The 72,089-nt window shown below is 42.2% G+C and overlaps 1 protein-coding gene across 5 annotated transcripts; it reads right to left on the bottom strand.

The window, feature by feature from the left end:
* Positions 1 to 33,082: 33,082 nt before the first annotated feature.
* RHOBTB3 (Rho related BTB domain containing 3) lies at positions 33,083 to 56,194 on the bottom strand. Of its 5 annotated transcripts, none has more exons than XM_040091297.2 (12): positions 55,767 to 56,194; positions 55,382 to 55,598; positions 49,520 to 49,712; positions 47,551 to 47,702; positions 46,612 to 46,723; positions 45,455 to 45,823; positions 43,862 to 43,974; positions 42,245 to 42,356; positions 39,515 to 39,688; positions 38,210 to 38,376; positions 36,932 to 37,028; positions 33,083 to 33,770 (listed from the first exon to the last, which is right to left on the bottom strand). In XM_040091297.2, coding segments are annotated over exons 1-12 (1,824 nt in total). In that variant the 5' UTR covers positions 55,769 to 56,194; the 3' UTR covers positions 33,083 to 33,654. The 5 variants fall into 5 exon arrangements, 4 of the variants coding, with proteins under 4 accessions (XP_039947231.1, XP_039947230.1, XP_039947232.1 ...); XM_040091296.2 differs by having other exon boundaries at positions 33,089 to 33,770; positions 55,694 to 56,168; XR_005704539.1 differs by having other exon boundaries at positions 33,634 to 33,770; positions 34,090 to 37,028; positions 55,694 to 56,168.
* Between the last annotated feature and the right edge of the window lie 15,895 nt (positions 56,195 to 72,089).

Here is a 72,089-nt window from a genome sequence, read left to right as displayed (position 1 = left end):
ACTGGCTCTTTTCTGCTGTATTAAGTTCCAACAGATGTCTGGTAGGTTAGAGTGCATGGGGGACAACTTTTTTTGGAGCTGGTGAGTGAACCCACCAGGGGACAGACTATGTTGTACCTGTTTCATATAGAGATGGGCTGGTAGGAGATGTAGTGGCTGGAAACCGCTTGGGGCACAGTGATCATGAAATCTGAAGTTCTCAAAATCTGGTGAAATCAGGAGGAACACCAGTAAGACTCATACATTGGATTTCTGGAGGGCAGACTCTGGCCTGTCACAGCAGAGCTGGTCTGTAGCTGGACAGACAAATCTGGCCATAACAAAAATTCCTATTCAGCTGAGCTTATATTGTTCTAGAAAAGAAGTCAAGTCCCTGGGACTTGATGATAGGATGGATTTGAAGCAATGATAGGATGGATTTGAACTCAAACATGGAACAGCAGCCAATCCCATTCAATCCTGAGTGCAGACTTATCACTGGCCAGGGAGCTGGGTGGTGCTGAGACCCCAACCAATCGGTTGTCCAAGCCTGGGAATTTTGAACCCCCTATAAAAGGAGGTGGCCATAATAAAAATTTTCTGTTTGTCTCATGATCATTGGTGAGTCCAGTCAACAAGGTGTCTCCAGCCTACCAGAGTAACATAATACAGCCTATTTAGGAGATTTATTCAGAGAGTTCCTTGGGAAGCAGCCCTTAAAAAAAAAAAAAAAGGAGTCTAGGAAAGGTGGGCATGTTTGAAAACAGAGATCTTGAGAGCACAGGAACAGAAGACAGCAAGCATGGAGTGCAAGTTTGCTGCCGCAGTGAAATTACTTACAAGTATACTCTCTAAGAGAGGAGAGACAGTAGCAAATAAGGCGCTGCAGAAGCTAGTTAACTGAGCATGGGGAAATGGACATTTAACAACTCGACCAGCGCTGTTCCGGGTGGATGCTTGGTGAGCATTGGGAGACCTCATGTGGGAATTAACTATTACTAATAAGGATAAGGTTATAAAGGATTTTCATTCCACATGGCGTATCGTAACTAACACTCTGAGAGACGTGAAAGCAGAGGCAAAAATCTCTGCGGCCGCTGTCCAGGCTCTTGCCCCGGAAAATGGAGCACCACTGCCATCACCCACATCAACCTGAACAAGCCTGTTTGGAGCTTTTCTCAGAAGCATGGCACCCGCTCCGATCAAACGCTTGATGGCAACCCAGTGTAGTACGGTAGCCAAAATGCTTCAAAAGGCCTCTGGAGCTGCCCCCACAACACATGCCTCTAGTGCCCCCCCTTTACCGGCTGTGCCCGAAGAGGTACTGGTCAACCAGGAGATGGGAACGGGTGACCCTGCTGTCGACCACCTTCCCCAGTTCCGCTGCCAGATGAATTAGAGGAGGGCCTCAAGGATGGAACAGTGCCTCCTGCGGCAGAACCCACGACTGGGTTAAAATAACTGACTGAGCAAATTCAGGCAGTGATGCAACGCCTGGAAGAATGAGCACATGCAGCAGCTGAGCTGCTGCTGGAAAGAGCTCCGTAACTATCCACGACAGCTGTTAGTAGTCAAGATGAGCCAACGTTGTCTGGCTCCCAGTTAACTTCAATGCAACGATTGTTAGAACAAACTGCAGAGGGCAGTCCCCAAGGCAACGCCTTTGGCCGCTACACCTGTGACTCGATGGTCTGGAATTATACGTGATGCTATACTAGAAGGAGAGTGGGAACCCGTAGGACATACGGCATGTCCTGTAGCGTGTCCTGTTGTATTCAGAGATGGCAATCCTGTGTATGAGCAGCATGAATGGAAAATTTTGCAACAGGCGAAAAATACAGTAAAGGAGCACAGCTTGAAATTTGAAACTGCTCGAGCAGTGTTAAATTGGATTCATACTGCAGATATCAATTCTCTGCTGGATTGCGCCAATATTGCCCGACTGCTGTTATCTCCATCACAATACCTGGTTTGGCAGCGGGAATGGGTGCAACTGGCTCAGGTGGAAGCAAATCTTCCTAGAGCACAAAATGATATTCTATTTGGAATGACAGCGGACATGGTTACTGGAGATGGGAGATTTGCCAATGTAAATATGCAATTACAATACCCTTTGCCGCTATTTCAACTTGTGGCATCAAATATTTGGCAGGCATATTATGCAGTACCAGATTCGTCACCGTTGCCATCGTTCATGGCTATACAACAGGGCCTAATTGAGAATTTTACACACTTTACAGATCAACTATCGCAGGCACTTACCAATCACCCCGGGATGGATGAAGCCTCTAAACAAGGAATGTTTAAAATGTTGGCCTTTGAAAATGCCAGTCCCAAGACTAAAGCCATATTGGCCATGCTTCCCCAAGGAGCTGAAGTAGCCAACATAGTCGAGTTGTCACTGCGAGCCGAGCAGGGTCAACAAGGATGGGCCATCGCCAGGATGGTAGCTGCTCTAATAAAACCTACAACGAATATTATCGCTGCTGCACTACAAAAGTTAGGAAAACAACAATCTCCCCTGAGGAAAAAAAAAAAAAAGGAAATGGCACTCCTGTGGTTTGTTTTAGGTGTGAGGCTCAAAGACACTTCCAGAGAGCCTGCACTACCACTGTGTGGTGTGACAATTGCCAACCGGACAGCCATGCCACAAATGTGTGCCGAAAGACAAGAACCGGCCAGAACAGCATGATGGGTCCCCTTGCTGTGACACAAATGGCTGGCCCAACACTATCAAGCAACTCCCACCACCAGCCACAAGAGGAAGCCTAGGGATTGATTTGGCAGCTGCAGTAGATGTAACTTGGCTTGATTCTCGAGTGCAGTGCATTCCCGCTGGAGTTACTGGTCCAATATATGACAAGAGCAGTGCACTAGGAGCATTGCTACTTGGCAGATCCTCTGCTGGCTTGGCCAGACTGGTTGTTCTGCCTGAAGTAAGTGATGCTGATTACACAGGAGAAATTCAAGTGGTAGCCTATTGTTGAGGGTTAAGTTTCCTGTAGAGTTTTTTTCCCCCCCAAGTTGCTAGGAGACTAAATGCTGAGTGCTTAACCTGGACAAAAAGAAGCTGATCGCTTAGTTTGGGGGAGGGAGAAAGCTCATGGAGAGAGCTGGGGGTGGTGGTCTCACGGCTCTCAGTCTTCCGGGGAGCACAGATCGTGTGCCTGCTAGCTGCCTGGAGTCCACGGTTAACGGGGGAGTCTGGCCCTGGGAATTCTACCATCTGTTGGAGCACCCAGGAATTCGGAGTTTTCTTCACTGTCCTGCTGGATTTTGGGTCAGCCCGGGTCCAGCCGCTGTGGTTTCTCCGGCACTGTCAACTCTGCCTGCCAGGACGCCCCCACCTTGCCTGCCGAGGACAATCCACCGCGCCCAGCTTCCAGCCATCAGTGCCGCAGCTTCCACCGTTTGCCCTCGGGGTTCTTGGTTCTGTTTTGCTATTATTATAATTGCTGTTGGTTTTTTGTCTGTCCTGTTATATTTACTAGTAAAGGACTGTTATTCCTTTTCCCCACAGCTCTGACTGAAAAGTTTTTTTTAATCTTCCAAATTATAATAACACGGAGGGAAGAATTTGAATTCCTCATTTCCTAGAGAGGCCTGCCACTCCTTAGCAGACACCTGTCTTTTCAAACCAAGACACCTATGCTTTACATCTCCCAATGACTATTAAAAAAGGCACACACATTGCTCAGTTGGTGTTGTACGCAAAGGAGCCTGTAGAATCAGATGTTTTTCAATCTGCCTCCCAAAAGGGGGTCTCAAGGATTTCGGTCCACTGGCGAGGCCTTAGTCAGTCTGGTCCAGCAAATGAAGAATCGTCCACTGATTACTTTAAAGTTAGCTTGGGGCACCTGGGAACATACCTTGAGTAAAGTTATGACTGATACTGGGGCCGATGTCACCATTTTGGATAAAAAGGCCTGGCCCTCATCCTGGCCCCTTGTACAATCCATCAATGAGGTTCAAGGGGTAGGGGGGGCCAACAGCCATTGCAAAGCCAACATCCCGTTACCCTTCAACTGCCTGAGGGGCAGAGAGTAACACTGCAGCCATACGTAAAGGCTCTTCCAGGGGACCTCGGAGGACTGTTAGGGCTGGATGCCCTGAGGCAGTTAGGAGCTACACTAGTCATTCCAGGACTGGATTTTCAGTAGCGGCCATTGCCCAGCAGCCTCCCCTGCAATCTGCTGGAAAATGGATGACCCTGTTTGGGTGGAGCAATGGCCACTCACCCAGGAGAGGCTCTGCATTGCACATGAATTGGTACAAGAACAACTTCGAGCTGGACACATTAAGCTGTCCATCAGTCCGTGAAATACTCCTATTTTTGTTATCCCAAAAAAGTCTGGAAAATGGCGATGGCTGCATGACCTACGAAAGGTGAATGATCAAATGTGGGGTATGGGAGCACCGCAACCTGGTATGCCACTTGCCACCATGCTCCCAGATGGATGGCATCTTGCCATCATCCATCTGAAAGACTGTTTTTTCATGATTCCATTACAACCTCAAGACACTGTACGATTTGCATTTACTTTGCCGTCTATCAATAAGGCCGAGCCTGCCCAATGGTTTGAGTGGGTGGTCCTACCTCAGGGAATGAAGAACAGTCCAACTATGTGTCAGCTTTATGTTGCCTGGGCTTTGCAGCCAATACGAAAGCAGTTTCCTGAGATGATCATTTATCATTATATGGATGACATCTTATTTTGTCAGGCTTCACCGATTGCAGACAACATGTTGTCTGACATCACAGCTAAGTTGTCTACAAAAGGCTTGGGTTTTGCCCCAGAAAAGGTTCAGCGCACAGCTCCTTGGAAATATTTAGGGGTGGATGATAACTACAGCCACGGTCCTACCTCAAAAAGCAACTGTTAAAACCACAATTCAAACACTATCAGATATCCCACAGCTGACAGGAGAGCTACAATGATTGCGTCCGATTGTTGGATTGACAAATGGTAGCACCATTTACCACCCTCTTGAGGGGTACCAATCCAGCCCTTCCCGTGCATTGGACTCCGGCTCTTACTAGTCACTTACAGACTGTGCTACACAAAGTTGCTAATGCGGCCGCTGATCCTGCATTTCCTGATATCCCAGTGTCCCTGTACATTGGTAATCTTATGAAGGCCCCATTTGCACTCCTGCTCCAAGTGCTGACACGGCAAGAAGAAAAAGGGGAAAACTGGGGCATGAACGGGGACAGGAATTGATGCAGAAATCGAAACCTGAAAAAACGGCCTGCAAAATTTTGGAATGGCTCTTTCCACCTCAATCTGCTCCTTGGAGTGTCTGGCAAAGAATGGAGGTTGTGGTTAAGTTACTCCAAAAGGGCAGGCAGTGATGTAAGGAGGTTGCTGGGAAGGAACCAGCAGCAATTGCAATGCCATTGAGAACAGATGCACTAGAGTGGTTACTGGCCAACTCAACGGAATTGCAGCTTACACTAATAGACTTTCCTGGTCAAATTCGAGCTGAAAAGCTCAGCCATCCAGCTTTGTGCTTCTTGGACCAACAGGAATGGCAACCATGGCCAAATGTGCAGTCCCGACCATTACCAGAAGCGCAGACAGTGCTTATGGATGCCGGCTGGAAAGCACGGCTAGCTGTCTGTGTATGGCAGAAAGACTCTAGCTGGCACCATTATAAGATACAGGGAACCGCAGAAGATTCATTGCAAATGTTAGAACTATGGGCAGTAATATGGGCTCTAGAGCAGTGGAGAGATGTGGACTTAAAAGTTGTCTCTGATTCACTATAGGTAGCAGGAGTGGTACAACGCATTGAAGAAGCATTACTGTGTATGCTCCAACGGACCATAAAGATTCAAACAGCATCGTGTAGCATTATGCATATCAGAAGCCATCAAACTACATTAGGACTAGGGGAAGGCAATGACAGGGCAGACCGAATGGTCACACTGAGCTCTACTGCTCCTGTGGACTCGGTTGAAATGGCTCGGCAGAGTCACAGCATGTTTCACCAGTCCGCAAAGATGTTGAAGAGAGAGTTTCAATTAGGTTGGGCAGATGCCCAGGGCATTGTAAAATCATGTGATCAATGTAGGTAGTTTGGGACTAGGAGTAAATCCGCGAGGCCTAATTGGCTGTGAGCTATAGCAAATGGACGTTACACATGTACTGGAATTTGGTCATCAAAAATGTGTTCACGTTACTGTAGACACCTGTTCTCACATGATATGGGCAACAGCACAGTCATGGGAGCGAGTGATACATGTGATTCGGCATTTGTTAGTATGTTTTGCCATTTTAGGGGTTCCCCAGTGTAATGGTTTTAATTTAATAAAACTGGGCATAAACACCAATTAATGTAGGGGTTTTAGTGTTAATGTTTTTGTGGGAGGGAGAGATTAGGAGAAAAACAAACAAAGCAGGCTTAAGCTTAGAAATGAACAAAAATAGTTTTATTAACATATATTAAAAGACTGAGAAAAGAAAAAAAAAGTTGAGAAACAAGAAAAACTTAAACAGAATGATACCTTAAAACACGCTTCTTCCCTCTTACAAACTATTAACTTTCTTACTGAACAACATAGAAAGACACAACTTAGGATTTTCAGTCAGTTTCACCACTTAGACATAACCACTTATTACTCTAGGAGAAGAGTCCTTCTAAGATCTTTTTATGAAGACATTTGCTACAAGACAAAATAGTCCAGTGCTCTCAGTGTTACACATCTGCCGCCGCCTGGAGTTATCGCAGACTGTGACATTCTATCAGCAGAGCTTCTCAGTGTACCTGGGGTACTATTTACGAATACTTCTTCTAATCTAAAATTATCTTTGTCTCAAAGGTCGAGACCTCCTTTTGACCAGGAGTGGGGGTTTCAAAGTTCCCAAATAAATCTCTATTACTTCAGTCCTTAATTTTGATTAGAATAGCATTCTACCCAAATAATGCTAAGATGCTGCAAAGAACAGTTCATTTCTTCATAATTTACCTTAGAAAAGTCTGGTTAAAAATGTCCATTTCTTCAATCCTATTCCAATATTATTAGTTCTTTCATTTCTTATCTAACTGACTTCATGCAGTGTCTGTTCCATGTACCCTCTGTTTTTTTTTCTTTCTTCTTTCTCTCAAGGAAGAATTGTGCTGTAAAAGTTCAGTGTTGCTAAGAAAGGGTTAAATCCGCCCGGGCTTGCAAAGGCCACGTGCACGTGTCGGGCTGCAGGGCTGAAGAAAAAAATGCAAGGCCGTGCTGATAAAGGAAGCTGGTAAAGGTCCTTTTTTCCACACCTCTGTCTCATCTAAGGCCGTCCAGCTTAGAGTTGTTATGGAGCTGCCGGCTTGCTTTCTCTGCTGCCAGCGGTAATTAAGCTGGGCCATGGCTTTGCCCTTTTCTGCTGTGGTCTGAGCACATGGTCCCACACTGGTGAGCTGCAGCTGCCCCTCTCCTCTGCCAGCAAGCAAGGGAAAGAGGCTCAGCCGGCTCAGGCTCTCTCTGTGTGGGCAGCAGCCCTCAGACACCTGGCCCGGCTCAGCCGCCCAAAAGGGCAGCAAGGCCCAACCCGAGGCCGCCCGCCATCCCTGATGTTACCTCATTGCTGATTCTAAAGCGAGAGCGCGAGGTGGTCCCAGCAGATTAGTTTTAAATGTTCCTTCCAAAGTCGCATTGACAGTTCTCTTTGGTCGACTTAGCGGCCAATATCCCAGCCTGCTTTTTGATAGGTCCCCTCCCCCCCCAATCCACGCTACAGTCAGGGCAGGGAAAAGCATTTTACATTTCTCTGTATCTAGAAAACAAAATTGTGCTAACCCATGATACCCAGACTATAAAAACAGACAGTGGGCCAGCATATATAGGCCAGCGTGTGAATAGATTTTTACAACACTGGGGTGTCAAACATGTGACTGGGATCCCGCATAGCTCCACAGGTCAGGCTATAGTGGAACAAGCTAATCGAACCCTAAAGGAACTGTTAGACAAACAGAAAGATACAGATGACAGGGATCCGCACAATGGGTTGTGCAAAGCACTGTTTACTTTGAACTTTTTGAGCTTAGCTGGAAATGCTAAATTACCTCCTGCTATGCTGCATTATAGTAAACATGATAAGCTGCAACAATCAGATACTTGTTAAGTATAAGGATCCAAAACCTGGTCAATGGGAGGGTCCTAGTCCACTCCTGTTTACTAAACAGGGATATTCTTGTGTCTCCACAGCATGTGGACCACAATGGATACCAAGTAAATGGACTCGGCCGGCAGGGAAGGAGAATAACGAAGAAGAGCATGGACTGTCAAATCCTTGCTGAGACACCTGGTGGCTGAGACCACTGGCAAACAACGCCCTCCTGACCCAGACTGGGTTGTAGCATGAATTTTTGATAGCCAAGGCCCCTTGGGATCGTTGGAACTTCCCCAGGACTTGCATAAGTGGCAAGAAAAAGAGTGTCCTTGATGTCAGGGAGTAAAACTTGTAGAAGTAAGCTGTGGAGTTTGTGGTGCATAATTTGAGAGAGAGACACTAAAGCTTTGGCGCAAGGGTGGTTTGTGTGACCATTGTTATAGTGGTACCCTTGGTACCTTTTATCAAGCAGCACAGGTAGTGTTGGGAATACCTAACCCTGTTCCTGATGATTTTGGTGGAGTAGCGGATTGGGGATTTGCGCAGATAGTGTAGGCCATTAAGAGAGGGATATGGCAGGTCCGCATGGTAAAATGTTCTTGCGTGTTGCATGCCTTTTGCTCATGGTGTCAACAAGTGTTGCAGGATCTTCTCAACTAGCTTATCAGTTTTCTAAGAGAACTAATGTATGGGTGACATTTGCCAATATGACTGGACAGGATTTTATTTGCCTTAGCCTGGCCAGTCCCCAAGACCCATTCAGAACTTGTTTAATAGGAACACCCCTTTGGAGCCCTCACAAATTTAAAGGTTATGTGAAAAATGAGACATTGATGAATTTTACTGTGGCAAACATTACAGTGTGAACATCAGGTTTCACAGCCGCCCAGGCTGATGGAGGCTGGCAGTGTAAAATTATAGAGCAACTTAGTGATACGCTTACTTCACCACCTGAAGAATTAGACCTCCTTGGATGTATGAATGCCAGCTCTATGAATAGAAGGGAGGGAGGTTGGCTGTCCTTTGAGCCCCCCACAGAGCCAAGTCTAAACATACATAGCCAGAAATGGGCTACAGTAAATTCAGCTTGGCTGTCTAGTGGCAGTGTACACCAACAACTTTATTCCAAATGTAATTTGACTGGCAAACCAGCACGATGCCTTCCACCAGGAATATTTTTAATATGTGGGGGCCCATGCTATTTAGGGAAGATTAGCCTGTTTCACCCTAACATAACAGCATTGATGACTTTGGCAAATGTCACTTGGAGAAAACGTGCCATACATGAGCTGGACTGTACGGACGTGGGAGATCCTAAATTCTGGTCCCAGGCTAGGACAGTGTTAACATCCATGTTTACACCAGGAGCAACAGCCGCTAGAGCAATGACCACATTGAAGCAGATGGCATGCTGGACCAAATCAGAATTGAATTTGACTATCCAAATTTTAGATGAGCTATCAGCAGATGTTATCAGTGTTAATCATGCTGCTTTGCAAAACTGTGCTGCGATTGATTTTTTGCTTTTGGTGCATAACCATGACTGTGAAGAGTTTGAAGGAATGTGTTGCATGAACCTGTCTGATCATTCTGAATCAATTCAGAAAAAATTGTAATTAATGAAGGACAAATTACATGATCTAAAAGAAAGTGATTATGTGTTTGAAGACTGGTTAAGTAGCCTTGGGATTACAGGATGGGAATTGTGTTGTTAAACAAGTGTTTGTTATATTATTACTTGTATTAGTAGAATTGTTAGTACTAAGTTGTGTAATGTCTTGTGTTAAGAATATGTTGCATAAGACAATATCTAATGCTTGGCTTGTGCAAAAAAAAAAAAGGGGGAATTGTAGAAGAATTTCTGGAAGAAAATGCACATAAAGAGGCCTTGCAGTGCTGGGAAAATTCTGTGTATCTTAGCACTGTCAAGGACAAAGAGTCTGTGAAGGAGCAGTAAACCCTCGGTAGTAAGCAGGTAACCGCAAAGGAATGCTTATGCAGATAACACTAGCCAATAGTATAGCCGCCTGGGACGCGTGAACACTAGGAGTTAACCAACAGCAAGTAGTAAAATGCCACGTGAACAGCTTATGCACAAGAATGATATGCATAAAAGGTACACACCTTTAATAAATGAGCATTCACCATTACTTCTGTGAAGAGCGTGTTTGTCTCCGGCTGCTCCCCACAATTTCGATTTCATGAGCCCATAAGAAATTCTCTATGGAAGACCTTACCAAGATATAACCATTTCAGGAGAAAGTCATGTGATAGAAAATTATAATTGAAGTCCATGTGTATCATCTTTGGGAAAAGTGCTCGCAAAGAAATCTTTGCACAGGTTTCTGGATTGTGTGGGAATACAGCTAGAAAGCAGGACTCACAGTACTGCTGAACTCTTGACAGATTTGGGCATTCTGAACTTGGTAAAAGCCAAAAGGCCAAAAACCATGTGAGATTCAGAGATTTGAGGGAGTCAGGAAAGGAATCTTGTATTTTATTTTTGAGTAGCCATGTAAAACTGCACCTGCAAAGATGGTAGTTAAGCACATTGGTAAGAAACATGAACAATGTACTTATTTCTTAGCAATAGAATATTCTATTCAAAACTGCAAGATTATATAAGCTGAGCCCTGTAAGTCATTAAAATCGACTTCTTGCATCCAAGCACTAAGTCCCATCTCTTCAATTCCCTGATAGGTTTGACCATCCCTGATGACTTTGGATGCTCTGGTGCATCCTTATCAACCCTGAGACTGTGTCTATGTCAGTATGCAGAGCAACAAGGCACTTAAAGAAAAATAGAAAGGATGATTTCAAGTAGTCCTAAGCAGTCCTGCAGCAATAAAAGAGCATGGGACCAGTGCATTGATACACCTCCCCTCAGGGAAGCCAGCCCCAACAAACAAGGAACCAGAAGGGAAAATATACTCAGCAGTATCCTCTGCCATAAGTCATGGGGTGTGCCAAGTTCTGTGTGGTGAACAATTGTGTAGGACTCGTTCGCCTCTTGTACACTCTGCTTTTAGTGTTGTTATTACCATTTGTGTTCTTATTTCACTGCTGTTTCTAATAAATTGTTCTTATCTCAACCCATGATCTTTACTTGTGCTCTGCCCTCCATCTTACCACAGGGAAAGTGGTGGGGAAGTCAGTGAGTGGAGCGTGGTCTGAGGTGTTTCAGTGTGAGCAGTAAACTGGGGAATACCACGCCTGCACTGCAACCATGGGGAAACCTCAATTTACTATTGCTACTTATTTACTATTGTTAGATACTTATCTGTTATTAAATACCCATTATTGGTATATATTTAGAATAGAAACTGGACAAGGTAAAGGCCTTGTCAAACCTCTAAAGGTGGGAAATGATGCCTTAAATTTTAGCTTTCATATTTTTTCCGATTCTGTGCTGCCTAGGTATGTATCTCTGAGCTTCATATTAAGTGTCAGTAAGTTCTCTTCACAGGGTAGGTAGACAATATGATCCCTTTCCAGCTTGAGACCAAGGACAACAGTTGCAAGCTTCAGGCCCAAAAAGTATAAACAATGGAAAACTGAAGAGACCGACAAGGAGGGTGGAACTTCATAACCTGAAGCTATAGTTGGACAATTAACCCCAATATGCAAAGAGACCAAAACTTATAAAAGTGTGAAACCTCATGAGTGGTCATCCATTTTGTGACCATTTGGGTCCATCTTGGATGTTGCCCTGGCCAGGCCCTTGTACTTCCCAAGGTGTTGGAGAGGATGAAACAGGAAAACCTTACAAATATGATTGCTTGGCAAAAGATTCTAACAGCATGAAACCTATGAGTGAAGTAGAAATGAAAGCAAGCTTTGAGATGTAGGATGCCAAGTCGGAAGACACTGATCGAGTTAACTGAAGGCAAGATCCCTGTTGATTGAGCAATCCCCCTAACAGACAAAAGGATACCAAAGGTACAAGGAGGAGGGGCCCTGCCAAGGTGGCAGGGAAAAGGAGTCTAGAAGCTAGCTTTTAGGGTTTGGAATGTGGCGCAGTATTGTAATGTAGTAGATCTTATAGGCTGTATGTAAATTTTGTAAAATTTGTGTCTTGTACTGGTTGGTTAGTGTAAACTAGAATATTCAACACAGAAGGAGATATAATGTATTGTAATAAGAACTGAGGCCTCTTTTGTTTGGGCACGCTTTTAGCTGTGGTTGGCAGTTTAAGCAAAGCTCTTGCACCAATGAACTCTGCAATAAACTACATGTTTCAAGAGCTGCCCTGGACTCCAGAGATCTCTCATTGCCATCCCCCACTCTCTCCTATACAAGGTAAAGCATTTAGGGCCTTTTAATATTTACTTTATGCTCTTAGTTCTGTCAAGTGTCTGTTCCAGGTCAACCATCTCAAGGCATCAGTTCCTTTCCTTGTCTAGTCCTACAGGAAAATTAGCCTGCTGAAAAGCAACTGAAATTGAACTGAAAGCCTGCTAAATAACACTTGTTTTAAAGTACAGTCTTAATAAAGTTACACAGTAATCAAAAATTGAATATTGCCAAATAGTCTTTATAACAATGTTTTAAAATATTTTAAAATCTGTGGTGGAAGAAATTCCTGTGGTCTTTTTCCAGTCCCACAGTGACAAAGAATTCTGTAAAGCAAATTACAACTGAATATTTTTAGCTCTTCAAAAAAAGTTAAGCAAAATAGCAGAAACAGTTACACTTGAGCTACATTTCCAAAGCAGATGGTTTACTTTAATGCTTAAGGTTAAAGAAGGGGTAATGAGAGTATGTGTGTGTTGGAAAAAACCTCCACAATGGAACTGTGCAAATGCATTCTGTTCCTCCCCCAAACAGGCATTCTCATATTCAAAATACGATTGAAAGTTGAGGCCAAACTTTCAAGTGATTTTATGTCAATCAGCTGGGTTAAATCATTAAAGAGAGCATAATTGGCCTGGCTTCACAGGTATCTGCATGAATGATGAACAGGATATTTGCACATTCCAAATTATACTGTCTCGAATATGTTAGATTTTCCAGAGGATTCAGAAAATAGGTTTAGGTTTGTTTTTTTCTCCCTCTAAAAAAAGCCAAAAGAGCTCATGCTTCGCTTAATCAGTTCAAAGTTCTGAAGGGTCACTCAGCTAGTATCAAGGTCACAGACAGTAGATTCTGAGTACTTCCAAAAAGATGTCCTTGATTTTCAGACTTTTCACAGACATGAAAGAAAAAACTGAAATCAATAATATCACTGTTGGTGGAGACAGGAACATAACATACACATGCCGAAGTTTACATGGCAACACCCAGATTTTATTGTGAGACCTTTTAATAGGGGCTTTGAATTTCTCTCACAGAGATAATTGGCCAAAGGTCTTAACTCTGCTTCGTTCACTGGCCAATGATATGAGTACATCCTCAGTTCAAAGGAGTTGTCTGGGGTCCCTTTGTTCAAATTTAAATTCAGCCTATGGTTTTTAATCTTTGGGACTTGTTTACTTCTTGTTTTCCAACAAACTAGGCTGGTCAAGTTGGTGTCTGCCATGGCCAAATTTTTTTGTGCAGCTATAGATCAGCTATAGCTGTCACAAATTGAATTCAGATGTAGTTTTTCTCTTTATTAAACCTACAGTCTACCCTTCTCATTAGTACAAACACAGAAACACTGACAACCTTGGTTGGCAGAAAAAGGAAAACTGTCACTTCCAGACAACTCATCAAGAGCAGCCAATGTTAAACCCACTGCCCTGGGTTTCACAGCCACTCCTCACCTGTGCCTGTCCCTGCAGGGCAGGACCAACCTCCACCAGGAGGACCTGTGGCAAGAGGTAGTGACAGTGGCAGGTCCCTATGCCCAGGGCAGAAGGCATAGCAGCTCTTCTGACTGGAAGAAGGGCCACTTGCCCGGGTGGACCTGGTGCCTCAAAAGGAGGAGGGTCTGTAGCCCCAGGGCTCTCCTCAGCCCTGCAAGAGGACAAACCATCTGCAGCTCTAGCTGGGCTCTTGGAACTCTTTATTCAAGAAAAAGTAAATAATTTGTTATTTCCCTCACATAGTCCCTGGATACTGGTTTCTCTCCCTTCTAATGCCCTTGTGCCAAACCGTAGGTGATGCCTCTCTGCTGGGGGGTACAGCCATGGGCCCCTGGAGTCTGAGGGCCATGTCAGCCATGATACATTTTCCCACAGGAAGCTGGTCCTATAGGTGCTGCAGCTGCAGCATGGCAGATGCCAAATGCAGAGTGTGCAGTAGGAGCAGCTGGTCTGTCACAGGACCATGCCCTCAACCTTCCTATCCAGCTATCTGGATATGCAGACTCTGCAACCTGAGGTAATCAAATTGGGGGCACTCCCCTCTGATGTTTCTGTCCAAAAAGTAGAATTAATTTCAGTCATTCGAACTTTGGAATTGAGTAGAAGAAAATTAGTTAACATTTGAACTGATTCAAAATATGCCTTTGGAGTGGTACATGAGCATGGGGCTTCTGGAAAGAAAGGGACATTTTGACAACTCAAGGCACATCAATCAAAAATGGAAAACAAATCTTGGGTTTACTTGAAAGTATCCAGAAACCAGTAGAGGTTGCCATCAGGCATTGCAGAGCACACCAAGTGGATAAGACCAAACTGGAACTGGGGAAACATTTAGCCAAAGAGGATGCAGAAAAAGACATATTAGAAAACAAAGTTTTGTCTTTAATACCCATGCCAGAGATATCTCTCCCAAAAGAAAAACCAGAGTATAGTGCTAGGGACTGTCAATTAATTGAAACTGTAGAAGCAAGATTTGATCCTCAAGGATGGGCAGTTATCTCAACTGGGCAAAAAGTATTCCCAGAATCACTCTTGCATGAAATAGTGGACTGCAAACACAAAGCCACTCATTGGAGTACTGAAAAACTTTTGAAACATTTGCAAAAATTTATAATTGGGTCAAAAATGGCTCAAATCATACAATCAAGACTCCAAAAATGTATAGTTGTAAAAGAAACAACCCTAACACAGCTCACAGCCATAAAATCTGGAGGTGTTCCAAGTGAATGATGGCAGATGGATTTTACTATATTTACTAAAAGGGGGATATAAATCCTTCCAAGTTCTGGCCACCCTTTACTGGGTGGCCAGAAGACTTCCCGTGTCACATCTACTAGTCTAGGGCAGTGGCTAAATTACTGTTGAATCAAGTAATACCTAGAATTTGGGTACTTCGAGCGTGCCATCAGATAGAGATTCCCACTTTATTGCAAAAGTCATACAAGAGGTTAGGAAAGCCTTGAGAATAGCCTGGGATCTTTGTACTCCTTATAGGCCCCAAGCTAGTGGCAAACTAGAGAGAATGAATTATACAATCAAATTGCAATTGGGTAAAATACATTAAGAAACCTCCTTGACATGGTTTCAAGCCTTACCTGTTGCTCTACTTTGAATTAGAATTCAGCCATGGGGCACCAGCAAAATCAACCCCTATAAGCTGCTCTGTGGTTGACCCTACAAAGTACCACACATTTCAGAAAACACACACATATAAGGAGAGGTTGATTTGAATAATGACCTCATTTCTCTTAGTAAAACTTTACAGGATTTACAATTAGAAGTGGTGATCTTCAGACCAACAGGTTTGGACATACTGGTGAACAAGTTCCAACCAGGAGCTTGGGTGTACTTGAAAGACTGGGGAACTGCTCTGCTACAGCCAAAGTAGGACCTTAACCAAGTTCTGTTGACAACTTTTACTGCATTGAAATGGACAGAGTAAATTCGTGGATACATTATTTCAGAATCAAAAGAACCAAAGCCCCTCAGCTCAAGACCAAACTTACTTCATGTTTACCCTGCTGGACTCAGTTAAAAATTGTCGGTTTATAGCTGTTGTAATTCTTTATGCTGTAAAATGAAATACAGGTATTAAGAAACTAGTTCCCACAAGGAACTTTGTCCCAAGAAAAGAGGGGGGGTGTGCTTGATAAGGACCATAGAATAGAGTAGCACAGCCTTGAAAAAGTGGATGAAGGAAGTAACTTAGGCAAAGAGAAGTCATGCAAAACATAAATGGGATGGAGCTCAGCTCTGCAAGGCTGACGAAGCAGAAGTTACTGTGCAAAAAATGATATTGTACTTACTCCAAAGTGGGGGGTGAGAAGGCCACCAAAAAGGACACCAGACTTTGAAGACAGTCCCCAAGGAACCATATAAAGACTTCCAATAAGGGGTGCAAATTTGTAAAATAAAGTAATACATATGCATCAAGTAAGTGGGGATAGCTAATGAGCATGTAGTCAGTGTGTACAATAAAAACTCTCTTCACCTGAGGCCCAGGGCACTCGATTAGAGGAAGGATCCGCTGAGTAACCAGCGTGGTGTAATAAAGAATTCCTGCTTTCTAATACTCAAAACAGTGTTTGAAAATTTCTATTTGGCCAATTTCAGTAACAACCTCTCCTGGCACAGCTTTGCATTATTCACCTATGCCCTGTCACTGTATCCCAGGTAGAACTTCAAAGCAGGATGAGACACATGGCCACAAACACATGATGCAGGTGACCAAGCGAGACCAACATGGGAATGCAGAAGTTGGAAACAAGAAATTATATTTACTTTTTTCCTCCAACACCATGTACCTAGGGGGATGGAAGGCCTGCTATGACAACACTGAGTGGAGGAGGCTGATGTTGCCAACCTGTGGACTGTGATATCCCTGAGCAATGGGTTGTGACCTTACTTCCCTCACTGCTTATCTTGGGGTGACCAGAAGGTGAAATGTCTTGCTGTCACTGGTGAGTGGAGGCTGATGTCACCGAGCAGTGGACTGTGACATCACAGAAGGAAGGATGATGACGTTGTGTCCCTCACTGCTTATATTCAGTTGGCAGAGCCTGGGCCAGTCTGGTTCCAGCCTGAACTCCATCCAAGCAACATTGTGAGCACTAGAGGATCAAGCCAGGCTTCTCTAGTACTGGGTGGTGCCTGTTACTGGAAGATCTTGGTACCAATCTCAGAGCCATCACTCCTGTTTCCCTGTCCTGCCTGCTTCAGGCAGCTGAGCACTCCAGATGCAGCACTGAGGGTGAGCTGTGCAGGAAAATGTCCCCCCCCACAGGGTGGCTGTGGGGTGCATGATGGGATTCAGGGAGCTGGGAGGGTGGCCTTCTCAGGGGCCTGGCCATTTCTTTCTCCCTGCCCCAGGACAGCTAATGACCATGACCTCTCCCTTCTGCAGGAGGTAGCAGCAGGGAGGGCAAAGAGCCTCTGATCCTTATCTCTCCACCATGTGCTGCAGAGCACAAGAATGTCCACACAGACTGACAGCAACTGCCCCATCTGCCAGGACACTTGTGAGAATGTGGCTTCTACTCTGCCCTGTCACCACCAGTTTTGCCTGGGCTGTATCCTGAGGTGGACACACAGAAATCCAGTGTGCCCACTCTGCAGAGGAACAATAGTGACTGTCCAATTTTCTGTTCATAAAGAAGATGACTATCTGGAGACATCCATCACAGTCCCTGAGGAGCTGCCAGGTGGCAGCAGCCAGGCAGAGAGAGCTCCTGGCAGCCTGGATGAGAACAGCTCCCATCCTCCTGTGGTGTCTTCTCCACAGGGGACAATGTCTCCAGCAGAGCAGGAAGAGTCAGGGCTGGAGCTTGTAGGCAATGTCCTGCCTGAGGTCTGGGCAGAAATTTTCCGTCAACAACAGCATTTCCTGGACCCCATGCAGCCCTGGCTGCATGAGAGGCTGGAGGGAATATACCAGGGCTGGTGGTGGGTGGTAGATGCCATAGAGAGCAGCATCTTGCATGGCCTTTGCATCTATGGGCCAAATGCTGAGATGCTGGTCGAGGTGCTGCAGCCTCTCCTTGAGAAACACACAGCCCCCCTGGTCCATGATGTCATCAACATCATTATGGGCAGGAGGCTTCTGTGCTCTGGTGGTGTCAGGGATGAGAACAACAACCCTGTGGTCGGCTCCAGCTCCACCAGCTCGAGCTTCAACTCCACCAGTTCCAGCTCCATCAATTCTAGGATCTCCAGCTTCAGCAGCAACAGCTGCAGCTGCAGTTCCAACAACTCCAGATCCAGCAGTTCCCAGCAAGGGACTCCAGACATAAGCCCCACAGGCTCTGATGAGGAGGAGGAAGCTGGTACATCAGAGGCTTCCCCCTGCCCAGGGCAGCAATTGCAGCCCCTCTGAGCCCAGGGCAGGGACCGATTGTCCACTGGGCCTTAGCACGTCTGACAAAAGAAGGTGCCTGGGCCCTAGAGCTCTCCCCAGGCCTGCCAGACGCTGCCCCTCTGGCAGCTCTAGCAGGGCTCTTGCAACCCTTTATTCAAGGAAAAGGAAATAAACTGTTATTTCCCTCACAAAATTTCTGGGTGTTGCTTTCTCTCCCTTTTAATGCCCTTTCCCTTTAATCCCACTTGGGTGTCACTCAAGTGCTGGAGGAGCACAGCCATGGTGTCCCAAAGCTATTGGGCCATGGCAGCAGCACCTCTTCCCACAGCTTTCCTGCTGCAGCTGCACACCTATAGACCAGCAGATGTCATAGGCAGAGTGGGCAACAGGGGCAGCTGGTCCTGTCACAGGACCATGCCCTCAGGCTGCTTCCATATTTTCTCTTACCTGACCACTTAGGAGAAGGGAGTGATACTGTGGCTTTGGAGGGGGCTTGGCCAGGGTCCATCCAGGGCCAATCCACTAGATTTTTCACATCTTTTCCTGTCCTGGCTGCCCCAAGGGCTACTGCATCAACAATTTAGTTTGTTCAGGACTTGTTCTGGTTTAGAGAAAATTTGCGAGGAAACTTCTGAATGGGGACTGTCTGGGAAGCAAACCCAAAGAGCCCCTCATCCAATTGGCCTGGGAAAAAATCTCCTTAGAGAAAAGTGGAAAAAACTATTTATTTAACAAACAAATGCCCACAAGCACAAAACAAACAAACAAACAAACAACAACAACAAAAAACCAATAAAACCTCGTGTCACTCTGAGGTGAGGTGGCAGACTCAGAAAGTCCTTGTGGGTGCAGCTCGGCTTGCTCAATCTCTCATCAGTCCCTCTGATGCTGGGAAAATGCTGAGATCCAGGTCCTGGTGGGCTGCAGGCATGAGATCCTGGTTTCTCTGGGTTTTTCAGTCCAGGACAGGTTTAAATGGTCCCAAGACAAAAGAAAAAAATAGTCCAGGGAACTTCTCTGCCTCAGCTAGCTAAAACTAACTAAAATCAAAGGAGATCTCTGTCCTGCTGTCTCTCTGTGCTGAAGACAACACAGTCCAGAAGCAGAATGTGGAGGAGTGAGTGCAGTTTCTGAAAACAAACTGTGTGCTGCTTCTTTCCCCCACTTCACTCTCAGAACCAGTCTTAAAGGTAAAGAACACAATATCCAACATAAACAGAACAGATGACTGGGGATACAAGCATCATAAAATCACTCTAGGACTGGACCCCACTTAAAATTATTCCTCCACATCCAAGGGCTTTCAGGCAAAGATATGAGAAAAAGAACAACAATTCATTACTGGTTTGTATAATAAAGCAAACAGCCAACAACAACTATGGCATTAATAACAAACAGAACCACAAACTCAGTAACAGCCTTCTTGGCCACATGTGCTTTCCCCTTTGTTGTAGTTTTGGTCACAGTCGGCAGGGGGTGATGGTGGCTCCCAGTGGACTGGGCAGATGCAATGAATCCCCCATGGCTGCAGGGGGCACTGTGGGGCAAGCTCGAGGAGCATGGAGTACTGGTGACTCACCCAAGATGGGAAGGGATGGAAGAGAGCTTTGCTTCACAAACCCCCTGGGGCAGTCAGTCCCAGTGCCCCAGCAGCTATCTCTCAGAAGCAGCAAGCTGGGCCAGCAGGATGTCTTGGCAGGCAGGGGGTGCAGGGCTACAGTGCAGCGAATAACTCGGAGCAGTGCCGATGAAGCAGCAGGGGTGGGACACCAGCGACCTGGCTCCCAGCAGGGCAGGAAGAGGAGAGCTCAGGATCACGGGCACCCGAGCAGATGGTGATAGGTCCTTTTTTTTTTTTTTTTTTTTTTTTTTTTTTTTTTTTTTTTTTTTTTTTTTTTGTGAGGTAGGTCTTAATAAAGTTGCAGTTCAGTGGCTGCTCTCACAAGCAGAGGGTCACCCCATGACAGAAGAAGCAGCTCTGGTCTGGGCTCCGGTGGCAGCAGTGAATTCCCTTCCTCCAGGAGCAGTTCCAGCTGTCCTCTTCTAAAGCTGAGAGAGCTACACCTGCCGCATCCCTGTCTTTTATCAGCCCAATTCTCACAGTATCTCTCCCCCTCAGAGAGAAACTCCCAGATAAGAGAAGTGGGGCTGGGGCATGGGAGATAGGGGTTTTTCCCGAAATCTTTGCACTGTTTCACTTTCTGTACTAAGTCAGAACTTCATTCTATGGTATTTGAAACAAACTTTTTAAGAAACAGCTCTAAGCAATCTATAAACAATTCCTTTTCCATCTCACTGCCCCTTAGGCAGTAGGAGCTGCATACTGTAAACCTTGAAAATCCTGCCCTAATGTCAGTTAAGTCAGCAACAAGAAGAAAACTACTACAGTTCTCAGTTTATCTATACCTGAACATCCTATTTCTGGCCCTTCTAAGGTACACAGTCGTTCATGGGATAACAGGTTAAACCCAACAAGCCAACACTGTAATACTGAGTGTGAAATGCACAGGAATGTTAATGTAGGATGTTGCTCTACCTTTACAGTATGTGCTTCTAAACCAGTTACATTTTCCTTTCTGTATATTTTTTTTGTTGGTGGTGGTGGTGTTGATTAATATTTTTGAGATATTCTTTTTGAAATGTACCTGCCCATTTGACTTGTGGAGCTTGGCTGGAGCTGATTCAAAAGTACATACTCATCTTCCCAGCAAGGCTGCCACTTAATGCTGAAATTTGTCCTTAGCAAAGGGGTAACCGTAGCAGCATGGCAGGATGGTGAAATGTTGCTACTTTCTCAAAGTATCTCCTTCAGAAGACACTTAGGTAGGCCACGGGAACAATCATTTCAAGTCCGTCTACATACACATGCCACAGATAGCTCAGCAAAGGAAAGACAGGAAGGGCCTTCTGTAGGATGAATCCCAGAGAAGTTTTATTATGTCCACCACACCAAAGGGATCGGGGACAAAAGATGCAGATCAAAGGAGTTCCCAGGGTTAAGTATGGGGTCAGCAACCAATGGTCTGAAGGCAAGTGATGATAAAAGGGCAGGGCAGACCACTAGAGATACCACAACCAATGGGAAAACAAGGAAAGGAGAAACCTTGAGAACTAGGGGTATATATGAACAATAGAGGCAAAGTCCATGGACCAATTGGGAAAGCAAAACTGAGATAGATTAGCTGCAGTTCTGCATTCTCCATGGGGGAGAATCTTTTCTTTCAGGCTAGGCAGGGAAACTCTGAGGTAGATTCTTCCAGGGCAAAGATCTGGAGGTATTGCTGAAGGGTTCAAGGGTTTCCACAGGTAACCAAATGACAGCTGAAAGCTGAATTTCTACAGAAAAAGCGAAGAAAGATGTTTTGGGAGAGTTTAGAGGAAGAACAACCATCTGTAAGGCCCAAATGAATTTGCTAAAAGGGCTTTTGAAAAGGGTTATGTTACAATGGTTCTTGTACTCTGGGTTAAATGTATGGGACAAAAACCAAAAATATATTCTCAAGAGGTCCAAACAACTTTACTGGCAAATTTCAGAAAATTAGCAAGCTTTGGCAAAAGGTTTGGTGCAACAACCAGTCAATATAAAATACTTCTCATTCCACTTAGCGTACTTTAAACCAATTTGATGTTAAGCTACTCAAAATGTTCCAAGAAGAGGGAATTAGAAGAAGAGAAAGAGATAAAAGATACAGAAAAGCACACATATTTGAACTCCTGAGTTCCAGTGGTGTTCAGATAGATGCTTTAAGATGAAGGTAGCATCAGGACACATGGCTTTGTGCTGAGCCTTAAATACCCCTCAGCCTTCATGGGCCAATCCCCCAGGTGGGACTTCTGGTCATTTGGCCACTCAGAAGCTGGATCAGGGGCTCCAGGGGTGGAGTGTGGGGCATTTCCTCCAGTGTGCCAATGACTGGCAACTCAGGCTGGGATATAGGCCCTTTGAGGGGTCTGAGCCAGTTTGCTGCCTTGCCTGGGGAAGGCCTGACCTTTCCTCCACACACGTGTGTCCCAAGAGCTCTCAAAATGTCCATCTTTCTAATCTCTGACACCACACAAGATACTCTGCAAGGGTAAATCTGCTCTAGTTTGCAGTGGGCAAGTTTTCAAACAGAAGAGAAGGGCTGATGTTACTTCGATCCTCTTGTAGGGACCTCCAGTTCATATTTATTAGACATGAGCAATTAGTACTATGACCAGTCAGCTCTCCTGGACTGTGTGGATTGATGGCCTGGCACATCAGACCCAGAAGAGCTGGTGGCTTTGGTCGACAGCAGTGCAAAATGTACCCTGAGGCCACTGAGATGTGTAGGGGCAGAATACATCTCTGTGCCTGGGGTGACACGCGGAATCCTAACAGCTGACTGTACTGGAATCTGAAGTGAGCCTTCAGCTCAACTGGTCACAAATGGCAAAACACCCCTGGCCTGGAGGCCCTGTGTATCCTTGGCATAGATTACCTCAGGGGAGGGTATTTCAAGGACCCAAAAGGGCATTGTTGGGCTTTTGGGATAGCTGCTGTGGTGACAGAGGAAATTAGACAGCTGGTCCCTGGTACCTCAAGGGTCCTTTGTGCTGAGGGTCAAAGAACAACAGGTACTGATCACCACCACAACAGTGCATTGTCAAAAATACTGCCCCAGCCAGGACTGTGTGACCCCCATCCATGAGATGATTCATGAACTGGAGAACTCAGGAGTGGTCAGCAAGACTTGCTCAGCCTTTAGTAGTCCTGTACGGCCTGTGCATGACTCTAAGGGAAAGTGGAGACTGACAGTGGAGTATCATGGCCTGAATGAAGTCACACCATTGTCGAGCCCTGCCGTGCCGAACGTGCTCAAACTTCAGTGTGAACTGGAGTCCACAGCAGCAAAGTGGTGCCGCCATAGACATTGCTGATGCATTTCTCTCCATTCCTTCATCAGGAGAGTGCTTTCACAGTTTGCTTTCACTTGCAGAGGAATCCAGTATAGCCCCAGGGCTGTAAATACAGCCTCACTATTTACCATGGCGCTGGAAAAGGGTGAGGCTCCAGAACATCTGCAGTACATCCATCATATCATTGTATGAGGCAGCACAGCAAAGAAAGTTTTTGGAAAGGAGAGAGATAATCCAGATCCTCCTGAAAGCTGGTTTTGTCATAAAACAAAGTAAGGTCAAGGAAGTTTCCCAGGAAATTAATTTTTTATGAGTAAATTGTCAAGATGGGTATCATCCAATTCCAACAAATTCTGTCAACAAAAAAGCAGATCTGTCCCACCAACCAGCAAGAAGTAACCACAAACTTTTCTAGGCCCCATGGGTTTTTGGAGAATGCATATTCCAGAGTACAGCCAGATTCAAACAAGGATCCTGGAAAAAAACCTGACAGAGTCAGGGGCACGACCTGGCACCTTGTTGGTCAGGGTGTTGGAAGCAGTCCAAATAAGTCCTCCTGGAGTAACAGATTTGGTTCTGTGGAGTAGAGATGGTCCTGTTAAAATCCAGTGGTGACGAGATGGGTCCGGTCTTCCTCCAGGAATCCAGTAGAAAGACTGGATACCTTGTGTCTTTCAGTCCCAGTTTTTATCTAGCTAGGAACAGCTGGCTCCTCATTTACAGGGTGCAACATCTCACAATGGGATGATGGAATGTGTCATGTCATTGGTGAGCCCTAATTGCCCATTACCAGATGTCCCCCTAGAGGATGGAGGGGTGGTGAAAAAGATAAGATCTCGGTTTTTGTTCCGAGATTCAGGTGGTTTTAGAGTCTTTTTCCCTCCTGCAATGCCATGAGCCGGACACAAGAAAGATGGAGTCTTCAGGTTCTGATTTTCAAGGTTGTGCACTTTGTTTATTGTTTCTTATCTTACAATTTTCTCAGTGCCCAACTAAGATCTGTGCAGCTGCTCAGGCATCTGATGACTACCCCCACACTGGGCTGTCGCTGTCTGTTGCACTATTGTTACATACTCTTTATTTATTGTTATTTGCCAATACCTATCACTTATACTAAACAGGTCATCTCCACTTTGACCCAATCTCTTTAAACTGCTTCGTGCCATCGTCACTACAGAAAATGGAGTGAAGGAAGAAGAAAGAGGAAGCAAGAGACAATGCCTTTAAAATCCTCCATCTTGCCCCCATCTACTTCCATACTAAAAACCCAAACCCACTGTATTTCACCCTGTGACAAGCTAAACTACTATCTTTCACACTCTTGTGGCCTGTAATTCAGCTTGCAGTGTAGGAAGCCTCTCCCATGGACTGGGATCAAAGCCAGTGTCTGTTTAGGCTCTGTGCCAGGGTCCCAGACCCCCCTGTCCAGGTCCCAGACCCCACTACCCAGGTCTTTGACCTTCCAGGGCAACCAAAGGAATGCCCTGGACTCTGACAATAAGAAACACTGTTCCACCTGGTTTTAATGTCTGGGCCATTATCAGAAGGCATCCGCCCCTCCCCTCCCCCCCCCTTCCCCCCCCCCCCCCCCCCCCCCCAATAAGGGTGAGAGAAGGATAAAACATCTCCCAAACCCAGCTTTCAACAGATGAAATAAGAGTTCACATTTTTTGGTTACATAATCCAATACATAGGTGAATCTCCAGGTCATGCAGAAAATCTTTCAGGTTAAAAATCCTAAAATACAGTCTTCACTCTAACAACCACAAAAGTCAGAGTCAGGGCTGGCTTTCCTCTAACCAAGTCTGCCTCCCTGACATGCAAAGACTTGACTAGTAGCCTGCACAATATGAAGATGGATAGAGTGGTATTCTTGGTGGGCTCAGCCATTGTTTTCACCTGTCCTTGAACAAGAGGCCGGGAGTGGAGCAGAACTGAGAAAAGTGGTGTATATCAGTACTGGAGTGCTGGGGGGTTTTCCCCACTTCTTGACCTGAACTTCCTTCTTTCCAAATGTGACAGCCACATATACAGGCTAAGAATGGCTTCAAGGCTTAATGAGATACATATTTTCAAGATAGCCATTTTCATAATAATAATATTAAATGCTAAACACATGCAGTAAAAACATTCTGTGAGGACATCACTTTACTGGAAAGTCAGAAGTACTGACCTGGAGAGGAAGAACAACTGCAAACCTTTTTAAAATAAAGTTTTGACCAGAATTCAAGCTTCCACCCAAACCACCCTCTGTACATGGGCGAAGTGTCACTGCCTTAGGTGTTTGCCTTCTCTGTCTTCAACCTGAGGCTTCTGGAGCAGACCTGGACTGATACGTCTGTCTTCATACTGATATCACTTTTTGCAGTGTTTTTTAAGAGGCACTGTGGACTTACAAGGACTGCAGATACTCTGTTACTAGCTCTCTACCGGCAGAGCTTCCCCTAAATACCACTTCAGTGAAGCAGGCACAAATGATCCTTGGTAAGTCTTGATGGCTGAATACCATATCACAACCCTGGAAACAAGACACCATCTACAGCAAAGTTAGTGCCAATCCTCTGCATGATTATTATCCACCCATCTGACCCTTGCTGCTGTAAATTTTTTGCAGTTCTGCACTTGCTACAAGATGGCAAAAATTTCACCAGGCAAGCTTTTAGGAAAAAGATGTGCAGGTTCCCACATATTTACATTACTGTCAGTGAAGACAGGATAAGAGTCCTTGTTGCCTCTTATTTTCAGAACCACTGGAAAAGTCTGACAAAAAAATGCACAGAGGCTACATATACTAATCTATAAAAAGGTACCTCCCACAGAGCCTAGGTGGGGAGCTCACAACACTCTGGACACCCTCCGCTGGATCAATGCTGGACCCAAGACTGGTGATCCTCTCCTATCTGATCTCGTCTTCCTTCTTCTCTTTCTTCCCTCTTTCTTCAATGCTTCATAAATCAAACCCTTTGTCCCCTCCTCCCAAATTCTCACTGCTGCCTGAACACTCTGGCTTTTTGGACACTGCCTGCAGCTTCCAGCACTGCTTAGTGCTGCTCTTGTGGCACAGTTGGGGAGCTGAGTGTCCAAGGTGAGGCTGGGCCTCTGACCAACCTGGTCTAGTGGAAGGTGTCCCTACCTGTGAGAGGGGTGTTGGTACAAGATGATCTTTAAGTCCCGTGCAACCCAAGCCAATGGCTCTACCCAAGCCAGTTTGGCTCTATGATTCCAATAAACTACAAAAAATATCTCCATTGTAACATTCAAGTATGCAAATACATATCCATAAGAAGTCACATAAGACTGATTTGAGATTTTTTAAAAAAATTTTGTATCAAGATTTTACATATTCAATCTAAAAAGGCATAATTCATTCAGGGTACACTAAAAGAAAAACATAAATTTCTCTGCTCCTTTCCAGGACAGATACAGGACACATGGCCACTGATGTTTTGTCTTTGTCCGCTTGGTAAAGAAAGATGTCTCAGCTATCACCCACAAACCTCTGAGGACACTCTTTCTGCACAGTCTGGGATTCAGATGTAATCCACCCGTTAGCACTCTATGGATACATCCTGATCTATGGGCAGGGCTTAGGGCTTTTACGGATGCCTTGCAGATCTCTCTCTATGTGCAGTTCCCAAGTGCAGCACTGCAGGTGACGAAGGAACTACCAGTAACATTCAGATGTGTTTGCTGGCAGCCAGAAGTGAGAATTCAGGACTCTGAAGCTGTAGCCCCAAAGAGCACTGAGATCACAGGATCACAGATTGTGTAGGTTGGAAGAGACCTTCAATATCATCGAGTCTAACCCATGCCCTAACATGTCAACTAGATCATGGCATCGAGTACCACATCCAGTCTTTTTTTAAACTTGTCCAGGGGTGGTGACTCCACCACCTCCCCAGGCAGACTATTCCAGTACCTTCTCACACCTTCCATGAAAACTTTTTCCTAATGTCCAACCTATATTTCCCTTAGTGCAGCCTGAGACTGTGTCCTCTTGTTCTGTCAGGTGCTGCCTGAGAAAGAGACCAACCCCCAGCTGTCTATGACCACCCTTCAGGAAGTTGTAGAGAGTGATAAGGTCACCTCAGAGTCTCCTTTTCCCCAGGCTAAACAACCCCAGCTCCCTTAGTCGTTCTTCATATGGCTTGTGTTCCAAGTCCTTTACCAGCCTTGTTTCCCTCCTCTAGACATGCTCAAGCATCTCAATGTCCTTCATAAACTGAGGGGACCAGAACTGGACACAGCACTCAAAGTGTGGCTTGACCAGTGCTGAGTACAGGGGTAGAATGACCTCCCTGCTCCTGCTGGCCACACTATTCCTGATCCAGGCCAGGATGCCATTGGCCCTCTTGGCCACCTGGGCACACTGCTGGCTCATGTTCAGCTGCTGTCACCTGTATCCCCAGGTCCCTTTCCTCCTGAGCACTGTCCAGCCACACCTTCCCCAACCTATAACACTGCAGGGGGTTACTGTGGCCAAAGTGCAGGACTCGGCATTTGGACTTATTAAACTTCATCTTATTAGACTCTGCCCATCCATCCAACAGGTCTAGATGTCTCTGCAGAGCCATCCTATCTTCCAACAGATTGACACACACTCCCAGCTTACTGTCATCTGCAAATTTTCTAATCAGAGATTCAATACCCACATCCATATAATCAATAAAAATATTGAACAAAACTGGCCCCAGCACAGACCCCTGAGGGTCACCTCTGATGACTGGCCACTAGCTCCTCCACCTTTCACCACTACTCTCTGGGCCTGGCCATCCAGCCAGTTCCTAATCCAGCAAAGAGAGCTCCTGTCCAAGCCACGGGCTGCCAGCTTTTCCAGGAGTATGGAAACAGTGTCCAAAACCTTGCCGAAGTCCAAACAGACAACATCCACAGCCCTTCCTGCATCCACCAGGCAGGTCACCTGGTAATAAAAGGAGATAGGGTTGATCAAACATGACCTGCCTCTCCTAAACTCATGCTGGCTGGGCCTGATACCCTGGCCATCCTGCAAATTCTGTGTGATGGCACCCAGTATAAACTGTTCCATTATCTTGCCAGGTGCTGAGGTCAGACTGACTGGTCTATAATTACTAGGATCCTCCTTCCCACCTTTTTTGTGAATGAGTGTCACACTGGCCAGTTTCCAGTCATCTGGAACCTCACCAGTGAGCCAGGACTGTTGGTAAATGGTGGAGAGTGGCTTTGCAAGCTCATCTGCCAGCTCCCTCCTCACCCTGGGATGGATCCCATCTGGGCCCATTGATTTATAAGTATCCAAGCATCTCAGCAGTTCTCTGACTGCCTCCCCTTGGATAATGGGGGGACCATTCTGTACCCTGACACCATCAACCAACCCAAGAGAACAGTTGTCTTGAAGGCAAGTTGTCTTCCCACTGAAAACTGAGGAAAAGAAGGCATTAAGCACTTCCACCTTCTCCTCATCTGCAGTTACTATGTTCCCGCCCTCATCCAATAGAGAAGAAAGGTTGGTCTTACCTCTCCTTTTACCATTATTATATTTGTAGAAACATTTTTTATTATTCTTTACAGAAATCACCATTTTAAGTTCAAATGGAGCTTTGGCCTCCCCAATTTTTTTCCCACATGGTCTAACAGCCCCCTTTAAATACTTCCTTGGGGGAAGACCTGACCCTCCTTCCAAAAATGATACATCCTTCTTTTATTCCCAAGTTCCTCCAAAACCTCCTTGACCATCCAGGCTGGATGTTTACCTCATCGACTCATCTTTCAGCACACAGGGACAATCTGTTCCTGTGCCCTCAAAATCTCTGTTTTGAAACATGACCAGCTTTCCTGAACTCCTTTATTTTTCCTAAACAGACCAAAGTCTGCCCTCTGGAAATCCAGTGTAAGAGTCTTATTGGTGTTCCTCCTGATTTCACCAATTATCAAGAACTCTATAATTTCATGATCACTCGGCCCCAGTCGGCCTCCAGCTACCACATCTCCCACCAGAGATCAAACAACAGATGTAACATAGTCCTTCCCCTGGGGGGCTCACCCACCAGCTGCAAAAAAAAAGTTGTCCTCCATGCACTCTAAAAATTTCCTGGACTGCCTCTTTTCTGCTGTATTAAGTTCTCAGCAGATGTCTGGCAGGTTGAAATCACCTACAAAAACAAGGGCTGATGATCCTGAAATGTTCTCCAGGTGCTTATAGACTAAGTCGTCCACCTCTTCCTCCTGGTTGGGTGGATGATAACAGACTCCCAGTAGGATGTCAGCCTTGTTGGCTTTCCCCTTAATTCTTACCCATAGGCATTCATCCATCTTCATTAGTTTCAATACCTATCGTGTTAAAAATCTTCTTAATATAAAGGGCCACCCCTCCATCTCCTCCCCCTTTCCTGTCTCTTCTGAAGAGCTTGTAGCTATTGAGTGCAGTGCTCCAGCTATGTGACTCATCCCACCACGTTTCTGTGATGGCAACGACATCATAGCTTTGCTGTTGCACCATGGCCTCCAGCTCTTCCTGTTTTTCAACCATGCTGTGTGCATTGGTATACATGCACCTCAGCTGGGCTACTGATTTCATCCCTGACTAAGGCTTACCACCCTTGGGCCTGCTTCCAGAGAGCCCAGCTGCATCCCCTTCCCCCTTCAAACCTAGTTTAAAGCCCTCTCAACGAGGTCTGCCAGGTCATGAGCTTCTGCTCTTAACAGAGAGATGTTATTTATTCTTTTAAGTTAGTTAAAATAAGTTAGTTATTATTTTTTTTTTTCCTAACAGGTTGTGGGGTTTTTTAAATTTGTTTGGTTTTGTTGTTGGTTGTGGGTTGTGGTTTTTTTTTTTTTTTTTTTTTTTTTTTTTTTTTTTTTTTTTTTTTTTTTTTGTGTGTGTGTGTGTGTGTGTGTGGTTTTATTTTGTTTTGTTTTGTTTTCCAAATCAAACAGACCATGGCCTAAGGACAATTGCAAGGGTTTTCTGACTATCATGTGGAAAACGTTACTAGTGCAGAAAACTTTTGTTTTAGTCTCTATAAAGCTTAGTGCTAGTTTGGAACAAGAACACACATATATAGGATAGCAAAAATTAAGGCTGTAACCCATTATTCAAAACATTATTTTCCAAAAGTTAATTTTGAGAGGTAGTTCTATTGAAGGACTCAGAAGTTCCATCTCTACTTAAACATAAATATGTAATTTCAAATGCTATAGTTGGGCATCAAAATTCACCACTGACCTCGTTCTTTGATCCCAGTGTTACCAGTGAGATGTTGCAACCAGTGGAAGCATTCCAGCAGCCATTTTATTTTTTCAAAACCCCTTCCTAAATAACTTTTTTTTTTTTTCAATTTGTTCCTGATTTTTACTTCATGCTATAGTATGGAGGGGGTGTTATATCATAGCAGTTTTTAATTTATACCATACGCAGTTATAAATACCAAATTCAGTATGCTCTAATTCCTGACTATCTGTGATGGATACAGTCCTAAAGCCACCATTAAAACTGGCTGTTAGGGGTTTGGTTTCTTTCCCCTATAGAATTTTCTCCCCCACCTCCCCCCATAAGTTGCTAAGAGACTAAATACTTATGCTTAGAGGGTGCTTGACCCACACAAAAGAAGTGGCCGAGTGTCACCCTGGTTTTTCTAAGTTTTTTTAAAGCCTTCTACTTGTTCATAAGATAGAGTCAGTTTCTTTAGTTTCTGCACAATATTAGGAGCAGGATTTCGCTTTTCTCACGCATGGGAACATAAACAAACCTTTTGTTTTCATTTCCTATCCTTTGTTTACATACTTCTAGCCTGAAAATATTGTAATTGACAGTTATTCTGGCCAGTGGGTTGGAAGGGTAGTAACCCCAGAAGCCAATCCACAAACAGACCTACAAATGTATAAAAATATAAGATAATAAACAGGCTGCTCTCTCTGTCTGGAGGAGCAACTTCACACTGCAGAGCTCTTGTCTCCATGATATTGCTTTGCATGCCATGATCACAGCTGAGGGTGGGGGAAGATCACTTAAGTTTAGGGCAGGGAAAAGCACAATGCTCCGGGAGCTGAGTGTGCTTTTTCCGGCTCTTGGCATTTTTTCTGGGGGAGGACAGTCAGGCTGTGGCTTGCTGCGGGAGGAGTCCACTGTCGACAGAAAGTCCGATCCTGGGAATTCTACCACCATCCATCATCTGCTGGGGTGCCCAGGAATTCTGAGCTCCTTTGCCTGCCCTGCTAGAGCTGGGCCAGCCCCATCCAGCCGTTGCCGCTTCTTCAGCACTGCTCACTTTTCTGGGACACCCCCTTTTTGCTGTCCAGGACATCCCCTTTTGCCTGCTGGGGACAACCCATCGTTCCAGCCATCAGCCCCAGAGTGCCCCACTGTTCCGGCTTGGTGCTCTCATAGAGTCCCAAGAAATCAGACTGCCCTGGGCTTTGTGAAATGAAGCCCCTCGAGGTTCCTGGTTCTGTTTATTATTAATGCTGTAGTTGTTGTTGTTTGTTTGCCTTGTTATATTTACTAGCAAAGAACTGTTATTCCTTTCCCCATACCTCTGCCTGAAAAAACTCCTTTAATTTTCTTAATTATAATATCTTGAGGGGAGAAGATTGGAATTCCCCCATTCCTAGACAGGCCCCGCCCCTCTCTAGCAGATACCTGTCTTTCAAACCAAGACACTGGCTAAGAATAGCAACTAACGAAGCATCATTATCTACTTCCAGTCATGTTTCTAAATGCTTAAAGTATCAGGCTTAAAAATAGCCTTGAGATACATACATTTCTACAGAAAATCATCTTAGAGAATGAAAACAAAAATTTCTAGTAAGATTTCTTTTAAGAATTAAAATTTTTCAGATGGTCTATGTCTGCAAGTACAGCACATCTGCGCCTGATACAGGCGACATTATGGGGATAAGCAGTAAAATGGAAACTTGGTTTATTATCTGAACAGTAGTAAGCATTAATCTCAGAATTAATTAGAAATATTTTTATTACTATATATTATAATACTGCCTGACTTCTCAGTATAAAACCTGTGGCTATCACTGACTAAAATGCATAATAGTAAAATATTTCTCTGGTTTGGATATAAAGTGTTTATATTTCCATTAAGCCTATTTTTTAATACCTATAAAACGCTCATAGAAAATTAAAAGCTGTATTTTCTTATGTGTTATTTATATACAAATCATTGGTGACATACTAACTCCTACTGAAAAAAATGGGAAAGCTTTTAAAATATTAAAAATGCAGGACTACATGAAACTTAGATTAACATTCACAAGGCTTTTGTGTTGCTTTTGCAAAGGATGTCAGCATTTAATCCCCACTTTGGTAACTGAGCTGACTTCTGGTAGAAGCACCCATGGTTGCTATGAGATGTCTAGACAAGCTGTAGTTTAGTAGTATGCACAAATTTTTCCATGACTTTAAGCTTCAAAAAACTTAATTTTATTCATATCTATCCAGTAATTTAATTTTTGCTTAAAATTTTGGTAACTATAGAGCAATAGTTATAGCAATAGTTATAGCAAGGGTTATAGCAATAACAAAAACAACTTTTTTCATGTGTAAGTCCATACATCTTACTTTCTTACTAATTTTTTTATTAATAATTTTCTTTTATGTTCTTGAAAAATCAATGTAATGATCAATATTTTAGACTCCCTATATGCAAGACATAGATAAGTATATTAATCTTTTAAAGATCTTTAGGATCTGCAGATGCAGAGTTTTGTTTGTTTGTTGTGGTTTTTTTTTTTTTTTTTTTTTTTAATAAATCATCTTTCCATAAAACTATCATTGGAATTTTGAGTTTGCATCTGCAGCAGCCAGCTGAGTTATAAAGTCTTTTTTATTTTGTGTATATACAGAAAAAAAAAAAAGGGAAGGAAACACCCTCTGAAGCTTTGCAAAGTATTACCAGAACACCCTCCCCACCAAAAAAAAAAACCAAACCCAACCAAAAAACCCACCAAAAAATCTCTATGATTCTAGAATGAAAATTGAAAAGAACAATTTACCTATAAAACTATATATTGAAAAATATAACTATTATTATGCCTTAAAAATACCAAAAAAAACCCGAAAACAAACAAACCACCAAAAAAAACCCACAAAGATTCAGCTGCAGCAATTTGTTTTTCCACCTTCTTCTCTCAAGTGCAGTTTCCAGGTACATTTGATGTGGTAGAAATGGCAGAAATGCCATAGTCTCAGGCCTCATACCAAATTACAAGGGCAGATGAAAAAGCAGAATTGAAAGTACAAGAATGATAATGAGGCATTTAGTTCCTTGATTAGATTTTACTTCTGGAAAAGCACCTATGCTCAGGTAAAGGCTGGGTTCATTTTGGCATAGCACATACTATGTACACACAAGTCAGCAGCATGACACGTTATTTTGGTCAAGAAAATGCTAAATAGCTTTTGCAAGGATCATACCAGTCATAATATTCTGCATTTTTCTCTCGTATCTCAGAAAGGATCCACAGCTAGATTTGTCTCATGTGGTTTAGCTTATGAGCACATGATGATAACTAAACTTGAACTGAGTCCCCACTGTGAATACACACATTTTGTGTGTATTCAGTCTCTTTACATTACTGTGCAGTGGCACTTCTGAGAGTGGATATAGTTCCTGTAATCAGCAAGCTGCTTCAGGTACAAATTTGAAGGCCATCTGTGCATCTCTACAAAATTGCGTTCTTCCACTAGAAAAAGAAATAAAGGAATTAAATGTAATATATAGACATAGAGCACATATGCACAGGCTTTAAAAACTCTTTTAAAATAGATTAAAAAGCATTAAGGATATAAATACAAGTAGAAAAGTAAAGATAAGTGCTGCCTATTTTACATTTGTGCTGGCTTGAAAGCAAATGCAGCAAGAGACTCCAAGTCAGAAAAAACAATTTAATGAGGGGGGGAAGGTTAAAAAAAAAAATAAATTAAAATAAAATAAAATAAAATAAAATAAAATAAAACAAAATAAAATACTACAAAAGATCACTGACAGAGTCAGAATACAACCTGATACCCTGTGGTGGTGGTAGCGGTCCAGATGAAGTGGTCTTGTTGAAGCAGTGATCCTGTAGAAAGGTCTGATAGCTCTTGTATTCTGGGAATCCAGTGGATAAGGCTACCAGTGCTGTCCCCATTCACCGATTATATCCAGGTGGAAATGCTTGGCTCCTCCCCCTGGGCGGAGCATCTCACAATGGGCTGATATCATTCTATGGGTCATGCAAGGGGTCCTGGATTGTCCATTAAACAGAGATAGCTCCCAGAGGGAGTTAGCTATGAGTCCCGCGGCAAAGCCATTGATGACCCATTAACAAAAGATAGTCCGGAGGAAGGGGGCAAGAGAAACACTGCCCAACCTAGTTTCAACAGCTCCTGTAGATGGTGATAGAATACATACTTTGGGCACATCTTACATTGTAACCTGGGACAAGACTGAAGTCTGCTATGGCATAGGTGTGAGAGTTACCACACGACGTTTCCTTGTTACTAAGTTAGTAATAAACAAGTTTTTTCAAAAAATGAACACAATACTCATTTAGGACAGCAGAGATATTCCTAAAGATAAGCATACGTTATCCCTAGAGGATAGCCATATGTGTCATGCAAGAATTTTTCTATGCTGTAGAACTATAAAGCAGGGTATATCAATACCTGTGCCAGTAGTTTGTCTCAAGATCAGTACCGGAAACAAGGTGAAGAGTACAGCTGAGAATTCAGCAAGATGTTAATGTCCTATTTCATGTGGCTTTCATCACTGACAAAGTCATATAAGTGTTTTTCCCCCATATTACTTAGATGAATCACTTCTGCTTTTGCAGAAAGAAGCATTTTTATCACCTTAATCCCAGATATGCCAGAGTCAGCTTGCAGCCATTGTTCCTGGTTCCTTGAGACCAAGGCACAGCAGAGAGGCCCACAGCCTGGGGAGTCTGAGGGCAGGCAAACTGCACTCAACTGGGCACAAGGCAGGGCTTCATTCTTCAGGGGAATAATCCACTTATAAAATCTGATTTCTTCTGTGGCAAGATAACCATCTAGATGATCAAGGGAAGGCAGTTGATGGATCTTCTTTGGATGTCAGTAAAGTTTTTGGTAGTGGTTCTCACAGGATCCTTCTTTACAAAATGTCCAGCCCACATCTGGGTAAACACATCATGTGAAGGGTGAGCAACTAGCTCACAGGTCAGGCACAAAGGGTTACAGTGACTGGGGTGACATCAGACTGGTGATCTGTTGCTAGCAGGGTTCAAAAAGCCTCCATCCTTGGCCCTAGGCTCTTCAATATCTTCATAAATTACCTGGATGGAGGAGTGGAAAGGACATGGAGCAAGTGTGCAGTTGCTACAAATCTGGGAGGAGCTGCTGACTTCCTCAAAAGCAGGGAGACTCTGCAGAGAGGCCTCAATTAATGAGAAGACTGGGCGATTGCCAACCATAGGAAGTTCAAAAGAGGAAAATGCTGGATTCTGTACCTAGGGTGGGGCAACACTGGATGTACAGACACATTGAGGAATGAGATGTTGGAGAGCAGTGTCCTGGAAAGGGATCTGAGGGTCCTAGTCAGTGTCAAGTCAGACATGAGACAGCAATGCCTTGGAAGCCAGAAGGGACATTCCTGTCCCTGGCGGGCACCAGGCACAGCACTGCCAGCCAGGCAAGGGAGGGGATTGTCCTACTCTGCTGGCACTGCCTGAAATCCTGGGACAGACTGGGGTACTACATTATAAGAATGATGTTAGAGAGTGTCCTAAGGAGGACAGTAAAGAGTCATGAGGGGAAGCTGTGTGAGGAATGTCTGAGGACATTTGGTCTGTTCAGCCTGGAGAAAACTGAGGGCAGACCTCACTGGGGTCTGCAACTTCCTTGTGAGAGGAAGAAGAGAGGCAAAGGGGAAAAGGAGGGGCAGATACTGATCTTCTCTCAGTGGTGACCAGTGACAGGATCAAAGGGTATGTCCCGAAGTTATGCTGGGGAGGTTTAGGCTGGATTAGAAAAAGGTTCTTCCCCTAGTGTGTGTTTGGGCACTGGAAAGCCCCCCAAGGCAGTGGTCACAGCACCAGCTGGATAGAATTAATGAAGCTTTTGGACAATACTCCCATGGTGTGATTCTTGGGGATGGTGCTGTGCAGGGCCAGGAGTTGCACTCAATGATCCTTGTGTGTTCTTCCAACTCAGCTGATTCTGTGATTCTGTGAAGGTCTCAGGTCTTGGAAAATCCTTGGAGAGCCACTGCCCGCTTCTGTGTGTTGCTGTCCTGAATTTTGAGGTGATGAGGTGTCACAGGTCAAAGAGATGTATCCAGGTCAAAGAGATGCACCCCTCATAGGGGTGAAGGAAAACCACGCAGGGAATGAGCAAAATTTTCTAGTTACACCATCAGAAGCAAATACAAATGCTCGGAAAAATAAATATCAAGTCCCTGTAAGAAGCTGGACTTATTTACTTGAATGGACCATAGATTTTTCATTTTATGGGATCTGCTGGAGTGCATTGTAAGAACCCTGTTTTCTTCAAGGAAAACCCCAGCACTGGAAGAAGTGTAAAAAATGATCCATTACCTTGATTTAAATTATGAAGAAAACATGAAGGGGACATACAATGACCAAACTGTTCCAGCAAATTCAGTTATGGGTGTGAACCTGGCCATCCCAATAGAAATAAAAAAGTGGTGATGCAGTGCTGGCTGTGTCATGTTGCGTGCTGATCTCACACTAGGGTGGTGAAACATCCTGCTGAAATATCCTAAAGAAACCCTAATTATTTTTTCATGTAAATATGGTATTATTCAGAACATAAATTTCATCTCAGCAAAACAGAAAACCTTTTGTCTCTTCAAAATGAAAAATACCTGAAAGTTCTTGAAATTCAGGCTTTTGACTGAAGATGAGGTAGTTAGTGGCAATAAAATGAAGAAGCCAAGTTGAAAGGCAATCAGAATTGTGAAACTGTTAGAAGAAAGAAAAGACAAAAAAACACTTAAATGCCTGAAACATAACCACATTTCGCATGTCAAAATATTTCAGGTTTCCACTGTTAAGCAATTTACTAAATAAAGTTTTGACTATGGAAGATAATGAAGGAAAAGTCATTTAATGGTAATATGTAAACAGGTGAATACCCAAGAACAAATTACAGAAGTCCCCCTCCCAGAGGTAGAAAAAAACCCTGAGGAATCATGAATCTTGGAAACTTTGTCATCTTCTCAGAGACAAAGCTTCACAGAAATGGAGGGAAGGAATGCAGCATGCTGGTTTTGCGGTGACCTCTTTTTCCAGAAAATCCTATTTAGTTAAGGCAATTTTCTGCAACCTAGTTTTTATTTTCCTCTTCTGTTTTCCAACTCTACCTTTTTTTTCTCTCTTTTTTCAGACTACAATTTTTCTTTTCAAGCTTTTTTGCATTTGTTTCAATATTCTATCCAGTTCGAAATCCTTTGTCACCTGCATACCACGTAATTTTCTTTTTGACTAAAGGAGGAACAAATACATCTTTACTTGCCTAAAATACAAGCTTCTTTACTGGAAGAAGCTGTGGTTAAGCTGAATTATTGCAGTGTGTCCATGATAAAGGAAATTCCACAGATGAGGTTGTGACTAGAGAATCTGGAGCCTAAATCTTATGGGGAGGGGCTGAAGGAGGTAGGGCTTTTTATACTGGGGGAAAAAAAAGAGGCTCTGGGGGACCTCCCTACAACTCCCTGAAAGGATGTTGTGGTCAGGTGGGGTTTGTTCTCTGCTCCCATATAAAAAGTGTCAGGACAAGAGGAAATGGCCTCAGGTTGTGCCAGGGAGGTTTAGGTTGAATAGTAGGAAAATTTTCTTCATGGCAAGGGTTGTCAAGCTCTTGAGCAGACTGCCCTGGGTACAGTGGTAGAAGCAATTCTATGATTCTGTGACTGCACCTTTGGCAGTTAAAGGCTGAAGGATTTCTTCTGGCCAGCCTTGTATCATCAGTTATCCCTAATAAACAGATTTTATATCAACATGTTTCCTTGGAAACAGAAATTGCTGTTAAGATTTAAAAAATCTTAATAAACAAACAACTTATTAAAGTCAACATTCTTTTATATATATATATATATATATATATATATATATATATATATATATAAATTGATAATAAGTACCTTAGCTTTTTTGAGCAAACTAACAATACTGAGGCTTGTGGAAGCCAATTCCCTGCTAGGCATGTTTTGAAGCTGTGTGATGATGTAGAGTTCACAAATATGCTGAAGTCTCATTACTTGGTACATCTCTGCACAGATCAGTAGAGACATTGCTTGAAGAATACTGACTAAAAAACAAGAAGACACCAAGTTACATGTATTTTACCTTTTTTATAAGATGATCAAAGCTACTTTTCACCAGGTCATCTTTTAGATACCTAACAACGAACACAAAATCAGACTGTTGTGATCACCCTGTTGTATTTTTCATTATTATAATATTTTTTGTTTACTGTGTCCCCTTACTTTTCCAGATAAGCTAATCAAATAAGAAGAAAAAAAGTATTTAGAACTTTTTGGCAGGGTGTAAAGAATTGCTGTCAATATCCTGGATCTTGAAGATGATGAGTCAAGTGCTGCCGATGAGTAAGTGATAATTAATAAGTGGATTTAGTTAAGTCCCCTTTCAGAAAAGCACTTTTACGATATAAGAAAATACAAATACAGACAAAAGTCCAAACCAACCAAAGAGCGACCTTTTATTTTTTAAAATATAGTGCAGTGGAATGAAAAGAGAATCATGGAATATCTATGGTGGAATAATAATTTTAAAAAAACAAAACAAAACCAAAAATATGCGTCACAACATCATTTATTCATTTTATCAAGGAAAAAATAGCTATGTTTAAATCATGTTTTAGATTTAGTATGCAGATTTTCTTCTCATAAAAAAAGATAAAGATCAAGACATAAAGAGTATTTTAGCTCATTTTTTCTTGCCAAACACTTCTGTTGACATATTTCGTTTGGGTTTACATACACATAAGATAACCAAATTATAAATAAGGTATTCCTGCAATTTTACCCTATTTATAATAAACTCAGCTATATGTGTTCAAGAAATGACAACTTTTAAATAAAACACAGAATCCAGACTAGAAAGCAGGGTTACTGTAATGTAAAAAAGAAAATTCCAAATATTTTAAGAGATCAGAAATGAAATTGCAACTTCTGTGAGTCTTGTTATGTAAGCACAAAGCAAATGCATAATTTTATTAGAAATATTTATTCTATTTTACTTGTATAGGGCAGATTTCTTTTTTTTTTTTAATTGCAGAATGCAAAAAAGTTCTCTTTCTTGAGACATTGCACATTCAAATACTGGCATTTTTCAATTAAATAGATTCTGCTACATTACTCTCTATCAATGTCCTCCTGTGAAAAAATGAGTCACAGATACAGAGCTGTATTTTACAGTTTCCTTACCTGGGCAGCATGAGTCAGTGTAAAGGTACTCTAGGAAGGACAGGAAAGTGTCCTTGGGAACCCCGTACACTGGTACCAGAATGCTATTTCCTTCTAGATAATTACCATTAAACATAGCTGCCATAACCTCACAGCGGGCCACCAGAATTGCCCTGTGGGCTGGTACCATTGCACCTGCAGGACACAAGATAAAAATAAACATATATTTACTTTATGTAACACAGAAAGGTCTTAATTTTAAAGCTCATGTCTTCTTAGGAGGTCTTCACTCCACTGAACACGATTAAAGTGTTGAAAGTTGACAATAACAACACATTCACTGCATACCAGTTAAGATGAATGATGAATAGTGAAATAAAGCAAAATCAACAAACAAAAGATTAATTAAACCAAAATGAAATAGACTAAACCAAAAAGAGAACAGACAAAATGGAATACATCTGTTCACACTAACTGAACTACCAATCCTGTCCATAAATATGCATTGCTATGAATTGTTATGCAAATGGTTAATGATTAATTTGATGATCTTAGGGGTCTTTCCAACCTGAATAATTCCAAGAAGAGTCATTTATGTTCACCAGTAACCCTACTGGTAATTAATATTTGCACCAGAATAACCACATAAGGCAGAGAAGGGCAGATTTTTCCAGCTGAAATTCCATTAAGTCCAGTAAGTATAAGCAGATTAAATATTATGCCTAAGTGAATTTTTGGCATGGTCGCCTTATTAAAAACAAAAAAACCAAACCAACACCTGATTATTTTTTGCAGAAATTTATTAGTTTTCTATTATTTGCAAGTGAATCCTTTGCTTTACTACAACAGTGGGAAGAGGTGGAGAGGCCAACAGCCCAGGGTTGTAGACGCTTTTCAGGCTGCAGAGTCCAGCTGGACTGAGCAGAATAGTTCTGTGTGCATGGAAGCACCAAGCAGGTGCCAGTCAGGACAGCAACCAAAACCAAAATGAGCATTTAGAGTTGGATGTAAATGTTTTAATCGAAATTGTAATAAAGAGATCAACTGACATGCAAGATAAATATACTGTATATACTTACAAAGAAGTCAGTGTTTCAATTATGTCTTTAACCACAACATTGGCACCTGAGTAATTCTTTGAAGTCTTCTGGCATTTTTGTCTTTGGTTCTATTTCTACTCCCTGTACTTTTGCTTTCAAGATGTCTAAGCTGCATTCTGTATGTCCTGTATGTGCGTGTCAATGGACACTTATCCACTAATTAAGAAGTTCAGTCATATTCTGTGTCTTTACACAGACAAAGTGGGCTCCTATTTTTCCTGTCTCCCCTAATTCTGTAAGCTAGAAAGCTCAAAGCAATGCTATGTATCCAAGGAATTGCTAAAAAAGTTACAAATTTGTCTGGTTAAGATTAAGGCCTTCAATTTCTCTTAGTAGTTATTTAACTTTGATACAATTATTCTGATGACTAAGAGAAAAAGATTTGCAAGATGTATCAATTATTAGGAAAAATGGTTCATATTTTATTGGGGATAAGCATGGTTTTTTAAAAATACATATCAACCAATTCAGAGATTTGGGTTTAATTTCTGTAAAATATATAGTGTCGTTCTGGTTTTATCCACTTCCCACAAAAACTCTCTCAGGAGTGGGACATTGAGGTGAATTGTTCATGTCATTGAGCTCAAAATCAGTATTTCCCTCTCCTTTTCAAAGATACTTTTGTGGAGTGTTTTTTTGTTTGTTTGTTTTGTTTTGGTTTGGTTGGTTGGTTGTTTTTTTTCTGTGTATTAAACAGAACATCTAGAAAGAGTCTGCTTGTCCTTCTGTGCTCATATTTGAGAAGTTAGTGCTTCATATTTGTCTCTGAGATTTATATCTGAAAATAATTAAACAACTATCTAATTCCAGAAGCCATTTCTGCATGAAGGGTGAGTATGGACAAACTGAGAATAGTGTTAGCTTTTAAAAACTATCCATTCTTATTCTTACAAAGGCATGCAACACATTTCTCCCACCACATCTTTTATTATAAGGATGAACACATTCAATTTCCAGAAAAAAAAAAATGAATCATGACACTGCAGCACATCAGGCAGTAAAATGTGGTGAGTGTCAATGGCAGCATATCTGCAGGTCACCAAACCCTGAGGCAAGGAGAACAAAGCCAGTCCCTGTCAGCTTCTGGGAGGACCAGGCGGGTGCTTCCACAGAGAGTCCCCACCTGAGATGGACAGGGGGACGTTGGCCAGGAGTCAATAACCATCATCTCTGTCTTTTCAGTGAGGGCAACAAGTACAGAGGTAAAACCCATGCCTCTCCAAGGTGTGATGTTGGGCAGAGCCCTTGAGTATGTCCTAGTGCTTGTGCAGTTGGGAACAGGAATGAGATTAAAATAAAATAAAATAAAATAATGCAAAATAAAATAATGCAAAATAAAATATTGCAAAACAAAATGGAGTAAACCAAAACAGAATGAAATAGAATAAAAAATAATGTCAATCAGGGAGGCACAGTGTGCCATAACAGGGAGAGGGAATTCCTGTAGACTCAGCCCAGACAAACCATGCTGGGACTGGACACTGCTACAGGACATCTACAGGGACAAGCTTTCCCTGCTTTCCATAGTGACAGAAAGCAGTCATATTTCCTTTATTTTGATGCCATCGAACAAGATCATCTCCATGTCCCACATTCCTGAAGAGGGGAAAAAGGATAAAGGCTGGAGGCCAAGGGAGGAGAGGTACCATACCTTGTACTTTGAAGATTACATCAGCCAGCACAGGTGTGTTAAAGAATAGCCTGAGAGAAGTATTTCTGAGCTGTTTTATCTGGTGAGACTTGCAGTCCTTTACAGTGTTTAGCTGAAAAATAAATTGGTAATAAAGCGCTGTCGTTTATGGCTGCCCACTGAACTAAATATTATGGGACATCATTTATATGGGGAAATAAACAATGCATGTGCATTCCTCTGGAACCACCTCTTCTAATTTCCTATTCCTCAGCAGCTCTGAGGGGTCTCCTGTCCCCCACAGTCACACCTCAGCTCTCTCCTTGGTATTCTTGACCTTCAACAAAACTCCCCCATCCAGCCTCTACAGGCAGGTTGGGCTTCATCAGTTTTCTGGAGTCAAAACCTTTTCATACACTCTCTGTCCAGAAGCAATGCTGCAGCAAAATTAGGTTTGAGGGCTCTGGGGGTAGCAGGGGTGGAACACACATCCACCCTGCAGCACAATGCTGTGTACAGAGGCAAGGGGGAGCTAATAGGCCAGAGCACAGACTCCTCTTACAATGATCTGGTAGTGCCAAGACCCTCCAAAACCCAGTAGTCCCAGTTAATTTTCACTTTTGGTTTTCTTACCTTAAAAAGGTAATCTAAAGCTGTCAAAAGGAACAACATCAACATCATGTTGCTAGATTGTGACAAGTGAAATTCAGATGAGGTTGAATTTATGGTTAAGACCTGAAATTTATAAATTTTTTTAGCTTTACTAAGAAAAATCACAATACCTTCTATATGGCCTCCAAAGAAAAATGCATAAATGGGAAATAAGAGTACCCCGAAGGCTTAAAAAAAGAATAAAAAAAATGACAACAGCTCAGTCTCCCTATCTTAAAAGTCTTCTGGTTCTCCAAGGCCAAATCTATAAATATTTTAGCTGTGGGCTCTGAGGGCTGGTAAGCCTAAGACAGAGCAGTCAGAAGCTGAAAAGAGCTCAGTAACTTTTTGATCTTATATTGTGTTGTTCCAAGAGCATCTGAGAGGTTTTCCCATCTAAATCAACAAAAATCATTAGACCAAGTTCAATATTATCAGGGAATGTATGAGCTCCAAGAGGAAATGTCTGTAAAAATGAATACTATATTAAAACTAATTCTACATTGGTACTTTTTATTAACTTAATAATATGATACATGTTACATTTTTTGTGTGGTCTCCTTCTGAATTAAATATATTGAGTTACAGACAGCTTTCCACATCACAGCATTTATATGAGAAACCACCCCTCTGGATCTACTGCAGAAGTACAACTTTTGGCATATGTTCAGGAGCATATCTTTCCTGGGCAGCCTCTATTACATGGGAATTAGCAACATATTTCTGACAGACAATGTTCAAAGCTGTGAATATAAGTAATCCTTTTAGAACACCTGCTTGTGTGATTTTTACCAATTACATTAATTTTGCATGTTACATCAGGATTTCTGTGTACTTGACTGCAAATAACCCACTAAAAACATGAAAAAGTACAGGCTGTGTAAGCCAAAGTGACTTTAAAACAAAGACTGACAAGAAAACCTTGCCCACAAAACCATTTCTCAAAAACTTAAGTAACTAATGGTGACCCAAGGGAGCTAGATGTACCTTCCCTGGAGTTTTCAGGATGCATTTAACTTTCTCAAGCACATGTTCTGTTTTATCTGTATCCTTCAACTTCTTTTTTATGTCCTCTTCTAATCGTTCCCACTGGGAAGCACCTATCACAGAACCAGGGGGAGACGGATTATAAATCAGCAAGGCACAGGCCTCAGCAGGCAGAGGAAAGATGACATCAACACCAAACACATCCTGCAGAAATCGTAGGGGGTTTGTACATAACTCAGCCAGACCTTTGCTTTAGGAAGGGCAAGATGAAATTTTGGCACATTAAATTTCCATGGAACCTTTTACAGTGCAACCAAGTACCAACAGAACAGAGCATCTCATTTGCTTTAATGCTCAATCTATGAATTCCTCCCAGTTCAGTCACTACATATTGCAGGTAGAAATTCAGAAAATAAAAAATCCTTAATGTTTCAACATCTGTGGAAATTTTTTAACTTCTGCCTGTGCTGTTGGCTGCATTGTTCTGTAGGTGTTTGAACTAGAAGAACTCCATGCATAGTTACATTCTAAGCCCACATAGCTAAAACCAGCACAAAGTTTACAGTAGGATTTCTGTTATTCTTGTTTTCACAGTCAAAGCCATGACATTCACTGAGATGTCTCAATAGCTTTCTTGGAAAAATGAAAAGAGTAAAAACAAAGTTAATTTGTCTTCATGCACTTTGCTGGAGTAAGTCACAGAGGCACCATGGGGCTTTGTGGTAACTTTCAGTTCTTACCCAGGACAGGAAGGAGACAAAAACAGATCAAGCTCAGTGACAAGCCCAACTCAGCACAGCCCTGAAGATGCGCTGAGGCTGAATCAGCAGCTACAGCACACGGCATCCTCAGCTCAGTTAACTCCCATCTATTCCACACTGGTTAAGTGTTTATAACCACATGGGCATCATGTCACAGTCCTGAAAAGCTGAAAACTCATGATTTGTTCTCTTCTCAGCCTGTACCTCAAGTGCCTTCAAGAGACATGATCACCTCTCAGAGGCACCAAAAGGAACAACTTTTCGCAATGATCCTTAGGCTGGAAGCTGGGACCTAAAGCAGAGCTCTGCCTGCAACTACACAATTTCACAGCTCCTTGGCTGGAATAAAGGAAAGTAAAAAAAGGAAAAATAGTCACGCAAGGCAGTAGACACAAGCTGCAGATGATAACAGATGAAGATGTTTACAAAGATATTTAGACTGGAGGAAAGGAGGCTCAAGGGTGAACATTTTGCTCCCTTAAACTGCCTGGAAGGAGGCTGTAGGCAGGCTGGAGACAATCTCTTCTCCCAGGTAATAAGTGACATAACAAGAGGAAACAGACTCAAGTTGCAATTTTGAATGTTGTTGATGTTAGCATATGGAATAATTTAATTTAGGCCCATTAGATCTGGAATGACAACTAATTTAATTTTTGTTAAATATAGTTGATGGTATTCTTTCATTGTGCATAGTAATCACAAGGGATAAAATAGGTGTGGAAACATGGCAAGACCTCATCTCTCAACAGCAAAGTCATGTTCCTATGGTGATGCATATATTCCTTCGTGAGACAATAGGAAATGAGTAGTCAGATCTGTTCCAAGCAGGTACCTGAATAAATGAAGTGGAGGATATCTGGGAGACAAGAGAAGAACACAGAATCCTTCACCACCACCCTGACTGGCAGGACACAGGGTGGGGCACCATGGGGGAATGAGCGGAAGGGATGCCCTGCCTCCACTGCAAAGAGACTCTGTGCCAGCTGCACAATGGAGGCATCGTGGGTGTCAGACCAGCTCTTCACCCCAAACAGCAGCATGAAGAGGTGGCTGACAGAGCAGAGGATGATCTTGTGAGCCTCCACTGCCATGCTGAGGTCCTCAGAGTAGAAGGCCACATCTGCACACTGGCAGCAGGAGAGCAGGTTGTACAGGTCTGCCCTGTAGCGAGAAGCTTCACCCTTCAGGATCGGCATATTTTCTGCAAAAGAACTCATGGGATAAAACTTAGACAAGTGCTAAACACAGGACAACTGACCTTATCAGGTCGGTTTAATTTTTAAAAGAGGTTTTCAATAAGAATATTTCTTATATGCTGTTTGAATATCTTGAGTAAAATACTCTAAAAATGGAAATACTTAGTACAGTAAGTTAGTTAAGAAATACTTTGTTTAATAGTGTTTGTCTTTTCATGAACCCTCAATAGAAAATTACAATATAAAGAAACTTTTTGTATTCTAAATCTAAGGTAACAAATTTTTAGAACACGGAAAAAGAGACAACTACAGACTTAGAGGTAAGCATATAATAATTTTTTGACTGAACAAATGCATCAGATGCTCAGAAATCACGTAAAGCTGCATACTTTTCTCCCTTGCTTTATCTGCAGCAAACAAAAAACATTGCTTGATGATACTGTAGAGTAATAATTGATGCCCTAACAACTTTCTTTTGTAATCTGTTAAGATTTTATGTAAAGCTTTTATCAATTCATATTTTCATTATTTCATAAATCCACAAGAAAACCACTCCTATTAATTATATCTAAAATAAACCAGAAATCCATTGCAATGTTATATATTGTCATACAATTCTCTCCAAGTAAATTAAACTATCACTAAAAGATGATGCAACATAACCAGAATAGCTGACAATAGATAGCACAGCTCACAGTAACAATTGTTAGTAAAAAATACAGTAAAAAATATTAATTGTGCAAAGAGTGACACACATAAGGAATTATACTAGAGACCAGATATCAATGAGTACCTGGCTGTTCAAGCTGAGGTGGTTGGACTCTACAGCACTTCTGCACCTTTTTCCTTTTCTTCACTTTTTCAGATGACTTCTGATTCAAACTTTGGATCACAAAATATTCCAGCTAAGACAGGAAATATATATATTTTAAAACCCTTTGTCATTTAATAACAACCTAGGCATCAAAGGATAAGCTATATAACAGGTTCTGTATGGAGGGCTAAGGCTACTGACACTATTGCCAGTCATCCAGGAGAGTCCCAAAACTCCTTTACAAAAAGCTACCATATTTAGATACAACCAGCACAATTTAAAAGACTATTTATTCAAATGATTGTGGTTAATTCTTGTGTATTTAATCTTCCTAGAATTGACAGACACAAAGATATTCAATTTACCAATCTCTTTAGATGCTATTTGTATCTTGGGTAGTGGCTTAATTCAGCTAGGAGCTATCCAGAAAGATAAAAGGACAATACAAGTGGAAAACTTACTGCAGTGTGTCATATGGCTTTTCTAAATCTTCCTACTTTAAACCAGAGCAACCTTGGTACTGCTAATTCTGACAGCATCACAGAATCATAGAATCCTAAAAAGGTTTGGCTTGGAAAGTACATTGAAGACTATTGAGTTCCAATCCCCCTGCCATGGGCAGGGCCAGTTTCCACTAGACTAGGTTGCTCCAAGCCCCATCCAACCCAGCCAAGAAAACTACCAAGGACAGGGCACTCACAGCTTCCCTGACCATTCTGTTCCAGTTCTGTTCCATCTGACCACCCTCACAGTGAAGAACTTCTTTCTAATATCTAACTTGAATCTTGCATCGGTGGGAACTTGGCACTTGGTGGAAGGGCCCATGGTGTGCCTCCCCTGGCTTTCTGAAGCCCTTGTATCAGTCATGCACCTCCTGAATGTTCCATCCCACTTCCAAAACAGCAGATTCTCACTCACCACTCCTCCAAAGTATTTCTTTATGTAGAAGTCATTAAGAGTCTGCAGTTCAAGGTAAGTGGCTCCAAGTTCCTTTGCAAGCTGAACTCCTTCAGAGTTTGTGACACAGCTCCTCCTGTCTGAAGAGCACAGGGGACAGGAGCAAGGCACTCCTACCGTGAAAAGTTTTGAAAAGAAAAATTTTGTTCAAATAATGCAGAATTCTTAGATTCCTAAGTAACTGTAAAGACATCTTAGAGGAGTACAAAGAGGGAAATGAAAACACAGTAATTTTATAGTAACAAATCTCTAACTACAGAAACACCCCCCAACTTTTTATTAATCAATTCACAATACCAGTCACTCTACATACCTCCATATACATCACATTAGCATTACTTTTTTGGTTTTGTTAAAGTGGAAAAGTCCAGCCAGACTTCTGGACTCTAGATTTGGCTTTGGCTCAATACTTTTGCATGCCCAGGTCTTGTGCTGGCCTGCAGGTGCTATCATTCATGTACTAGCCTGCAGATGTTGTCATTCATGAATGTCACCCTTAAACTTGTTGAATTATTGTGACCTGTTCATGCAGGAAGCAAACACAATTATGAAAGAAGAAAATTTCCACTCCAGACCAACTTTTGATGGAATTCTACATACTGCAAGGTCTGATTTACACGTATTTTAAAAAAAAAATTAAAAAAACAAAACAGGTGCTTTTAAGATTATGTAATTTAAATGTTAAAAAATCTTTTAGCCACACTGTGTCAGATTTGCTTAATGACAGTAAGAACCTGCCAGCCATGGATGGGCTCTCAAACGTACTGTGCATGCTCCACGTTAACATCCTCGGCCTAGACCTATGGGTAACATAATAAAACACTTTTTTTTTTTTTTAATCATTTGTTTTGGCAGCAACATTTACCACTACAGAGGATTAAGATCTTAGTAATCTGTATGAGTAAACTCCTGTGTTCACAAGTACCGCCTAGAAACAAAAGAGTTCTCTGTGTGCACAGCAGTTTGCTCTGACAGGCCCCAGGGTAAAGCCAGAGGTCCAGCCTGATGTCTACCACGGCCACATTAATTAGGGAGGAAGATGCAGAAAAAGTGGAAAGAGAAAAAAAAAAAAAACACTAGAGGAGTCACTCAGTTTGGTGATATCCTGTTCTTAAATACAAAGTGTAAGAAAATATTTGGAGAAGATAAACTATTTACCAAGACCTTGCCTTTAGAATGAGTTCTATTACTCCTGTAAAAATCAGAGCATAAAAACTTTTGGTCATGATCAGTGAATATGGAAGAAAATAAACATTTAACTGTTATGGAGCTCTTTAACTGTCCTTTATCAGTCACTGAGAAGAAGATTTATAAGTAGAAGCTTGTCAATACTGAGCATTCCATCCACAGAGGACATACTTTATGGGTTCATATTTCTATATACATTACAAAATAAATGTTTACATCTACACCCATCATGTCTCTTACTCATTAAAAGGAGAGATGCTCAGAAACACTTATTATATTAAAGTGTCATGAAGTAAAAGACAAGTCAGGGTTGTGTTTTTCATTCATTGCTTTAGGAAAAGAATCCCAGAGAATTTCAAGGCTTTTCCCACCCACCCTCCAGTGTTTTCAGACTGCTGGATATAATTTTAATCTCATACACTAGCGATACTTTATACCCAAATGTATGTTGCTTAATCCAAATTACTGGAATTAATCCCCATGTGTGATGGCTACCCAAGAAGAGTCATTGGAGAGGTCAAAGAAGGATAGGTTGCCTTTCATCACTGGGGTTAATTAAGCACAGTGTTCTTGCCAGTACTTCAGACTAGAGAGCCAAAATACAGGTGCATATTACTCTCATCCTGACAGATTAATTGTTTCTGTTAGCAGCTTGGAAAAACATCCAGCTTCTACTGAAATTACACTATACCCAACTTCAAAATGAGATTTTATCTGTTGTTACAGGAGGCTGGATACATACCGTTTTTTCTTGCACCAACAGCAGAAATTATTACTGGAACTGAGCAGTGATTCAGGGCTTTTTTTACCATTGGCACATAGCTGTCTTTTAGTTCTTGAAATGAAGTCTTGTCATTAACTGAGTATTTAATCACAATAATATCAGCTCCTCCAATGAGCCTGTAGGAAGTGTACCAATCACTGTCAAATATATCCTAAAAAGAAAAAAAACCACTTTTCAATAATTTACTGTCTATAAAGACAAAATATTCTATATTCTTAATGCAAAAATTTACGTAAGTGTTTTTGTCTGATTAGATCTCATTTGAAGACATGCAACAATGAACAGACTTCCTGCTTTGTAATTTCCTTATTTGGAGAGCAAGTTGTTTGTTATAATAAATGATAAATATTTTCCATGAATTCTGGAATCCTGCAAGAAGAATTAAATAAAGGATTTACCAGGAAATATTATTTTCTGGAAGAAACTTTGGTGGTTTAATTACTTAACTTTAAAATTGTTTCCTTTATGAAATAAAAGCACCTTCAGTGGAAGAGTTTTTCAGCAATTCATACATAAACATTTTTAATCATACCATATTAGGGAAAGGGTTACACAGAACTATCCCATGTTTCTATGAACTTTTAAATACAAAGTTAATAATTCATTATGATTTTTATCTGCCTCACAAGAGCTTCCACATAGCTTTACCAGGTGTTAATGTCTTCAGGATAAAGACTTCAACTACATAACATAAAGTTTCTTTTTCAATTTCACATTCAAATTTTCATTGCTCTGTGCTGAGGATTTAACCTCTGAAATTGTTTGATATTCTGTTAATTTTGCAGCTGTGCTGTATCCACATTCAATATGTAATTATTACTTACGTATTTTTCATGGAACTGTGATTCCACAATTTCTGCTTCACCTGAAGGTAGCTCAAAAATACCAGGGGAAGCCTTGGCTTTGAATGTGTGTTGAATTGAAAACTTGAGAGAAGTCTGGAACTGATCCAGAGAACTGAAAAAAACACTCTGATAACCAAAACTATTATCTCTTAGAACAGAGAGATTTTTTGCTCTTTATATACTTGAAAGGGGCTTATTAAAAAGATGGGGACAAACTCTTTGCCAGGGTCTGTTGTGATAGGACAAAGGACAATGGTTTTAAACTAAAAGAGGGTAGATTTAAGTTGGACATAAGGCAAACATTTTTTACACAAAGGATGGTGAGGCCCTGGCACAGTTTGCCCCAGGAAGCTCTGGATGCCCCATCCCTGGGGCATCAGCCCTGAGCTGATGCTGCTCTGCTCAGGACATATTAGGAAAAATCTTCATTCTTTTCTTGTATGCCTTCATTCTAAGTGTCTCATAACATATCCTTGCCATTAGTAAATTATATTTCTCAAGATTCAATATTGAAAAAAAGTCTTTCAGAGGCATTGAAGATATGATTTTCCTACAAAATCACATGATCCCTCAAGACAACAATACTTGCTTTGTTAAAAATCATTTATGAATGCCTTTCTCAATGTCAGTGAAATTCCTCACACAAGTGTCCTTGAAATGCCCACGCCGAAAGCTACTCATAAGTTCCCCATGTCCAACCAGCCCAGCCATGGATCTGAGGCAGCAGCAATGCCAACCACTCTTTGCGGGGAAAAGTGCACCTGGACACCCAATAGAAATGCTCCCCTGGGATTTCCCCAGGATCCAAAAGAGAGCTGCATTGGGAATATCGGAGAGTTATTCCTCTCCATGATCCATTTATAGACCCAGTCTCCACTGCCAAAACCTTCTTCACACTGATGTTCTCCACACCACACACCAGAGCCTACTCTGCTTTTTTTCAAGATTCCTCTGCAATTTCTTATCAGTCTGAAGCAGTGCAGATTTTTGGGGTGTACTCTCCATAATTTACTAGTCCCCTGAACTTACTCAGATGAGTAATCTGCAGCACAGATGGAAGAATTTCCCTCAGAAATCCCCCTAAACGTCCCCCGACAAAACAAAGGAAGCTTATATTGGCCTGTGTCATCCTCTCATAAATGAATTTAATAGTATTTTTTTACTATTGATCATTTATCAAAGGATATTATAATTTGTTGTAAATTGCCACTTCAGGCATTCAGCTTAAAAATGAGAAGGGATGACATCCTGACAAACAAAAAGTTACAAGCTGTCATTTTTTACTGAAACAGTAATGTGTCTAGACTTCTTAAAATAATAAATAAAATCTAAAAGTGGCTCAGATTCCTTTACATTTAGACATGATAAGGGCTGGCCAGCCTTGACAACACAAGGAGCAAAAGAATTCTGATAAACAGGAAAAAGCCAGAGAAATACACTACGATTGGCGTAAGAAAGCGCACAGTCTTCAAGGGACTACTCCTGTTGCAGTAAATAACAAAGAAAAAATACAAAATTACTCAGTGAATGAGATTGTTGTAAGGGAGAATTAGAAAATAATTCCCTGAACACTTTCTCAAAATTGTAGTTAATATATTTAAGTTGCAGTTAATATATTTGTGTACTAGTGAGACCCATGGAGGTCTGCAGCTCTGTGCAAGGCTCTGAGCAACAGAGAAGCATCCACCCCTTTGCAAATAGCTAATCCCACACAAGGCAATCTTCAAAACCCAGCTGCTCTATTTTCTACTTCTGTAGCATTTCTGTTCTTGATGATGTCAGTAATTCTCTAGAAAATAAGCACTTTTTAAAAAATAGGGGAAAGAAAAAAATCTGGGGGTATTGTTTTCCATGGGGAAAAATAAACCCAAACAAACCAAACAAAAGCCACAAAAAAACCCAAAAAACAAAAACCAGGTGGCTCTTAGTAGAAAAAGTTAAAAAGGGCAGCAAGACCCCCAGGCCAGGACAGAAGCACTCTCATATCCTTAGGGTGTTGCTCCAAGTAAGAGAGGAAAAAACAAGAGTTACTTCAAGTAGTGAGCACTTTCAAAAGACATTTTATTTTGCCATTTTTCCAGCACTGTAATTAAATGAAATTAAATCAAAATATGAATTACAGTTTATATGCTATGCTTAAATTCTAGACTTGAGGAAGATTCACTTGCCATTAGATATTGAAAATTTTGTCTGCATTTTTTCTGCAGAAGCATAAAATATTCCGAGTAAGGGGGAAATGCAAAACACATGCAAGTAAATTAACAGCATCTGTCCTGAAGACTGTCAAATCTATCACAGTGTTAACTAAAGCAGTTTTTCCGAAACAAATCTTAAAATTCATCTTGTAAATTACTCTTTATGTGTTACTAACTCCATACAGAGATTTACCCCTCTGAAATTAGAAAAACTGGGACATTCTTATTCAATATGCCTTATTATAGAGCAGCTTAAGCATGATTTAGCAACTGATCAGCTATTAAAATCACAATATTTAGCAGAGATGTTAGCACACATATGTTTTCCCTAGTTCTTTATGTCTTCTCTTACCCCAGGTTTGCATTTTTTGAGAAAACATTTTGAAGCAACATGATTTATAAGGATGTTGGTGCACTGTGCATCTGTCCCCTGCATACAGCACACAGCTCGGCTAGAGCAGTGCCACACACAGCAAGCCACAGTGGTACACCCAGAGAGTGGCACACAAAGAGCAACCCGTCCTTGGAAACTGACATTTTGCCCCCAGATTTTGAGAACTGTGGTGTTACACTACTTCTCTACAACCCTGTGATATTTGTGTGAATTATAAGGTCCCCAAAGGCAGCATTTCTATTCTGCACCCTACAACTACCACGAGAAGAAGAGCTTCTCACAGTATGCATGTTTGCATGTTGGCAAATGTGAATTTATCTTTGTAAAGTGACCTGCAGACCCTCCTGCAGAATTAAAGGCTGAGCAGTGTCCTGGGCTGACAGACAGGTGCAGAAGCAGACTGAAACTCAAGAAAATTAAACTGCACCACAATCTGCCATGCAAAAGGATCCCCCTACTCACTGTGGAGCTCTATTCAGTAAACGGACATCAACACTGCTTTTTCAAACTGATAGCTGTGGAAGACAAAGAGCAGCTGGGCACCCTCGGGTTTTGAAACTCACAATTATCAGTGCACTCAGTTGCCAAGTTCATGTCTAGGACTGCCTTGCCTTAATCATATGTGTTTAATCTAGATGAGGTACAAATCCCAGTTAAAATGCAAATATGCCTTGTGTTCAGATGGTAAAGGCTGAAATACTGCGAGTCCCACCATACCACCACCTCTCAGTTTTGGTAACATGAAACGGAGATCCTTTTCCATGCAGAATATGACTTGAGGCAACATCTGCCAACGTTTTTAATTGTTCTGCACTGTTTCCACAAGCTAGCAGAGGAGCAGCCCTGAAGGAACCACTGTGGCTTGACAGTAAACCTCAAGAACCCAGACTGTGGGAAATATTCTGTTCAGTCTTACCCTAACAAGGACATTGCTTTATGCATGACAAATAACCTCCTGCAGAGTCCTGCTATCTGAGATGTCTCCTGTGAAAAGTGCTAATTTGCCCTCAACATTATCAGTAATATATCTTTTGCCACCCTTAGCTGATAGAAGTAAAAAAACCTGAGGCTTCAGAAATGCAATGACTCAAACAAGCTAACTTTTGAAGGGCAGAAATTATAAGGTCTCCAGAACTGAACAACCTTGTTTTGCACAACGCCATTAATGCAATTTAGGCAATGCAATTGCTTAAAAACTTTAAGCAAACTTTAATGTAATAAAGCAATGTAAAAACACATTAACTCTGTCTTCAATCCATGTCCTTCCTTCCCCTTCTTCAGCTACCCCCACATGCCTTCCCGCCTCCCTTACCATCGTCCACTCCTCTGAAACAACCTTCGAAGTCTTACAGACTTCATTTATATTCAGGAGATTTTACTCTTTGCTGCGCTCTGGCAACTCCAGCAAACTGCACGTGCAGGTCACATGCAGCTTCACAGATTAGAAACAGGATTCCCCCAGTCCATTTGAACTGGTGTCTGTAAGCGCAGCTGGCAAAAAGAGATAAAGAATAGGACAGCTAAACTGGATTGTTTAGTTTTAAGACTGTCAGCTTCTGATCATGTATTTCATGGAGCTGTCATGGTTCCTGCAGATTCTCCAAAAGGCTTCCCTTGCAGGAGTACAAAAATCACCCAAATGATAAAATTATGGAGCTGAAACTGATTATTGTTTTAATTTCTAAAAGCTGGTAAGCCGAGGGGTTTTTTTTAAGGCTACCAAGTAGTCATTAAATATGTTTTAATTTAAATAATTTACTTTAGATCAGTATCATTTCTTACAAAATAATTGATCTGCTCACATTCAAAACTAAGTTTTCTCACTTACTAACAAAAGTGTTGACAACTTGCAACAGGGCCAAAACGTTGTTTGTTTACCATCAGCTAAAGGTAATAAGGTTAAAATGTGATTATTCTTTGTAAGAGGAGTAAAACTATTCCCTACATTGTATTTTGCAAGCTATCAGATCTTTTAACGGTCATTTTTCACAGCTGGATAACTTACTGCCTTTTTTAACAGAAAAATAAAATTTCTTCTTATTGCTGACAAATATTTGGAGAGAGAGCTTATGATGTCACAAAGAATATATTCTTGTTTACCTCTGGATTATCTTTCTCAAAATTTCCTCTAAGCAACACAGTTGAAAAAACCACCTTCCTCGAGGGGAGGCTGGCAGGGGCTTGTTTATGAAAAACTTTTTGTAGCCTTTGAGATTTTCCAGCATTTGCCTGGTAATATTTTATAAGTTTTTACTATATGCAACAATAAAACTACTAATAAAATCCCACAACAATGAAAACCATTTAAAATTAGGATATGAATTCATTTTACTAAAACAGCTCACACAGTTTAGTGCAGTTAAAAAGACGGAGATGGATCTCTTACCCAGACCGGACAGTCGTGTACCACCAGTCTGACATTCCCAAATATGCAGGCTTGATACTTTGTAAAAACTTGCTTTCCAACGTGACTGGGAGACAAGCTGCTGTTCATCTGGGAAATGAGAACACTTCTCCCGAGATAGCTCCAGATCAGGCTGGGCTGCTGACTGTCCTCGGAAACACCATCTCTTTCATTCCCCAAAGCTACAATATTAACCGACCTATAATCAAAATAATAAAGACGAAGTTGTACTAACAAAGATGAAGGGCAGGGATAAAAGGAAACAAAATAAAATCTCCTTAATTCAAAACTAACATATTAATCCTTCCGAATCCTCTACTCTCCATAGATTTTAACACCCTCCTGTAATCGACGGCAAAACACATACATGATCTCAAATTCAACAGCAGGGTGGGAGCAAAGCGGAAAAGAAACTTGGAAAGGCTGCTGGCACTGCAAATCCCAAGCGGGTTTAGTTTGTTATTGCTGGGTGTCCACGCTCAGCCTCGCTGCGGTGACCTCGGGGACTCTTGCCTCATTCCCTCGGCTGTGGCCAGGCTGGATAATTTGGTGTTGGCTGCTCCGGGCGATGGACTGCAGCCGCGCGCTGGAGCTGCACGCAGAATCAGCGGCAGTCGCAATAGCAGCAGCTCTGGCTGCAGCAGGATGAGGATCTGCAGCAGCAAGGGGATGAGGAGCAGCGGCAGCAGGATGAGCAGCAGAGGCAGCAACCCAGGCTGTGGGAGCCGCGTTGCTCCACCGCTGTCGGTGAAACCGAAATTGCGGCCAGCCGAATGGTCACAGCCATCGCATACTGACGTCAGCGAGCACCGCAGATGCGATGGGCCGAGCGAGATGACGTGCCGGGAGGAGGAGCAACCAGGTGAGCAGGGGCCGGGAAAAACCCTCGAGCAGGGCTGTGTCCCACCCCGCACCGCTTCTGCTGCCGCCCCGCAGGAATAGGACCAACATCCCCGCACCAGGGGACGATGCCACCACTTTTATGCACCAGGGGAAGGATCTGGGACTGTCACAGCCAAAGGAGAGAGCAGTGTAAACATTCTCTTTTAAAGTACTTAAACTTCTTAAATCACTATTTAAATAGTACTTATCTTTTCAATATTAGGCTAATAATTCATTAAATGCTATGTAGGCTTTTTAGAGTTCATGTGATGTTTAAAGCATGATTTTCCAAAAGGATGATCTCTCATTATAGTAAAACAAACACAAAGCACAGACACACAGAATGGTTTAGGTTGCAAGGGACTTCTGAAGATCATCTAGTCCCAATCCTCAGTGCATGGTCACCTACAGAGGCTACACAGGAAATATACCAAATCCATTCTAAAAATACCATTTGCTGTCACATAGCACTGTATGCACTAAAATAAAGAAAACAGAGTAAAAATATTTTAGACATACTACATGATACACAATACTCTCTGTAATGTGAACATATGATGCTATTAATCCCAAAAGAAGTAACTCATTCAAAACAGGACTTGATATGATTATCAACAAAATAATGAATAGAGCTTTGTTTGCAACAATCCATACTTTGATAAAAACTACTATTCCACTATTTGCAAATGTAGGAGATGCCATTTGATGCCACTAACAAAGTTTTATACCAATGTAATACTGAACAGCAAGACCATTTTAGTAAAATGTAAGTATTATTGCATGCTAAAGCATGCAAATTAATTATTTTAATTTCTATTATAAATTTCTATTATAAATTCTACCGGGATTACTGAAAAAGAAAACAAACAAACAAACAAACAAACAAAACCCCTAAAGAACAAAACAACGGATAACTTACCAACCTGTTTGTTTTCACACATTTTATCTCATTCTAGCTTCTGCTTTTCAGTCTAGTTTTGCTCTAGAAAACTAAGACAAATGACAAGTGGAGGTTGTAGCTTTGTTTCCTTCTGCAAAAGAAGTTAGAATATGTGAAAACTGCCAATCACTTGCTTTAAAATTTTAAAAATTTAATAGTAAATAAAATGGTTATAAAAATAGAATTAGAGTAATAAAAAATTGAACAATTAGGGTTAGGACAACACAAGACAATTAAAACAAGGTAACAGACGTCTGGGTGCCTTCCCGAGCAAAAAGCTCTGAAGAAGGACCCCCGTTAACAAAGGATTATCTCTTAAAAGCAATAGCCTGTTAAATATTTGTACACTTCATACATGATGCATAAATTCCATTCAAACAAAGAATTCTCTCTGGTTAGTGTCACTTTTTTCCTTTAATCTCTATGGCGTCTTCAGGGTTGAGCGAGGCAGAAGTTGGTCTCTTCTGATAAGGAAGTAGTAAATTCTTTTTCTCTGAAAGATTTATGTTTTCCTGTGGTTGGTATATAAAAACTACATTTTAACTACAAAACTACATTTACCATACTATCAAAATATTAATACAACATTACTAATCAATACAACATAATACATATAGTAAATATCTTGCGCAGAGCCATATAATATGCACTTTTCACAAACACATGTTTCTTAAGTAAGTTTTTAAAAGTATCACAGGAAACCACTGGGGTTTTTTTTTTCCCAGATGATCATTTGACCGTGATGTATCACCCTCCACATCCAAAGCCTCCGTGGTGTCCACCCACGGAGTGGGTATATGTTGTTGTGAGTCAATAGAGCACTCAAAATTTTTCAACTGTAACTATTTGTGCACTATTTGAAGGTCACTGAAGATCCATTGGAGTTCTTAAATTTGTAGAGATCTATCCATTGAAAATGAGGAAAGCTTTGGGAGAAAAATTTTTCACACTACTAATGAGCCTGTGTCAGGGGTTAGGTTTGTTCCTTTTTTTCCTTATAGAATTTTTCCCCATAAGTTGCTAAGAGACTGAGTACTGGTGCTTAGATGGTACTTGACCAACACAAAGTTAGTCAGGAGGGGGAAGATCACAGAGTTTTGGGGCAGCAAAACGACAGGGCTGAGGGAACTGGGGGCTCTTCTTGCTCTGGGCATCAGAGAGGCTGCTGCTTTCTGTGGGAGAAGTCCACTGTCAACAGAAAGTCCGGTCCTGGGAAATCTACAATCAACTGCTCATGTGCCCAGAAATTCTAAGCTCCTTTGCCTACCTTGCTGGAGCTGGGCCTGACTCGTCCGGCCGCCGTAGCTTCTCCAGCACTGCTGTTTTTGCTACACTGTAGCCCCGCGCTCCCCTGCCTGCTGGGACATTGCCTCTGCCTGCCGGGGACGTCCTGCCATTCCAACCACCGGCCCGGCAGTTTTCGCTGTTCCGGCTTGGTGCTCTCATAGAGTCCCAAGAGATCAGACTGCCCTGGGCTTTGTGAAATGAAGCCCCTCGAGGTTCCTGGTTCTGTTTATTATTAATGCTGTAGTTGTTGTTGTTTGTTTGCCTTGTTATAATTACTAGTAAAGAACTGTTTTTCCTTTCCCCATCCCTCTGCCTGAAAAGCCTCTTTAATCTTTTAAATTATAACTACTTGGAGGGAGGGGACTGGAATTCCCCATCTCTAGAGATGCCCCTCCCTAGCAGATACCTGTCTTTCAAACCAAGACAGCCTGACCTGGTATAGCTAAATGCATAAATAGCTAAATTCATAAGTAAATGCACATGCATATACCAACAAACATGCATACACAGATTTATATAAGCATATGTTTAAAGTGCATGCAGGCATATTATAAATACAATGTACATACACATGCAGATGTGGACACATACATAGTTGTAACACCAAGAAAGACTGGACTGGTAAATAAGGCGATGCTAATGAAGAAAGACCCAATTAACCCAAACTCCAATTAACATCGCTTATTCATTGCTGCAGACCTAGTCCTGCCCAGGGGTGCAAAAGGTAGGAGTACCAACTGAGGTGGGGGGTCACAGAAAACACTTGTTTTCCTCTCACTTCTTCCTTCAACCTCCTGGGAAACTACTTGGAACCGATAGAAGTATCAGCTTTGGCAAAGTGTGCAGATGGTGCATGTGAGATTAATCTCAGCTGATGAACAGCACTTAAAGCTTACATACTAAAATAGACTGAACTGTTTTAATAACTGTTTTCCAGCAATCAGAAGACTGATAAAAATATTTCAAAATCAAACATTAAAATTGGATGAGAATGCTGTCGGTTCTCCTGTCAAAGTAGGTCCATAACCCTGTTTTTTCTTATATTCCTCAGGGATTGTGCAATACATTTCAAATAAACAAACAAACAACACAGGAAAGTAAATGAGTTCATTTTGGCAGGATAATAAATACCAGAAATAGAGAAGTTGCTTGGCACCCCTAGATGTGTTCTGCAAGTTACATGGGCACTGCAAGGGAAAGTCATAAAAGATTGTTTAACTGAGAGAATTACAGAGGATTGCTTGACTGTTTTCTGTTAGGTAATCCAACAGGAAAGTTGAATGCACTGTGATGAGCAGACCTTTCAGTCAGCAAGCGTTTGCCATTGCTGCTGACAAAGACTAAATAGTAGAAAAGGAGCCTTTGACAAGGTCCAGGAAGTAATTGCATATTCAGTCTTGTGTAGTTTGCGCTGAAACATTTGGTTTTTTTAAACCATTTCCATTGTAGCTTTCTGGTGAGTACTTCAGATAAAGCACTGAAAACAAATACACACTTCTTAATGACAAAGGGGAATGTTATTTGGCAGTTGTGATATATGCCCTAAAGTTAATTCGTGTTTGAATATGTCTGTATTATAATACACCCATATAAAGTGTAAGTTTTATATTTGCCCAAATGTTTTGTAAGAAAACGAGACAGAAGCCACACAAAGGGGGTTGCAGGGTGTCTCTGATGGCAGCACGGTACCAGAAAAGGGACACAAGAACTATGCTAAGAATGCCATAGAAATGCCTCCGTCGGGAAACTCTGAAAGGAAAAACCACGGAAGAAGCAGATAAACAGCTCAGGAACTGAATGATCACATCAGATCCATATCTCATCCGACTCCTCCGGACATTATCTTATCTACAACACACCTGGGCTCAACGATTAAGGTCATTGTGTACCCAGGAAGAACTATTCAGGACACCCAGACCTGAACATGAATAGTTAATGAAGCTGCCGCAGACGGGGAAAACATCGGAGCCCCGACTTTTCTCAGTGATCCTGTGTATAAAAAGGGGCAGCTTCAAGCCAGAAATGTGAACTTAGGGGGTGACATACTGACAGAGTGTGTTACCATGTTCACCCAGCGCGGAAGCTCCGGGGTTCGACGCTGTCCTTTTAATTGTGGCTATCAGAGACTGTTATTTTGTCTCAAAATAAAATTCTAAATTTTGATTTACTGAATTTGGTCTATGGTATTTATAACACCAGTGAAAAAAGGTAAGTGCTAGTAAGTCAAGGAGGAGGATTTTTCCCTTGTGGAAGCTGTAGCCTTACTTGCACTGAGCCATGAAGAATTATCCAGCCTATATTTTCAGGACAGTGAGGAGATTTCATATACTTGATGTCAAAGTCATTGCCAAATCTTCTCATTAACTGATTCTGTACACTGCACAAAGCTGCTGCTGCTGGTGTAATCAGCTTCATGTGCAAGAGAAAATGGGCAATTCTAGGAGTGATAAATTTCCAGGTTTGTTCTTTTTTTAAAAAAGATAGAATATAATTCCAAATAACAGTAATACACTTTGCTGTATAGAGCCGTTTCCTCCTAATACTGGAGGGGGGGGAACAAAACAAACAAACAAACAAACAAAAAACTGTGATAGATTTGGCTTTATATGTGCTTGTCCAGACTAGACACGACTGCTTGAAGATCTGCCAGCCAAGACCCCCTGATCAGAGTATCAGGAAATAAAAAGGAAATTTTCTGTTCTTGTAGCCATCTGCCACATCCCTACTAGCAAAAGCCATCTGTGTGTGGGAAATAAATGGAGGAACCATGTTCAGGTCCAGTAGTAGTTTTCAGCATAACTATGCTAGACAAGTCATGTAGTGTTGCTCAAACTTGGAAGCAATTTTTTTTTATTATTATTATTTTAATTTTACACACATAAATCACAGAATGGTTTGAGTTGAAAAGGACCTTAAGGACCACCAAGTTCAACCCTACCCTGCATATTCAAGCCTGTTTCAGAGATGGCAGAGGCATTCACAGCCAGAGCCCAATGTCTCTCCAGCTCAACTGGTTTCAGTGTTGACTGCTTTCTAGAGGTCTCAGCTGGAGGCATCAAGTAAAAAGAGCTCAAATTCTAAGGCTTTTGTATCAAGTTGTAGAATCGCTGTCCTTGAAAATACTCAAGTTTCACCGACGTAGTCCTTCACCTTAGCCCTTTAGACATGTTTGGAGAGGAGGCTTGTTAGATGACCTCCAGAGGTCCCTTCTGACCTGAATTATCCCCTGACTACATAACTCTCCTCCTTCCTGGAGAGTGACCCCTTAGCCCTGTCCCTCACTTCCTCTTCTTATACTAGCTTTCAACTCCAAAACCAACCTCTCATCCAATCTTGTGGCAGCTTATTTTTCTTTACAAAGTTTAATAAGTTTTGCAAAAAGCTTCTCAAAGGCTTTCTGAAAATGCAAGAGGATTATTATGCCCACACAACCGCCTTTATTGGTGTACTTACTACCCTTCCTCTAGAAGCCAGTCATGCTGGACTTCTCTGGAGCCTCTCCAACAGCTTCCCAACAGACTGTGCTCATCTCTGAATCTCATTTTCTGTCACACACTGTGTTGTCTCACCAGGAGTGGTAGCTTCTTCCACTGCTTTGGCATTACCCAGGTCCTGCTAAAAGAGTTTTTGAATATATTGGTGGCCTCCTATGATACACAGACCCCAGACACAATTCTTTTGTTATCTTGCCAGGGTTTCTGATTACTGTTCTCAAAAATTTTATCTAATCCTGTCAATTTATTAACATATATTTTTAGTACTTCTTTTTTCCTAGTCTTAGTGTATCAGATTCTGTATCAGTGCTTGCCCTGATGATTTTTTGCCTTTTCTTTTATATACCTTTTATGTATTCTCAGTCCACTTAGCATGCATACTTATAATTTTTAAGCCTGATAACTTAGCATCGTCCTGGTATTCTGTTAGCCAAGAACTCCTAACATCTTAAAGGCCTCACAGCTGGAGGCCAGAAATTCCTACACTATCTTGAGAAACCAAGGTACCCTCTAGATTACATCCTATAAACTAGGATTAGGCCCATCTAAGAGGGAATACTTCAGGATAAGGAGTTATCACATTATTCATTCAAACCTCTCATTAGAGCATCTTTGCATATCTTTAGATATGCTATATAAGCTATATACTATATAAGAATTTACAAGGTCTATAAAATAGTATATGTCATCTACAGTGTGTGTACATTTCAGTATATTCTACCTTGGTGAAGTGTTGCACCTTAAAAATCCAAAGTAAATTAAATACTGAAGTAAAAACCCTTTATCTCTTAACTCTGTCTGCCTCTTAATTTAAGGACCAAGGAAAAAGCATCAGTGCAATACTGGGAAAAAAAAAAAAAAAAAAAAAAAAAAAAAAAAAAAAAAAAAAAAGAATGGGGTGGGAAATTATCTCATGAGAGGAGAAGGAGAAAGAAAAATGTCACTTTTAAATTTAAAACTAGATCAAGTTTGTGGCAGAACAGAGCTTTGCAAGCAACTAGGAAGCTATGGAAAGCTGCTAATGCTTTGAGGGTGTCATAGGGAAAATAAGAACCAGGTCTGCTGCTGCAGATATCGCACACAAGAACTGCCTGAAAAGGTTGCTGCCTTTGGCAGTGAAAGAAATAAGGTCCTGTGCCATGAGGAGGGGACCCATTTGATGCCTCAATGCCCCAACCTGCTTCAGAAGTGAAAGTCTGAAAGCACAATATGCTGTGTAAAAAGAAACCCCACTCACACTGGTGAAAATCCCCAACTGTAGATCCAGAATTGCACCCTGCAGTTCTCATATTGTAGTTTAACAAGTGTTACAAGTTGCATTAGAATGAAGGTCAAAGGATTTAAAAAAAAAAAAAAGTAGTTGTATGTTGTTTCTGCTGTTTTAGAAAGGGAAGCTATTGCCACAAGGTGGACACAGACCATTATGTCATGCAGAGGAGCATCAACCTGTCCTAGGTTACAATGTAAGATGAGCCCAAAGTATATATTCTACCACCATCTACATGAGCTGTTGAAACTAGGTGGGGCAGTGTTTCTCTTGCTGCCTTCTTCATGATTATCTTTTGTTAATGGGTCATCAATGCCTTGCCCCATGACTCCCTCTGGGAGCTATCTCTGTTTAATGGGCAATCAATGACCCATTGCATGACTCATGGAATGATATTGTCCCATTGTAAGATGCTCTGCCCAGGGGGAGGAGCCAAGCATTCCCACCTGGATATAATCTGTGATTTGGTACAGCACTTACCCACTGGATTCCCAGAGGACAAGAAATACCAGATGGTTCTGTGGGATCACTGCTTCAACAAGACCACTTCATCTGGACTGCTACCACCACCACAGGGTATCAGATTGTATTCTGACTCTGTCAGTGATCTTTTGTACTATTGCATTTATTTTATTTTATTTTCCGTTTTTGTTTTTGTTTTTTTTTTTGTTTTTTTTTTTCTTGTTGTTGTTGTTGTTGTTTCTCTTTTTCTCTCCCCTATTAAATTGGTTTTCTGACTTGGAATCTCTCATTGGTTTTGCTTTCAAGCCAGCACACAACTCCACCCCAGCCTACCCTTGTTCCCCTCCTCAAGGCTTGATAACTTGGACTTATGGCAAGGCTGAGATGCAGGGAGACTTGGGCATGGAGCACGCAACACAAGGAATGGGAAAGTGGGAGGTGATCATCACTGGAGAACAGGGAAAGATTCCTTCTGGTACTGCCTGGCCACACATACTGATCAAACCACTTCAACAAGTCTCTGCCACCTGGGTGTTCTCTCCCACATAGCACTCAGGAAAATACCACCCTGGCCAGGGATGCTGCTGCTGTCTGGGGCCAGGGAAGGGGTGTTATAAATTGCACGACTCAAGATTTAGTCCCAATTAGAATTTTATTAATTACAGCAAGCGGGGCATAAGCAAATGCAGTGCTGGACAACAGGGAGAGTCTGCACTCTGCCGACTGCCACCCCATTACGGTCTTCCAGTTCCGTTTTATACAGTTCTTTTCTTCTGTTATCATGTCGGTGTTATCTTGTTGCTAGGAGACCGTCTTCTATCTTCCGAAAACAGCCACAGTTCCCCTTCCTGGAGCTCAAAAGCCTTGTTAAGCAATAGCATATGTGTCTAAAAAATCATGAGTCATGCTGTGTTTGCAAGTTCAAAGGTTCTCTTAAAAGTCACGAGTCATCCTGTGTTTGCAAGTTTAAAAAGTCATGAGTCATCCCATGTTTGCAAGTTTAAAGGCTCTCTTAAAATCATGAGTCATCCTGTGTTTGCAAGTTCAATGAACAAAGCATTAACTCATTACAGGGGTGGCATTCATTCAGCATGTTTTAAAAGTTCTGAGCTATTTTAATCCACCTTATGATCCCCCACATAAATGCTTAAGACTGAGTGACTCAGCATGTGAACTTCACAGAGAGATGTGCCTCAAACTACTTAACATGCTCCTGAAGAAGATCAGCCCTTTGCCTGCCCACACATTTTTTGAGTAATGTGTAAGTTTGTAGTTTTTCCTGAGTCATTGAAAACCCATATAGTCACAGACAAAGACCCTCTAAGTAATTAAAGTTAGAAAGTGGTATGTTTATTCACCGGCGGGCGGCACGGGAGTCATCTCCGAAAGGCGTGGCCGCCCCGAACAAGGCTCTTTGTTCTCTATTTATTTTCCAAGGTCTTACATACAATACATATGCATAACCCCAGCACCTCCCATCCCCACTCTGTATTAAAATGAGGCTATCATTCCTTCACGCGTGCGCAGTTCTTCTCTTGAATTGGGTCGGTGGTCTCGAATTGGGTCAGTGGTCTCAAAGGATGAAGTCAGGAGAGTCTTCATCAGGTCTCTGTGACCCTCTGGCACTGTCCAAGGTCCCCTGCTTTGTGATTGATTGATACCAAGTCCAGGTGCTGGCCATTGCTCTTAGTGGTTTCAATCTGTTCTTATGACGGTTCACTTACTCCACTTTTTCTATAAACAAGCTCATAATACAGCAGTTAGCTCTAGCTTGGGCATCTAATAATCATTAACCTACCATTTACTAATCTAACTTACATCTTGATCAATATAAATTGCTTCTAACCCTTAGCTAAAATCTTAACTCTTTAAAGTCATGTCTCATTCCTACTAAAATCTTGTTTCCATTTTTCTTACTAAAAGCTTACCATGGGAGTGCAGATAATGTTCATTACCTATAGTAACTTAAAATTATCTAATAATGTCAGCAAAACATACGAGTTAATATCCACTTTAAGAAGAGAAAGTTAAAGATCAACAATTATACCTAGATATAAAAATATCTGCCATAGTCTCTATGCATAAAAAAAACCCAGTCAATCACTTATCAAAGTTGTAAGGTCTCAATTAATCATAAATAGATCTTCTTAAGTTTCCCATTTGAAGTTACACTTCTAACACTTTTTATACAACTGTACTTTTCCAGAATCAAAAGACATAGCACATTGTTAATTAACTTTCAATATGTAGGTGTTGAACATCTGCCATTGGATGGCCATTTCATATTTAAAAAAATATTTAAGAAAACTCTTCCACTAAAATTCACAGATCCAGTTCAGAGTTAGTCTTTCCATCAGCTGTTTCCTTTTTAATTTACTTTTTTGATTTCTATTTTCTTATTTTCCTTTCTGTTATGATTTCTCTGATATTTGCTAGTTTTCTGTCTGCATACCTGTAAATACAGAAGCAGATGTCAAGGCAGCAAGAGGATGAACAGTGTATGATAACTCAATGTTTTTCATGGATTTGAAGGTTGTTCTTACTGCTTTGAGAAATTAATTTAATTTTAGCCTTGTAGCCTCTTGCATTATCCTGCAGCCTCATTTTACCTACTCCAGAGGGAGAGCCCTCTCTCAGAGGTGTTCAGCTGCTTCGAGTCTTTGCTGCATCATAATTCTGTATGTGTTGTGAGAAATAGATTCTGATAAAATGACATAAACAAAGGTGTCTTTGTAAATGGGTTATTCATGTCCAGCTTTTCATCCACCAGCATCCATCCTTCTCCACAGGGCTGGTCCCAAGGATTTCTGTTCCAGATCTGTGCTCACACCTGAGATTGCCCTGACCTAGGTGCAGCACCAGCACCTGGCACTGTTGAATCTCATGAGGTTGTCATGGGCCTACTTCTCAAGTTTGTCCAGGTGCCTCTGGATCCCATTCTTTTGCATCAACTGCACCAACTAGCTTGGTGTTGTTGCACAAGTGTTAGGGGTCCACTAAATCCCACTATCTGTGTCATCAATAAAAACAGTAAAGAGCATTGACCTCAAGACACAGCCCTGAGGAACATCACTTGTCATCAGCCTCTGCCTGGACACTAGGCCATTGACCACAACTCCATCTGCATCCACCTGGCCAATTCCTTATCCACCAAGCAGTCCACCTTCAGTTGCCTGCTTCCCTAATCTGGACATGAGGATGTCATTTGGGACCACATCAAAGACTTTACAGAAATGTAGGCAGATGACACCAGTCAGTCTTCCTTTGTCAATCGTTGCAGTCACTACATCACAGAAGGCCACCAGAGTGGTCAGTAGTCCTCTGAGTTTTCCTCTGTCCCCTGTTTAAAAATGGGAATGATGCTTTCCTTTTTACAGTCACTGGGGAATTTTCCTGACTGCTGTGACTTTATGAATATCATGAGAGTGTCCTGGCAACAATATCATCCCTCAGGGTGCTGGGATGCCTCTCACCGGGTCCCCTAGACTTGTGTCCATTCAGTTCCGTCAGGTGCTCTTGAACCTGCTCTTCACTGATAATGGGGGTGATTTCACTTCCCCAACCCCCATCTCTAGCCTCAGGGGACTAAGAGACACAGGAAATTCGATGGCCACTGAAGGCAGAGAGCTCACTGAGTACCTCAGCTTTCTCCATATCTGCTGTCACCAGTTCTTTCTTCTCATTTATCAGGGGTACACTGTTGTTGACCCTTTTTTCCCAACTGATGTCCTTATAGAATCCTTTTTTGTTATTCTTCGCACCCCTTTCCCAGTCCTGTTTCATTTTTGCCTTGGCTTTGCTGATCCCGTCTTTACGTATCCAAACAGTATCCCTGTACTCTCCCCAGGCCACCAGTCCCTGCTCCCACTGGCAGTGTGTTCCTCCTACTCCTCAGTTTCAGGAGTCCCTGCTTATCCTTCCGCCTTACTTGGTTCCTTACATATGAGCTTGAAAAGGTTTTCTGCTCCAAGAAAAATCTCTTTAAAGAGTTGCCAGCTCTGATCAGGTCTTCTGTTCCTAAGGACAGATCTCATCCACTAATTCTTTGTATACCTGGAAGTTCATTCTGCTGAAGTTAGGGTCCTGACCTGGCTTCTCACCAAGCCAGTGTTCTTTGTGGTCAGGAGCTCACCCAGGGTAAGGTCACTACAGCCCAGAAAGAGAACTAGTGCTGGCTTTGGTGATGGGATGGCTCTGACACCTTCTCCTTGTGAGTGATGCCTGTAGAGCTCTCTGCATGTGCAAAGGTGCATGGGGCCCCTTTAACCACACACCCGGACTCAGGGTGAAGGGCCATGGGGTTCTTTTCACACTCTGCAGTGCTGTCCTTCACTGGCCCTTGCCAGCAATTTGGGCCAAATTAGAATCATAAAATGTCCTGAGCTGGAAGGAACGCATCAGGATCTTGAAGTCCAGCTCCTGCCCTGCACAGCATAGCTTTATGAATCCCACCATGTCCAAATGCTTCTTTGTCCTGGTTTGAAGCAGGTATCTGCTAGGGAGAGGCAGACCTCTCTAGGAATGGGGAATTCAAATCCTTCCCTCTGTGTTATTTTAATTTGGAAGATAAAAAAAAAAAAAAAAAAACAAACACAAACTTTTCAGTCAGAGCTATGGGGAAAGGAATAACAGTCCTTAACTAGTAACTGTAACAGGACAGACAAACAACAACAGCAATTATAATAATAGTAAAACAGAACCAAGAACCCCAAGGGGCAAATGGTGGAAACTCCAGCGCTGATGGCTGGAAGCAGTGGATTGTCCTCGGCAGGCAGCGGGGTGTCCTGGCAGGCAAAGTGAGCAATGCCGGAGAACCCTCAGCGGCTGGATCCGGGCTGACCCAAAATCCAGCAGGGCAGCAAAAAAACTCCGAATTCCTGGGCGCTCCAACAGATGATGGAATTCCCAAGGATCAGACTCCTCCGTTAACCGTGGACTCCACGCAGCTACCAGTCGCCCAACCGTCCTCCCCGGAAAACTGAGAGCAGCGAGCCCACCACCCTCAGCTCACGGGAGCCTTTTTTCCTCCCCCAAAAACTAAGTGATCAACTTCCTTTGTCCGGGTTGAGCACCCTTTAACTGTCAGCATTTAGTCTCCTGGCAACTTATGGGGGGGGGGAAAAAATTCCACAGGAAAACTTAACCCCCAACATTCTTGAACCCTGTCAGGCTTGGTGCCATAATCACTTCCCTGGGGAATTTGTTCCAGTGCTAAACCAATCCCTGGATTAAAAAACTTCTCCTGATATCCAGCCTAGCACCCCCTGACACAGCTCCATGTTGTTCTGACTTAGAGCAGCATTTAGAATTGGGAAAAAGCGGGCAGCAGAGCCTTGGATACACCTGGACTTCTTGACCTGCTGGGTCCTCCCACATTTTTCTGTCCCCTTCTTATCTTTTCCTCCTTTCCTGGCCAACATTCCATCTCATTTTCCCTTGCCTCCAATCTTTTTGTTTGTCTTTGATTTTCCTGGAGGGACCCTGCAAATCTGTCTGCCCCACAGTGCAATTAGGCAGGGGAAGCCAGTATTCACCACAGTCAGTTCTTGGTTTTAGACAAAGAAAGTACCATTTATCTCCTTTCCTCTGAACGGTCATCTGCCATTCCGCATATACTGGGAATTCTGCCACATTCTCAGGGGTGTTTGGAAGCAAAACTGGAGATGCCTAAACCAAGCAGTTTGGTGTTAACATTTGGCAGAAGACAGCCTGGAGGTGCAAGTGACCAGTTGCCAAATCACCACCTCAGTTCTGCAGAGAAGGTGGCTGGTTTTCATCTTTCACATCTTGCACAGTTCACCTACCCCAAAAGAGACTGGATGAAGCTGTGATGAAGTAGAAGCTGAGCAAAAACCCTCTGAAGTTGGCAGCTATGCATTCTCTGTTTTTCCAGAGAAAATTTTGGAATTTTGGATTACAATGTATTATTGCAGTGACAAGAGGAATCCCATAATCACAAGAGATGGGCTGCTTTCAGGAGGCACAGCAGAAAGTACCTCTCTATCCAAGTTTTCATTCCAGTATTTGTGCAGATGACATACACCTACCTTTTGGATTCCACCTGTGTGTCTCCCCCATCTTCTTTGAGGATGTCTAGCAGACAGGGCGACATATCCATCCAGGCTTTTGCCTGGCAGTCCCATATGTTTCGCTGTTCTGTTTCACTCTTCCAAATGCTTGTCTACAAAGCACAAGTGTGTGCAGCATTTTCTTCTTGGAAGTCAAGAACACCTGAAGTAAAACCCTCCCAGAGCCCTTTCCCTGTTGTCCTCTTGACTTTGAGATTTCTGGAATCCCAAGCCTCAGGCTGTGACAACACTCTAGTTCCTCCTTGTATGTGTCACTGGCAACTGGGCTCTCCTCAGCTGATGGACAGAAGAGGCCAGCCATCACCTCCCTGCATAGTTCTCAACCACAGACTCCACCAGTGCCTTCACCTTCATCAAAACCTTGGTCTGAGCCCAAATTCCTGAAAAGTTGTGAAGCAGCCCCCTGCACAGAAGGCTGTGGATGTGGAGCAGCTCTTTCAGCAGCTTTTCCACCGGCATTTGTTGGAGAAAAGAGGCTGGCAGGGCACCCAGATTCTGGTGGGACAGCAAGGCTGCAGCTGTTTGCTTCAGACACACTCTCTCCATCAGCTCCATCATGGCTTTCAATAGGAGGCCTCATCCTGCTGGCTGGGATCAGCAGGTTTGGCCTCATAGAGATGGCCAGGTTGCTGGAGGTCTCCCTGCTGGTGGATGTGTTGTGGCCAGTGTGCTGGACAAGGGCTGGTATCCACTTCAGAAGGAGGAGATTGGCCACAGCAACTCGTCAGCCACCCACAGGGATCAGGAACACAGGGTCAACAAGGTAGAAAGTGCCCATGGGCAACTGCCTATTCAAAAGTGGCACAAGGCAAGGGGGAGGCACCAGCTCTGCTGCACCACTGATTTGCAGGTGCCACAATACTCCTAATTCTAAGGCTTTTTTTTTTTTTTTTTTTTTTTTTTTCCATTGGAACCTGGATTATCAAGCTCTGAAAAGGGTGAACATCTGGTCAAGACAGGATCTCACAGATGCCTCCTTTACAATTCACGATTCCCTGCTTCCTGGCAGACAGAGCTTTGTTTACTCAGAAACCTTGTGTAATTTGCATATATATGCATAACCATGTACCATGACTCCCCTTAATCCTAAACAAAATAATCCTGTAACTAGGGTACATTCCCAGGTACCACACAGTGTCATAGCAAGATCCCATCTCAGCAGTAAGCATCACACATGTCCCACACTCAGCAGAATGGGACACAGCCGCAGTCAGCTCAGATGTGCAAGCTGTCAAGTGCTGCTGGGCTAAAAAAGATCTTACAAGGAGTGAAAGAAGCTTGTTTTGAAACTCAATTCCACCCTTTTGAAATAAAGACCTGAATTCTGCTCATTGTTGGGCAGCCTTCCATTGTTCCATTTTTCTGGCTGCAAGGAAACTTGGAGATGTGTGACACAAAAGATCTTGATAGCAATTTTTGTTAGCAATATTCATTCTTAAACTAATGTTTATATCACTCCTGAGGTACAGAGATGACATTGCAGAGCATCTCATCCAAGTGTTTAAAACCAAACACCAGGAGTTTGTCAATGTGAAGTTGCACTCTTTTTTTTTTAATTGTCAGCTGGAACAACTCTGTTTAAATAAACTCATATTCTTCCCACTGCAACTCCTATAGAAATGGACTTGGAGGGGTGTAGCAGTAACAAAAGAAACATATTCCTTCCTCCTTTCCCCCCCATCTCTGATGGGCAATGTGTTTGTCCTAAGACTGGAACAGCAGGTGGCAATTGCAAGGATAACTGCCTGTGCACTCACATAATTAATGCATTCCAGAGATGGGAGAGCTGACAGTTTTGGTTTTGGAGCATATCAGCCTGCAAAAGTGCATAAAATGCTGTTGGAGACTGGCCCAACTTGTCTCATGAAATTGCAGGCACCTTCTGAACGAAACACACATAAACACACACCCATACCCACTACAGGAATGCCTGCAGGGTGCATTAACTGGAAGTCTGGAGAACACTCATGTCTGGACAGAACACAGATAAAACCCCACAAAGTGTCTCTACTGGTGTTTTGTTCATTTGTTATTGTGCATTCCACAAGGCCAAAGACTGTAAACCTGTGTTTCCAGCTGAACCTGCTGATATAAGAACCCTTTAGACACAGGTCAAGCAAATCTTAGACTTAGTGGACAAAGCCACACCTGTTCTGGAGTGAGTTCTGCAGAGCCAGGGATGGGGAGGGCTCATGAGCTTTCTGACAAGCTGCCTTATACAGGTAAGGAGAGGTTAAATATGTCACAGCTGCAGTTACAGTACATCACC

This window comes from Hirundo rustica, chromosome Z (assembly GCF_015227805.2).
Source record: "Hirundo rustica isolate bHirRus1 chromosome Z, bHirRus1.pri.v3, whole genome shotgun sequence".
Lineage (NCBI taxonomy): Eukaryota > Metazoa > Chordata > Aves > Passeriformes > Hirundinidae > Hirundo > Hirundo rustica.
The sequence above is the reverse complement of the archived record's forward strand: the minus strand, read 5'-3'. Positions and strand labels throughout refer to the sequence as shown.

Excerpts from the sequence above, each read along its gene's own strand:
- RHOBTB3 (XM_040091296.2), bottom strand. The coding sequence starts at position 55,764 with ATGTGTTTTGCCGTCGATTACAGGAGGGTGTTAAAATCTATGGAGAGT. Across the intron at positions 49,713-55,381 it reads TACACGACTGTCCGGTCTGG|GATATATTTGACAGTGATTG; the intron begins GTAAGAGATCCA and ends TTTTCTTTTTAG. Across the intron at positions 33,771-36,931 it reads TGAATTTCAAGAACTTTCAG|TGGAAGAACGCAATTTTGTA; the intron begins GTATTTTTCATT and ends TTCTTTTTCTAG.